This window comes from Galeopterus variegatus, unplaced genomic scaffold (assembly GCF_000696425.1).
Source record: "Galeopterus variegatus unplaced genomic scaffold, G_variegatus-3.0.2 Scaffold812, whole genome shotgun sequence".
Taxonomy (NCBI): domain Eukaryota; kingdom Metazoa; phylum Chordata; class Mammalia; order Dermoptera; family Cynocephalidae; genus Galeopterus; species Galeopterus variegatus.
The window spans coordinates 1-64,111 of record NW_007726923.1 but is presented as its reverse complement, the minus strand read 5'-3'; the positions used below and the strand labels follow the sequence as shown (position 1 = coordinate 64,111).

The window sequence follows — 64,111 nt, the reverse complement described above, 5'->3', positions numbered from 1 at the left end:
AGGCGTGGGGGCAACACCGAGGGTTGCAATCCCGTTGCCGGTCCCCGGTCCGGTACGGGGGCAACACTGAGGGTTGCGATCCATTGCCGGACACGGAAAAAGACAAAAGACCAAAAAAAAAAACAGAAATTCTGAGCTTCATCAATGATGATGTGCTGAATACTTTCAAAGTCATTTTTCCTTTTCATGAAGGTTTTCCAGGTCACTGCTTGGCAGATATTTATATTACTGTAAAAATTAAAACAATACACTCAGGTTTTCTCTAATTAAACAAAGGGAAAAATTATTTTATCATGCTCCCCTGAACACAGTACTGTTGTCACATATCATTTTGCCACCTAATACTCAAGGAACAAGGTGAAAATTAAACCCAGATTAAGTTACATTTACGTAAATAAGATCCAACTGCTTACCTGATAAAGGTCCTCAGAGGCTATTCTTCACAAATGTACAGAATTTTATTTGCCTCACAGTGAATCATGTTCCTGATTTTCTCCATGGTCTTCATGGCCATGATTGTCTTCCTTGAGCCAGGTAAGCCATGCACAAACAATTCTCTGAGCAGATTTGCTTTTCTTTCTTTCTTTCTTTTTTAGCAGCTGGCCAGTATGGGGATCCGAACCCATGACCTTGGTGTTGTAAGGCTGTGCTCTGACCAACTGAGCAACCAGCCAGCCTCTTGTGAGCAGATTTAAAACCTCACACCTGAGCTGGTCACTCAAGTAAGATTGAAACCAAGCAAGAAAATTACGAGGGACTGCAGCAAGGCTTCCATTTGTTGGGTGTTTGCAAGGTTATAGGACCCTGGGTAACCTATCATAGAGCCTAAACCCTTCAAGGACTCTGCATTGCTCTCAGAACTCAGACAGAGGACCTTTGTCCTGACATGCACTTTCCCGGTGTAGCCCCCTGTGTGTACCAGCTTCTGCTTCAAAGTAAAGGCAGCGTGGGTTTAGTAGTCCTGCCCCGCTGCATCCTGCTCCCTGAGAATGCTATATAGCATGGGAGGGCTATTCCGTACTATCAGTAGGGCATCACACATGATTGCCTGCTTCTCTCGCAAGTTCAGGTCCACAGCCCAGCTTTTAGACAGAATCAGAATTCCCTGGGAGAAAGGATGCATTTGTTTATTTATTAAATCTTCCAGTCCTTCATGCTGTGAGGACAGCTCCATCCAGAGGGATTCGGGATTGTTTTGCAAATGTCCTGGCTGCACTAAACATGGAAAGAGTGATCAATTTGGGGAAAAATATTTATTATGATGATTAATTATAATAATTATAACTGGTTGATTATTATAATGATTATTAATTATGTACATTTTACATTTTTGTAAATATTATTATATTAGAATTATAAAGGAAAAGAAGCCTTGAACTATCTAGCATACCTCATCTAAGTCCACGTCTTTTTATGTTTATGGTCTTGGGAAATTCCTTAACCTCTCTGTCATACGAGTACCATGCACTAATCAATTGTGCCATTGTAGCTCTTAATTTCTTAATCTTTCTAAGACCATGCTCCCTCATCTGATAAACAAAACTAACAATAGCACATCTCCTATGGGGAGGAATAAATGAAAATAGCATAAAGTATTTGGCCCATTATAGCTGCTTGGGAAATATTAGGTCTGTTGCCCTTCCTATTTGCAAAGTGTCTAAATCTCAAAATGTTCCCAAACAGTCCCTGTTGATGGGGGTAGATGGAACACTCCCAGGAAGAAGGTGCTCAAAACTTATTTTAGTGATCATGTGTTCTAAAGGGGAAAAAGAGAGATATAACAAATGAAAGCAGAACCTCAATTAGATAAGGGGAAAAAATGAAATCTTAATTGGGGCAGTCATTGTCTATCAACTTCATGATCCTTGATAGATATTTACACACATACAGGACTTTTACGTATCAAATTCTAGTGCCAGATAAGCTATTGACTTATTATATAGACTTAAGCAAGTGGTTCCCCTCTCTAGAAGTCTAGAAAGAAGGTAATAATGCACTCCCAGGCAAAACCTATCATGGTAGCAAGGGATGAGAGTAGAGAACAGGCATTGTCCTTGGTCCTGAATTTTTGTTTTTGCTCAGCTACAGGTTTCTCCTAAACCTGAAACCTGAAAAAAATTAATGATTCACCTTTATTTTATTTAATGTGTTTTGTTTTACATCTTGATCTAGATGTATGCTCTTCTTTCATGTTCATAACCTCCACACCTCTGGAAAATCTGGCAGGGGTGGAAGGTATATTTGCTCCTTGGTGCCGTGTATGATTCCAGTTTGACTAGATAAAGGTTTCTAATCTGGATTAGCATCATAATCATGAGGGTAGATGGATAAAAAATGCACATTTTATGAGGCACTATACCAAGATATTCTAATTTATTAAGGCTGGAGTTGGGACCCAGTTATCTGTACTTTAAAAAATAACTAGAAATACTGATGATCAGTCAGATTTGGCAACTACAAAACCAAATAGTTTTTAAGGGCAATTGTGTTCCTGGATTCTATATATGGTGCTGCCTTAGCCAGTGGGGTCAGTGACGATTAATTTGTAAACTACTTATCACCAATAGGCTTGTAATATAATCACCTTGTGTACATGGGTCTGCAGAGCAAACTTTCCAGATTTTCAAAACCAAACATTACAGTTTATCTCCCTTTACTGTAACATAAAAATTGGCTGGTGTCACCTAAGCAAGCCATAGTTACTACCTGAAATAAGAGTTGCTGGAAATCCTTTTTATGTTCCAGGCCTTTCTTGGGGTACACTGGTCTGGTGATGGGAGGCCCACTAGACAGGCAAATTTTAAAAAATTTAAAAGGACACAGGTTTTTTCCTTGGCAAAAAAAAGTTTTTTCTGTGTTCTCTCTTTTCCCATGGTTATTTGATATCTCGAATCTTGGTTATGGAGTAAGATGACATTATTTACATGAGTATAAAGTTGTTTTCCAGCCAACCTGAAGCTGCAAACTCCCCACAAGACATGTACTATTCAGACCAGAAAGATGGGTTAGCAGGACACAGAGATAACAGCAAGGCTGGGAACAGAAACCAGGTCGAGCCTTCGAAAGACCTTGCACCTGGCTTCTTGCACAGAGCTCCTACAGCTCATGCCCCCCTCCCTCCTGCTTTCATTTCCCATGTCCCATTTTCTGTACCCCCTCTTTAAAAATTCCTCAGTAAGGGCTGGCCCGGTGGTGCACTGGAGAGTGTGCTGCTTGGGAGCATGGTGGCTCTCCCGCTGAGGGTTTGGATCCCATGTGGAGACCGGCTCCCGCTCACTGGCTGAGCGCGGTGCGGGCGCAACACCGAGGGTTGCGATCCCGTTGCCGGTCCCCGGTATGGGCATGACACCGAGGGTTGTGATCCTGTTACCAGTCAGTAAAAAAGACAAAAAGGAAAAGAAAAATCCCTCAGTGAACCTGAGTCTTGGAGATGGCTTTAGGCTGCCCATTCTCCTTCAGGTCTGCCAGAGAGATGGGCAGCCTAACATCTCTCGTCAGGTCACCAGTGTTCCTGAATAAAAGCTGACTTCCATTTTCACCAACGTTTGACTTTTGAGTGGTTTGCTTTTGAAAGAGGCCAGGCAGCCAGACCTGGGTTTGGTAACAAGATATTGGGGAGCTTCAGCCAGGAGCTGAGTGTCCTCTGGTATCAAAAAGGCCTGAAATCAGCAAAGGAAATAGTGTATTAAAGCAGTAGAGATGTTCAGCCTGGCCAGAACTTAAGAGTAGTAGGGAATTGGGAGGTAAGGAAAGAAATGGTGAAAGAAGAGGCTAGAGAGTTAGAAAAGGGCCACTGTTTACAACAGTGGAAAGCCAAAGAAGGGCTTTAAGGAAGGGAGCGACATGAACAGTAGACATTTTTAAAGACACAGTACTGATGAAGAAGGGATCCGTGGTTGCTAAGGGTTAGGGGAAGGGGGAGGGTATGACTAAAAATGGGTAGCCCCCAATTTTTTTTTTTGAGATGATAAAACCGTGAAGAAGGGATCCGTGGTTGCTAAGGGTTAGGGGAAGGGGGAGGGTATGACTAAAAATGGGCAGCCCCCAATTTTTTTTCTGTGTCCTGATTTTGGTGGTAATTATAAAAATCTATTCATGAGTTAAAGCTCATAAAACTGTACACCAAAAAGTTAATTTTACTGTATTGTAATTTTTTGAAGGGTGGGGTCCCAAATTTTAATTCAGGGTGAAGAACCAAGTAGAGAGCAGCAGACCAGTAGGGAGGGTTTTGCAGTGATCCAACTGAGAGATAATGGTGTCCTGGGCCATTATGATTTCAAAAAACTATGATCGATGGATGACTGGATAAGGAAAATGTGGTACACATACAGCATGGAATACTACTCTGCCATAAAAAAGAATGAAATTCGGGCCGACCCCGTGGTGCACTCGGGAGGGCACAGCGCTGGGAGCGCAGCGGCGCCCCCGCCATGGGTTCAGATCCTATATAGGGATGACCGGTGCGCTCACTGGCTGAGCGTGGTGCGGGCGACACCATGCCAAGGGTTGCGATCCCCTTACCGGTCACGAAAAAAGACCAAAAAGAAAAAAAAGAATGAAATCTGCCATTCACAGCAACATGGCTGAGCTTGGAGAAAATCATGTTGAGTGAAATAAGCCAGACACAGAGAGAAAAATACTGCATATCCTCACTCATATGTGGAGGCTAAGAGAAAGAAGGAAGTAAAGAAAGGCCACAGTGGTGTGTCGGACTTGCAGAGGGAGAGAGCTTACCTACAGTTGCGGAGATGGGGAGAGAAGTCAGGGATTAACTGGATGGGGGAAACAGGGAATAATTGCAATTTGTGGTAATGACATGCTGATAGTACTGATGTGGCCATCACATCTTGGGCACAACTGGCAACAGTTAGCATTGTACCCCATGAATATGCACATCCAATAAAATTTTTTAAAGAAATAAAAATAAAATAAAATATACTTGAAAACAAAAATAGACTTGTGTCTGGGAATGCATGTGCAAATCAATAAAACTCAGCAGTACCGTGGTGAGGAGGGGACTCTTAAGACTCTCAGAATTGTGCTATAATCTGCACAGTCATTTTTTTCTTTTGCTTGATTATACATTCCAGCACACCCTGAAAACATTTTGTTTTTTGATTCATTAGTACAGGAAACATTCAATGAGTGCTCATTGTGAGCACACTAAGTGCTGTTAAGAGACACAGAGAATCTCCCTGCGGGACATTGATGGTTGAGGTCACACCAAATTACCATGGCATGGCTTAAACATATGTGGAGAAAAATCTATAGCCCTAAATGCCTATATTGGTAAGAGAGAAAGATAAAAGTAGAGTGATTTGTATCAAAATTTTAAAAAATTAGAAAAAGAACTTGATCACAAAGGAACACAAAACAAAGGGAATCATGAATGTAATGGCAGAAGGAAATTGGAAAATTGAAAAGCAATTATTTGATTAATTAACAAAATTAAGAGTGTTGTTTTTGTTTCTTTTGGTTTTCTTTCATCTTTATTATCTAAAAAGAGCTCTGAACAAATAAAATTGTGATTGATGCAGGTGTGAAAAGGATACAGAGCACTGAGCAGTAAATTATTTAGAAGGCCAGGTAATTCACAGTCTTATGCCTATGTCTGCCGTGTTCCTTGTAATAAAATTTATGTTTATAACTATGTTCTTCTATATTTTATAAGCATTAAAGTGTTCTTGCCAGATTACTAGTACAATGTGCCATTTGTGACATATGAGCTTCAAATCATCTTAATGTTTATTCCTATGGACATTTTCTTTCAAGTACTGCATGTTAATTAGTTTTCTTGGATAAATATTTTCATTTTGGCAACTCCCTTCTATATCTAAAAGTCTGGATCATCTTGTTTGAAATGGCAAGCTTGAGAGCACCTAACCTTTTCTTCTCCCTTTAAAACCTAAAGGAAAAACAATAAATAGGAAGCTCTGGTAGATTTCTTCTTCTAAAATAATGACTAAGAGAGATCCTATGCCATCAAAATATATATCAAGAAATTTGGGAACATAAATGAATAGTTTGTTTGTTTGGCAGCTGGCTGGTATGGGGATCCGAACCCTTGACGTTGGTGTTACAACACCAAGCTCTAAGCAACTGAGCTAATCAGCCAGCCCTAATGATCAGTTTCTAAAAATAGGAAGAAAAGCAACACTGGTTTTAATTTAAAAGTTGCGAACTCAGATAAATTAATAACAGAGAGAAACATCAGGAAAGTAATCGAAAGTAATCTTAATTTAAAAGTTGCGAACTCAGATAAATTAATAACAGAGAGAAACATCAGGAAAGTAATCAAAGAAAATTGTATAAAGTACTTGGTTATATTGGGTTTCCTGGAGAACTTTTTTAAAACTTCAAAATCAAATACTTATTACATTATTAAATATACATTGACACATAAAAAATAAGGCATGCTACAAAATTCAGTCTTATCCTTGTTTAATATATTTTACAAATATTATTATGACAATCAATTACCCTTTCATACATATCTCCCTTATCTCTCTTAATAATATTACATTTTTAAAAACAAATTGTGAGCATCAAATGAACAAAATTTTGAATTCTGCTTTTATCATTTCACACTTCTACAAACCTTTGAGGTTATTATGTTTACAACCATATGTTTCAAAAGCTACCTTACATTTCATCGAGCAGGTTTATATTAATGAATCAAGCATTTCTCAATTGTTAAACATTGAGATTGCTCCCAATTCTGAATAATCATAAATATTTTACTCAACATTTATTGGACATCTATTATTTGTCCTAGCACTGTGCTAAATCCAGAGGAGACAGTGGTGAACAAAACAAAGACGGTCCCTGCTCACAAGGAGGTCATAATTTGGAGAAGGAGGTAGACAGTAAACAAATGACTATTATGAACAAAACTTTAGAATGTTGGGGGAACTTACAACAGAACCACTGTTTCTGCCTGGCAGTTGGAAGGGGAATGGGTTCAGAGAAGGTTTTCCAGAAAAAGTAATATTTGAGTTAAGATCTGAAGAAAGTAAACGAGGTGAAGACTTAGTTAGGTGAAGAAGGGTGGAAAGAACTTTCCAGAGAGAAGTAGAAAGAGGTAGGTCAAGTTCAGAAGACTGACAGCACAAAGATGGAGGGACAGAGAGGAAGGAGAGGAGCCTGGAAAGGAGGTCAAGTGTCAGATTGTGCATTGTCTGGTAGGCCATTTAAGGATTTGGGCTTTATCCTAAGAGTAATGAGAAGCCATTGGAAGATGTTCAGCAGGAAGACACCGCATCAGATGTCCGTTTTTTACAAAGTTCTTTGTGGCTGAAGCATGGAGAGTGGATTGGAGGAGGCTAGAGCAGTTATGGAAAAGACCTTTTGGGGTGCTATTTCAGTAGTCCAGATGAGAAAAGATGGTGATGTGGACTAGGGTGGTAACAGTGGAGATGAAAAAAGTAGACATAGTTGAGAGGCATTTAGAAGTAAACTGAGGGCCCTGGTGATTGACTGAAACTCATATCTAATATTTGACTTGCTCCTCTTCCTCCCCAACCCAATGGATAAGAACCAAAATGGACCTACTCACTGCTGGGAGCTGTTTGTGAGAGAAACAAGAAGCTAAACCAAACAATGAAAGAGAGAAATAAGATCCAAGGGTGGGAGAGAACCAAGATATGCCAAAGCTTCTGTAACCAGAAGCAAAATCTCTGCCAAGATTTGGGATCAAGATTTTTGATATATGAAGACCAGGTCAATCAAGTCCAGTTAAAAACTTGGAGGCGGGCAGTGGGGCCCCTGGAGCGGCTTGGGGTGTGGCCTGGAGAGGGGAAGAATGGTATAGGAAAGTAGGGCCCTGAACCCACAAGGGTCTGGCAAACACAAGCCACAAAGAAACATCACACTGGGCCAGGCTGTTGTTTTTCTAATGCAGAGTGGCAAATATTTCTCAACCATCCACCTGCTAAATTATTCATAATTACATGCTCATTTGTGCCTCATCTCCAGAAGGATTTCAGGAAGCAACTAAAGTTGAGCAAGTTCACTTCCCCAGAGCTTTCACAAGTATCTGCTTTCATTAATGTTGGTAAACAAAAAAGGTAAATGTATTTTTGACACAATTGCAAAAAAAAAAAAGAAAAAAAAAAACCTCAAAAATCCAGCTATTCAGCCACAAAAAAGAATGAAATCCTGTCATCAGTGGCAACATGGATGGACTTGGAGGACATTATGCTAAGTGAAGGAAGCCAGGAACAGAAAGAAATAAATATGACCTCACACATATATGGAATCTATTATTTTTTTAAAAGTTGATATTATAGAGGCAGAGAGTAAAACAGTGGTTACCAGAGGCTGGGGAGGGGTGGAGGAGGGAAGAGAAAATAGGGAGAGGTTGGCCAACAGTACAAAATCCTAATTCAGGGCTGGCCCGGTGGCGCACTGCTACAGTGCACCACTTGGGAGTGCGGTGGCGCTCCCGCCGAGGGTTCGGATCCCACATACAGACCGGTTCCCGCTCACTGGCTAAGCGAGGTGCGGGCGCGACACCGAGGGTTGCAATCCCATTGCCGGTCCCGGTCCGGTGCGGGCGCGACACTGAGGGTTGCGATCCGTTGCCGGACACGAAAAAAGACAAAAAGGAAAAAAAAAATCCTAATTCAATAGGAGGAATAAGTTGTGGTGATCTATTGCTCAGTAGGGTGACTGCGGTTAACCACGAACTTTTGTATACTGCATAATAGCTAGAGGAGAGGTCTTTGAATGCTTTTGCCACAAGGAAACGATAAGTGATGAGGTGATTGATACATTCACTACCCTGTCCAGATCATTATACAATGTATATATGTTATCAAAACATCAGATTTTTACCCCATAAATATGTTCAATTACAACGTGTCCATTAAAATTAATTAATTTTTAAAAATCCAACCAGATCATAGCTTCCCAGTCAATATGTCTTAAATCTCTCCTGAAAACAAAACAGTGTATACATTATGAAAAACAAGAAAACCTTTTTCATAGAGATCAACCAATTGGGGAACAGATATAGACTCCTCACAGGCATCCCTTCCTACCAAGACTCTAACTCCTCTTTTTTCCCATTTGAAGGTTTGTTCCCCAGAACTCTGACAAACTTCCTCACCTCTCTCTGTCTTAGACCTCAGCCAGGTTGCTCTAGGTTCAAATCCTGAATCCTGCATCCCTGGCTCAGCTGGAAGGTGAGTTCCACCTATGGACAGCTCTCCTCTCTGTCTATTTCACTAATTAAAAAAAAAAAAAGTGTGGATCTAATGTGTCTACTTCAGCATATATGGAAGGGTCCATAGCCACAGGGTGGATTTTCATTTTAGAGTTTTGGGGTCTCTTTTTGAGACCATCCTTTCTGTTGAATGGGCATGGCTTGGGTCTCTCCAGATAATCTGTATTTATCTTGGGAATTAAAAAATTCCACAGGGTTGAGGTGCTGAAAAGAAGAGAAAGTTCTGGGAACTTTATTTATTTTATTTATCTATTCAGGAGTCTGCAGCTTAACTGAGGGTAATGGTAACCCTCAGAGGGAAGAAATGGCTCTCAAATCTGAGCCCTCTGCAGAAAAGCAAGCCTAGGAAGAATGCCAAGTTTTGACTTCTCTGAAAATGAAACTAGCATGTTCCTGTCTTTTTAAAGTTTCGATTTATCGGAAAACTAAATTAGAATGCCCCCGCCCCTTTATGCCTGCCTTTCTGGCCTCAAGAGAAAAAAAAAAAAAATGCTGACTGTTTCCTGATTATCAAAAGGAATTCAACACTTTAATAAGTGGGTGAAAGACTAGTTAGTCTGGTTTGAGACTAAAGAAACTGTTTATCAGAAGGAACACTTTAAACACCTTCGAGAACAATGCTACAAAAATTTTTTGGATACATACCAAACTGTTATTAAGGATTACTCTCTGGGAAGTGGAATTTGGGAGGAAGAAGACAGAGAGAGAGGGAGGAATTGCTACTTTGTACAATAAGCCTGAGTTACTCAAGAAATATCTTTATCAATAAGGAAAAGGAAAAAGAAAAAAGAAACAGTGCTAGAGCCAGATAGGGAATTAAGCAGTGCGTCTCATTGACATTCTCACTTAATTTTTCTAGTAGCCTCTATAATCCTGATAGCTGTAGTTGGAATCCAGTTGAAATTCCTGCTGGATTCCGTGTTATTGATTGGCTACTAATACGGTTGCATTACTATGATCACATTTCTGCTACTGATCACGCTTCTGCTGCTTACCACGTTGATCTGTTACTTCCCAAGTTGATCTGTTGCTTCCCTCCATAGTCCATACAAGACACACAAGTCATAAATCCCTTGAGCTCTTGTTTGGCTTCTTGTTCAGTTTCTTTGGGGTGTCCATCCTTATAGATCGCAAGAATTATTACAGTGTGGATTCAGCGATCATTTTTAGCTATGAGAAAAGGTGTTGTGCACTAAAGAAAACTGATTTAGAGATGTCAAGAACCAGATAATTAGTCCCCAATCTTGGCTGTTTGTCAGAATCTTTTTAAAAATGAAGATTCTAGAGCCTCTTCCCAGACATGCTGGATCAGACTGTCAAGTGATGATACAATATCATCCAGAAGTAGGAAAATATCGCATATACATAACACATATACATAAGCATAAACATACAGACAGATGCAAACAGACATCTTATAGTTTCATTTTAAAATTTAGCCATGAGTTAGCTATATATTCAGAAACACAAAACGTATTAATTTATATGAATTGATTCTCATCTTTGCAATATTAATTTTTTCCTTTCAATCTGATCTTCCCATAGGTAACAATGGGACATTTATTTAGAATGAAAGCTTTTTTTTTTTTTTTTGTCTTTTTGTCTTTTTCCGTGTCCGGCAACGGATCGCAACCCTCAGTGTTGCTCCCGCGCCTCGCTCAGCCAGTGAGCGGGAACCGGTCTGTATGTGGGATCCGAACCCTCGGGCGGGAGCGCCGCCGCGCCTCCCAAGCGGCGCACTATCCAGTGCGCCACCGGGCCAGCCCTAGAATGAAAGCTTTTTAAAAATAAAAAATCTTTTAGATATGAAAGTCCAAATTTCCAAAGGTATATCTACCTTAATTGTGACTCAAAACCAGTAAGCTTTTTTATGACTTAAAACCAATAAGCCTTTTATGGCTTAACCATGGATGCAAGAGTCATCCCCAAAGAGAGTGCAAAAGTTCACTCTCAGAATAGTCCTCCCAAGATTCAGAAAGTTTACTCTCAGAATTAGCCAAAAAAAGCAAAGACCTCTGTTGTCACAGGCAGTAAGAATAGTGTTCTTGAAAACAGAGTCTTCAGTCTCCCATGAGAATGTGAGATGTCTCCAGTCATGGACCCACTAATCTGTGGCACCAGCTGGGCAATGCTGATGGTGTTTCCCAGCTCTATCAAGACAATGAAGGTTGAGATGACAAAGTCGCCTTATGACTGGGCCCTCTTTATTAAGACAAACTCCCCTGAGAGCCGGCACAGTCCAACAAATAGAATGTTTCTTACCAACTTATGAGTTGGTTTCCCAGCCTATTTGGCTGGCTGCCTGATGCAGGCCAACACTTGCGCCCCCTGGCTGGCAGAGACCAGAGAGAATATTCTCGCTGGTTATAAAGCCAAGATCTCAGGATTTCCCTCCAGATAACAAAGCGATACAAAAGACAAAGATAAGGAAAACAAGGATTATTCCTGGGAGGCTGTGGATCAACCCAGAGCCAAATTCACAAGAATCACAATTCAAAGAATTAGTTCTTACAAATGTTTTTCTCCTGCCAATCTGAATTTGAAAAGGAAGGGACAAGGAAAATTCTTTTCCTTCCTCTCTCTACTGGATTTGTGGACAGAGATCTGGGAGAGCTGACTGTGGTAAGAATTCTTCCCTTCTGCCTGTTTTTGTCAACTCTCTCCCAGGATCCCCTCCACAGGCTCTGGAGTGAGTGGAGCATCCCCGTCTTTTAAAATCCCACCCTCATTGCCAGAAACTGTCGGGAAGGCAAAATTTTACCTCTCCCCTCTTAGAGTTTTTGGCTGGGCCTGAGAATTAAATTGTCATATGACAGATTAACAGGAGAAAAGCATACAAATGTTTATATATATATTTCGAAAAATTCATGGAAAAATAGAACTGAAAGATAATACACATCTTTCTATGAACTTTTTGAAGTACCCTCTTACATGGGAGCCCCCATAGGAAAATGGATACCCAAAGAAGTGGCAAAACCTAAATGCTCATATGTTAGGTTGCAAAAAGAGTAGCAATTGTGGGAAAGAAATTAAATTATGTGTGGAGATAAAGGAAAATAAGAATTATTTTAACATGTTCTGTTTGTACAGAATTTTCTTGGCTATGACTCCCATCAAAGAATTTTTTTTCCTCATTGTACAGGGAGGGCATTTTTCACATGGGAGTTTTTGTCTCCTGTTTTCAGGAAGAAAGAAAAAAAAAAACAAACAGATTACATTGCCCTCTTGTATCTGCTGTTTTCAAATGCCTTTAGCTCAAAATAATCCTTATGCCAAAAAGTCAAACTTTGGGGTGGCATATTCTGCTACCTTTCAGTACTGTTGGGCAAGCAGAGGTTTGGTCTACAGACCTTCTGGGTTCTGCACCTGGCAATTGCCACTCTTCAAGGAGGGCACAACCACCCATGCAGCTTCTCACAGTGATCTGCTGGGAGATGAGGGAGAAAGAATGCTTCTGTCCTAATTGTTACTCTGTTGCTGAGTTCCCTGAAATGTCTGCACCCCACCTCACCCGCATATTTTATGGAGTTTGGTGAAGAGCCTTTTCAACTTTTACTTGCTCATTGCCCTCTTCCTCTCTACAGGTGTGAGCTCAGATTGCACCAAGAGGCCAGCTGGAACGCAGAGATGCTACTGCCCTGAGAGTTGTCCCTCCCCACTCAAAAGCAATGAGAGGCACCTCTTCCTAGGCTGCCCTGTGGAAAACACCTCGTGTACCATATGGGAGACTGCAGAGTGGGAAAGGGCCATTAGAGCAATCAATCCAAACAGGATGCAAAATGGAATGTACACTGTGATTACAACTCTGCTAAAGTATATCTGCTGATAGACTAATGCTGGAAATGAATAAGCAAAAGTAAAAACAACTTCATGATGTGGTGGTAAGAATAGGGATGAGTCTTCTTTTGTGGTTGTCTAGTTTTTAAACTTTCTCTGGTATCATTATATAAACCTTGTCATGAAAGGTATTTTTAAAAGTATCTTAGTGTAGAAAATGCTTTTTTCTGAACATTTCCTGTTATGTAAGTCATTTGAGTAATAGTATTGATTTTGTAGAAAAATTTTAGAAACTAAGAATAACCAAGTTGGTTATTCTTAATATCACAAATATTCTGAGTGTATCCAATCCTAGTCTCAATATAAAATCAAATAAATTACTGTGGACATGGAGACTCATGCCTTTAGCTTTGATGTACTCATACAGGGAGGCAGAAGAGCATAGAGGCTAACATGGACTTTGGAGTCAGACAGGGGTTCAGATCCTGGGTTCACAACTTCATAGTCCTGTGATCTTGGTGAAGGTATTTATCTTTTTTTTTTTTTTAAAGATGACCGGTAAGGGGATCTTAACCCTTGACTTGGTGTTGTCAGCACCACGCTCTCCCAGTGAGCAAACCGGCCATCCCTATATGGGATCCGAACCCGTGGCCTTGGTGTTACCAGCACCGCACTCTCCCGAGTGAGCCACAGGCTGGCCCCAGGTATTTATCTTTTAAGTTACAGCTTCTTCAGCTATAAATTAAAGCAAACAAGGGCCAAATTTTATTGAGAGCTTTGCACATGCTAGGCTTTATTTAAATGTAGTATTTATTTCAATCCTTATTTTTATCTTAAGGCATAGGTATGAATTTTATCTCTGTTTTAGAGATGAGAAAACTGAGTCTTAAAAGGGTAAAGTAACCTGCCCAAGATCACATAGCCGATTAAGAATAGAGTTGAAATTCAAGGCCAGGGTTGGTCTGACATGAGGACTCAAGCTCTTTTATTATTATTATTGGAACATAATTGATTATACCTATTTTGGGGGTACAGTGTTGATTATTGGTATTTGTACAATATGCGATGATCAAATCAATATTATTAGTATGTTCATTATTACAAATCTTAATTATTCTTTCTGTCCCTTACCTAATTTCTCCCTAGCAACCCCCTTTTTTTCCCCTAGGACTCAAGCTCTTAACACCACTTTATCCTACCTTACATGGGTCTGCTGTACATAAGTCAAAGGACGGCTGGGAGGTTAAAAGATGTCATACATTTAAAACAATTTGCACAGTGTCTGACACATAGTAAGCAATTAGTACATATTAGCTATAATCATATATGTCAGAGGAGACAGGAGTGGGGCTGTAGAGGTACTCCGATGTATTAGCCAAAAACTGGTGGGTTTATTTGTCATATCTGGCTGGCTAGGAAGGGAGCCCCTACTTACTTCACTGTCCCCCTCTACCACATGCCTCTTCCAAGCTATACAACTGAACAAAGAAGAGAGCCTTCCCTGATTAAAGCCGGGATGAAGGGCTTTAACTGCAAATGACCCAAGATAATTCTGAAGTAGTAAACAATGATAAGAGAAAGTGTATGGTGGCCGTGTCTTAATTCCTCATTCTTTACTTCCATCTTAGGCTGAGAATGAACAAAGGAACAAAACTGGAAACTGATCCCATTTATTTCAAAATCATGTTTGCTTTCTGTCAATTGAAGAAATTGCATGAGGCAGCTTAAGGCCCCTTCTTCCCCTTATGAGTGAGGTAGATTTAGAGAGAAAACACCGTCCCTGGAAATTTCTAAATGCTTATTTCATTTGATAACCAGTAAGATCTATTCTGACATTATATGTATACTTCTAAGGGATTTTAAATACAGGAAAGGGGAACATTACATTTTAAGTCATCAGGAAATGACTCCATGGTTGCAGTGGGAGAAGCCAAGATGCAGCATCTTTAGAGGGTATCTGGCAGGTCATATTGGGAAGTCCTGACCTTGGATGGGTCAGGAATATGGCTAGAGTCTGATCCTGAGCTTTGCAGATCAAGAAATTTAGATTTTTCCAGAATGATCAGGAGGCTCTGTTAGGACTGACAGATACTAACTACAGGAAACAGTACAGACCAGGCAACTGTTTTCACTTACCATGGAGGTTATTGCTTTCCAGAGGTTAGAGTTTGACAGAGAATCCTGATGGCAAACATGAGTCCTCTTGTTTACTCTGGATACTCCAAGATACTCTGAAGAGTATTTTTGAGTATATATACATTCTCAGAGTTGGTATTACCAGATCAAGGATTCTATTTAAATGTTACATATAAAGAGGTTGGCCACTCACTAGAAATGTGACTTTGGAAAGTTAAATTCTCTCTGTCTCAGTTTTTTCATCTATCAAATGGACAGAATGTGTATCTACATCATAAAGTTGTTGTGAGAATGTACAGAAAGCCTTTAGCAAATAGTAGCTGGTTATAGTAAGATCTCAATAAATAATAACATACAGTTATTATAAACTTTGCACTTATTTCAAATTGAAGCTTCTTGAAAATAATTTTCTTAAAAATAATTTTTCCCCCAAACCTCGGTGAACTGGGGCAGCTCAGCTTCATGGAAGATCTAGATTACTTCTACACTCTCTTCTCTTTTTTAAATGGGTTTCTCCATGGTAGAGTTTCCTTCAAAAAAAAGTCTCATTGTGGTCAGAGGCATCTTTTCTTTTCTCTGTGTTAGTATCCTACATCAGTTTCAAGTGACCAGAGTTTTTTTCCTTTATAATGTTAAGGTTACATAATTCATGTTCCTATTGATAATTCTCCAAGTTAACTTCTTCCTCTGAGGTTCTGGGTTAGGGTGATGAGCCTTGATTTTACTTGTTGTGCTTCCTTGCAGAATCACCTGTTTCTGAGATATCAATGCCTATTTTTTGTCATCAGAACCTGATGTCAGCATTTTGTTCTATTTAGGGCATCACATCTATATGTAATCAGGTACAGTGATAGGGGCTTTCTAGGCATTTCCCACCAGAACCAATATCAATAAAGTGATTCTTTCACCCAGGCCACTCTTTTAATCCAGTAATCCCATCTCTGGGAATTCATAAATATACAAGAAAAAGAAAAAGTTGCACGCCTGAGTATATGCCAGGCTTAATTTAATAGTGTAAAATTTCTAGTGACGTGTAATAGGGAAATGGTTATTGAAATTTCATATGATCTTGCTAGGATATTGTGCAACCACTAAAAATGACAATTTTGAAGACTGTGCTACAATATGAGGAAATGCCTGCATTGTCAGCTACTACAACAAAACAAACAACCTTGAAATCTCATCATAATAATAACCACTTATTTCTCATTCATGCATTTTCAAGTAAGTTGGGTTTTAGCTCATCTAGTTGGAAATGGTTGAGCTTGGCTTCAGGCCATGAGCTGAGTTCAAGTTGGCTTTATAAGTCTCTCATTCCTCAGAGACTGGTGGGCCACCCAGGGCATGTTCTTCATATGGCAATAGCAGAAACCCATGAGAGCAAACCCATTGCTGAAAGCACATCTACAGTGTCTAAAGGTGGGCCTGAGGCAAAATGCCCACCAAACTGAGAAAGTATCTTAAGACCGAAAAATGAAATAGGTAATTCCATGCAGTAAAGCAAATAATTTTATTGAAAGGGTAATTTACTTACAGGATGATGGATCAGGCATGTGACAACCCAGAGGTGTATGCAAGGTTACTCCGCACCACCTCCTGGTCGAGCTCAAGTTTATATAGACGGTTCACACAAAGCATTGCAAAACCCCAAGAAGCAATTACTAAGAAACAAGCTAACATCACTAACTCCAAATGTCTTATGACAATGATTACTATCTTTGGTGGTCTTGTAGTAATGCAGTACGTGGAATGACTATTGCCATACTGATACTTAATCATTAAGTTCCTTCTTTGCAGTCAGCAAGCTGCTTCTACCTATTGCTCTAACTACCTGACCCCTAGTTACTGTATGTTTGTGGGCAGTGTTCACACAAAGGACACAGCAAGTGGTAAGGGCTTCAAGATGGAGAAAGTTATGTTCACAATCGCATGTACAGCTTCTGTGCATATCACAACTATTAACATTTCATCAGCCAAATCAAATCACATGACCAAGCCCACATCAAAGGGGTGGGAAAATATAACTATGAAGGTTATAGATATAAGGAGGGATGAAGTATTGGGAATGATAGTACAACCTACAACTATGCCTCACAAAAAAAGTTAAATAAAAAAAACACATGTATACGATATAAAGTTGATTGCACAACTTAATCGTAATTATGTAAAAATATATTTTAACATTAACCGAGAATGGAAATAAATGAGCAAAAATGGGGGGAAATGCCTGGAAAACAAGATTTAAGAAATTTTTATTTTGTGTTTCTCCATTTCTCAAACTTACATGATAATATTATATTATCTTTCTTTTTAAAAGTAGGTTGTAGAAGCTTCTCACAGTAGGCAACTCTTTTATCTTAGTTATTTCATTAAACTAATTGTTTCATCAGTCATATTAAGGATCTGCAGAAAACATTTAGAATTCTAAGCACAACCAAGTTAGTGAATTATTCTTAGTCCCTGCCAGTTCCTAATCTCAAACTCGAATCCAATGAACTACTAGGGTATTTCAAAAAGTTAATGGAAAGATTCATATTATCTTTAAATTCTATTTTTCCGCAAACTTTTTGAGGACCTCTCGTATGATCATGGATCTTTAACTTGCCTGCTGCCTAAAAACAATTTGGTTGCCTTTATTATATCAGTGTTGAAGATTTTTCTCCACATTGACCTCTTTCAAGTCTCTAAAATTAGATATTCCTTTCATTAAATAGGAACAGTGTCCTCAGTAGATTCCAATATTCTGAAAGCTACAAATACATTCAACAAATATTTACTGAGCACCCTCCATGTGCAAGGTACTGTGCTAGTTGCCATGGGGGAGATAAGGATGTGTAAGTGACTATTCTTACCCTCAAGAAACTCACAGTCTAATTCGAAAAGAAATGTGTACATGTCTATTTGAGGACAGAAAGAAGAGACTAGGAGAAGTATTCCATGGTTCTCAACCCTGGTGGCATAGTAGAATCATCTAGACAACTTTTCAATAGATACGGATGCCTAAGCCTATGCCAGAGATGCTGACTTAATTGGCCTGGTGTCTGGCCTGATCACTAGTATTTTTTAAAACTCCCCAGGTTATTATAATAAGTAGCCAGGGGTGAGAATCACTGAGTTAAGCCTGATTGAGCTGTTCGATTAGACGATGAACTGACAAAGACGTCCAAATCAATATTTAAAACAATTACTTTAAAAATAAATTATTTTAGCAAAAATTCTATAACACACATATAATTTTAAAAGTCAAATGGTACTGAGGCTTATGACTGAAATATAGCAGGAGAAATTAGACGATGAACTGACAAAGACGTCCAAATCAATATTTAAAACAATTACTTTAAAAATAAATTATTTTAGCAAAAATTCTATAACACACACATATAATTTTAAAAGTCAAATGGTACTGAGGCTTATGACTGAAATATAGCAGGAGACCAATTATAAGCCTCTTGTAATTGCACAAGGAGGTGAAGTGGACTGGGAAAAGGACAGTGCCACTGCAAATAGAGTGGAAGGGTCAGCCCCAAGAGATATCTCTGTGGCTTCAGGTCATACTGATCTGCCTTGATTCCCTTACTTGTAATATTACAAAGAAGTAGCTGCCATGTGTCTGGGAGAAGGGAGGCTGCCCTTTCTGGCTTCCTCTGTTTTTATAATTTTCAGAAGACAGCTCTCTTTTCATAAAGCAGGTAGAGGTGTTTAATGGCTCTTGAAGCAAAGCAGAGTTTATGAAATTCCTCTGACTGGACAAATTCTGGACTAATCCCAAACACAATATTTCTCTCTAGGCCTGAAAACTGCTGAATACTGTCTAAAACAATGTGACTGCCCCAAACACCAGAGGTCTGACTGAACACAACCTCTGTTGCTCCATGGGTCCCAACTAATTCCATTGCTTTTAGCAGTGCAAGCTTATAGCGTCCTCTGTCCTCTCCTCTCCTGCACAGAATTGCTATATCTTTGGGCAGATAGCCACATTGGAACAGGCTGTGACATGTTTCTGCCACGTAGTTTGCTATTTGTTCTATTGTTAGGTTAATCTTTGTTTCACACACTCCAGGAAGAGCCTGGGCATACATTGCTTCCTCATAGGCAGTTTCCCTGAACAATGCCAATGTGTCTGGAAACATGTTGGAGGGAGGATTTTCTTTAATCCCTTTCATTTCCTCTTTCATGACCTTTGCTATTTCCAGAGCACAGTGGATCCCATTGGCGATTGTTTTTCGAGGAAACTGAGCAGATGGAGGGGGAAGGCCATTGACATCTGCATGATGGACTTGGAAAGGGTCCAGAAAAATCCAGAGAATCCCGTGGTGAAGGTTTTCACTTCCAGCCCGCCTCACCTCTGGATGGGTGATATTCTTAGCCTTCATGTACCAATTGCCATTTTTACTGCAGAAATTCTCAGTCTCATCCATCACTATGTGTTTAATCTTTAGGAACTCCCCTTGCATGAAGGTTTTCCGGGTCACAGCATGGCAGGTGGTTTGTTGGCTATAAGGATGAAAGTGAGAACAGGGTTTCAGGCATAAAAACAAAGAGAACACCAACATTCATTACTCTCTGGATTGGAATCAGAGGATAATTCTCATCTGCAGGCTGATTCAATAGAGTTGGGAATACCACAAAACTGCTCTACTTACAAGTTACCTGGAAGACAGAAGGCACAATGTTACAACCTACTCTTTGGGGGTATTAGTTAAATCTGCACGTGAAACTTTTGAAGTGAGCTCAGTTAGGAGATTTTATTATTTCCATTCATAGTCCATTCCTGTTGCTTGACAATCCTTGGAGACAGTCTCCTTACATCTAAAGGAAATCTCAAAAGTAATTTACACTTCTTACTACCATTTCTTGACTTTCTGTCCTTTTTAGAGCTAGAGAATGGTCACCTAAAGGCATATCAGAATTTTATATGCAAAAGATGAATGGGCTAGTTAAAATTCCTCTAAAGCAAACTCTATTTCCCCACTTATTTGTAGAATGAAACCAAAAAGTTCTTTAGGTTTTGGTTAAGAGAAACATCAAGAGGTTGCTGAGTTCTATGACATGTCAAACAGGGTAACAAATCACTGGGGTATGACTCTCTGGAGCTACTTTGTTTATTTAGCTCCATTTTCCTTTATAATATGTTTTAGCAGATAGATTTTTTTCCTTAACAAATGTGGTTGTTTCTTGCCTCCTCTAATTTGAACCCTAATATCACTAATCCCAGCAGATTCCCTGAGTTTACATAAGCAGTTCCTGCAGCTTTCCTCCCTATGCCTTGAACCATAACTATTTATGTTCTTTTCCAGTCTGGGCTGTGGGGACTCTTGAAGCACTGATTCTTAACAATCTCTGTATCCCCCTCACATTAGGAGTTCAACAGATGATTGTTGAATTAATCTTTTTAACTGGGATATTTTAAAACCTAGCTATAAAGCTTAATAATATAGTCCTTAGCACAGTTTACAGGATGCTTCCTCATCTGTCATCTGCCTGCTTTGCAATATCACCACCTGCCACGTACCCACACTCCCTCACTGCTCCAGCCAGACCTACCACTGTAATTCTCTAGTGTCTCCATACCTTTGAACTTGCTATACCCTTTTCCTGGGAAGCTCCTCCCCCAACCCCATTTTATTCACTTCTCCTACTGACTTCTTAAGAGCGTGCCCAAGAGTCTCCTTCGCTGGGGCATATTTGCTGGCCAACCTCCAGCCTAAGTTAAAATAAGCATATCTTTACTTCTATACCAATTACATAAAACTCACATTGTTTATTCTTTTTATGGCAAGGGCTTTAATATGTTTTCCCCTCTAACACTAAATGTAGCATGGTATCTAGCATATAAACAGTGCTCAAAAAGATTTGTTGAATAAATAAGTAAACCAAACCAAAAGAACAAAATAAATTTACCCTCATTTGCTAAACTGTAAAATAACCAATTTATTTTATCAAATCAAAAGCTAGAGATTTAAATCAGAAACAAATCAGCATGTTTTCTAAGATTATTGATGCAGAACAAGCCAAGCAAATGAAAATAATTTATAAACAAAATCAAATTGTATTTAAATTTAAGTTCCTGCTAGATACAATGTCCCATTACGTATCAAGCAACAAGTATACTTATAGCAAGATAGGTTCATTTCTACTTTTCTTAAATTTAAGGCCACAGATTGTGGGGGAAATGCTTCTAGTTCCGTAATTATAGTATGCATACGTGGCTTATTTACAATGAAATATTTAAGCTTCAACATTGTAAATTACCCATTTGTAGCTCAACTACCTCATCATTTGAAAATGTGTATATAATTTAGGCTCTCGCACTTATGCATGTAAGGCATTGTAAGGTCTTAAACTAAAACACAAATTACTTTTGTGACACTATTGGAAAGATGTGCTAAATACATTTTTTGTGTTTAGTTAGTGAAACTTACATTACAAAATCCTTCAGGGAGTTACTTTCACAAACATACAGGATCTCCTTTGGTTTGCAGTGGAAAAAGTCCCTAATTTTCTCCATGATCTTTATAGCTAGGGCTGTCTTCCGGGTTCCTGGAAAGCAGTGGATAAACAATTCCCGTGTCTCCTGAAGGCTCCTGGAAAGCAACTCACATTGCTCTGCTATGAGCAAGTTGAAATATTCACATCCCATCTGATCACTCAGAAGAGATCTAGAGCACAGTGAGACCACCACAAGGGCCTGCAACATGTCTTCCATTTCATCCTCACTAGCAAGCCTATAGGAATGGGGGTAGTGCATGGGTATTTCACCAGGTCTACACTGTGGGCTGGTCAGGTGTATCAGTCTTGGAATGATACACACTTTCCCTGTGTAACCACCAACAGCTTGCAGTCTCTGCTTTAACTGATGAGCAGTGTTTCGGGCATATTCAAGTCCTCCAATCCAACAGGGGTCTATTAAGATGGTATAAAGTATCAAGGGGCTGTTAACTGCTATTAGGAGAGCATCACACAGGACATTCTGATCTTTTCTTAAACCAACATCACCAGCCCAGCTTCTAGAAAATATCACAATCCCCTGAGAACAAGGATATATCTGTGTCTTCATTAATTCCTCCAGTCCTTTATGATCTGAGAACAGCTTCTTACAGAGGGATTCTGGTTTAAATTGTATCTCTTCCTGTGTCACTGAAAATTCAAGAAATAGAAGTTACCAAAACTTACAAAAGTATATGGTAAGTATTCCTACAACAGTGCAGTAAGAAATGACTCTAGCCATGGAACTATGGGTTTCCTTGTCTGCAAAGAGAGCACCTCCTCTTCACAGAGAGCCCAGGGCTACAATCAGAGGTTCTCATTTCTGGCAGCTGTAGTACAGGGGAAAGCTAGCAGGGAGGGCTCTTCCAGAACAGCCACCCAGCACTCTCTCCTCAACCCCAGATGGTCCACTGTTGCTGGAAAGGCACTCTTTCTTGTTAAGGGCTTTTTGTGAACCTTATGCTTTGGGGAAACTAAGAGCTTTCCTTCAGAACAGTGATTTTTAACCAGTGGCAATTTTGCCCACCCCCAGGAGACATTTGGCAATGTCTGGAGAATTTTTTATTGTCACAATTGGAGAGGTGCTACTGACATATAGAGAGTTATTTATTTTTTGGTGACTGGCAAATACAGGGATCTGAATCTGTGACCTTACTGTTATAAGGCTGTGCTCTAACCAACAGAGCTAACCAGCTATTGGCATCTAGGGGGTTAGAGGCCAGGAGTGCTGCTAAACATCCTACAATTCAGAGGGCACTTCCCCCTTCCAACAAAGAATTATCTGACTCAAATGGCAGGACTGCCAAGATTGAGAAACCCTGCTTCAGAAGGAGTTCAGGTGACCCTGTGGCTCCTGCATTGGAAAGCTAGGGGTAGTTCTCTTACAGTAGAGTCCTAAGGAATTCCCAGCACTCTCAAATTTGGAGAACAAAAGCCATAAGTGACTAGAAGCCCAAGAGCACATGGAAGGATAGTGGGGATTTGATGACCAGGAAACAAGAGTCAGACATGTATATTATTTTGGGACCATTATGTCTGCAAAGTCATACATTTGACCTTCTTTAGGGAGAAAGACTTGGACTAATTGCTACCAATTCCTCGCAAGTTAATTTTAGAAAACAAATAGTCCCCTCAGCTGAAGTCAAGAGGAAATACCTGGAAACAAATGTTGTTGCAGAGTCTCCTTAAATTCCAGAACTTTTATGGGATATGCTGGGCTTCTTGGTGCAGGTAAAGCTGATGAAACCAGGTGACAGCTGCAGTCTGAAGCCAAACTGGAAGGAGCTAAACAATTACATGGAAATTTGTTCCAGACAAAAAAATAAACAAGGAAAAGAATTATTTTATTGCTCTTTCTACCAGAGGTATGTGATGTGCATGGCACCTGAGCTGCTGTCACACTTATGCCTCAAACACATAGCATACGTCAGGGAAGGAAGTCTGGGAACTCCTGCAGGAGCCGTACATATTCTAACTCACTGTGTGACTCGCCTTGGGCAAATCATTTCACCTTGCTCTCATTCAAAAGTGAGATAATGATGTCTAAGTTTCCTTTCAACTCTAATATTCTGAATCCAGGTCATCTCTAAGAAGAAAAGGCATCTAGTGGGGGTCAGCAAAGGTTAATCACAGTATTTTTTATATATTGTTTTAGTTGTTAAGTCTACATCCAAGGTTAGATGGAATCAAAAGAGGCAGTATCTCTAGTTTGGGGGGATGTATGAGAGAGAGAGAGAGAGAGAGGTGAATTCAAACAAATTTAGGACAAGAGAAAGAAAAGAAAGACTAAAACTCTCTAATCACTCAAGTCTTGCTTCTCTTATCACATTTGGAACATACTGATGTTGAAGGTGAGCAGATAAGTTTAGTTCAGCCTGTAAGTCCTTTATGAATTGAGTAGGAATTGCCAAGGCTGATTCTGAGCAAAACTGTAAGGGAAGTGAAAACACTAGGGGTCCTCCTCCTCCACCACTGTCCCCTGCCCCCTGCCCCAGCATCTTTTTTTGGCATCATTTCCCACCACTTTGTGGTGCCCCAAGCCGAGTGGTTTAAGGTACTAGCTCCTAATGTTACTGAAACAATTAAATTTGTCAACAATGTTTTTCTTGGAAGAATTAGTGGAGAATCATTCTTAAACTATGTTTCTCTGAAATATCTTTTAGAAGAAGACTCTTCCTATTCTGACTAGCCTGCAAAATATTGTCGATAGCCGTTTCAGTACATAGATGGGAATTTAGATGGCATACTACAACTTTCCCAAGACAGACCAAAATCCAAGCATTTCTTGACCTCAAACAGTTTATATTCTGAGTTTTTGGAACTAAAAATATTATAAAAAGAATGCTGGGAGGGGTACAAATGGGAGAACACTTATAAGCAAAAACAACCTCCTATGTTTTAACTAAAATATCTGACCAAATACCCACAAAAGGCAGAAAAGGGGATTCCTCCCTGCTGACTGTACAATGACTTTGCTCTCTCTTTACCTGACTGAATATCCAGCATCATGACCACCCAGGGCTCAGCCGTCAGCCTTGTGACAGAGTTGTCCCTCATGATCCAGGAATCTGGGGCCTCTGCAAACACTACACAACAGAAGGGCTCCACTTGAACCATGCAGACGTAACCATACAGAACATCTTTTTGGTACACATTCAAGATTTTAGTAGTGAAATTCACCTTTGGCTTCTCACAGCAGAAGTGGAATATAGGCAATTTTTCTATGCAGTTTTCTATTTCTTTTTTTAATAAGTGAGGGTTCACTTTTTCTCTCTTACATCCAAACACTTCTTTGCTCTTATCATCCACCCCAATAATTAGGTATCCCCCTTGAGTGTTGGCAAATGCAGAAACATAACGAGGCAGCATTTCTTTAATCCGAGGTACAACCTTTTTGGTAGTAAACCTTTTAATCTCAATATGTGTTGACTCTGTAAAATTGAGTTTCTCCCTATACATGAGTCTGTCCTTTTTAAAAAATTCTGAGGCATTCATCCTTATATCTTCCTCTTCCTGAAAGTATCTGTTGAGAACTTTCTGAGGATACAGCTCCCTTGCCCTCAGTCTTCGTCTTTGTGCTCCAGACTCCTTGTCTCTGAGAAGCTTCAGGGCACTGCTGGCACTCAAATTGATAGTGGAAGTCACATCTCTCTGATATAAATTGGAATGCAAGCTGCAGATCCTTAGTGGGAGGCTGAAAACATCTGGGTTCCATGACTTCACAAAAATCAGGAGATTGTGCCCCTGCTGCATGAAGTCAAGGTATTTCTGTGAGCCCAAAGGAAGGAGCTTTTGAAAAGAAGTTTCCAAATCCTGTCCTAGCCCATGGCATCGGTAGCTGTAGTTTATATCAGTCTCTGCTTTGATCACACCGCCTCCAGAATTCAACAGTGCACATATAGCCTGGGTGATTTTAGAATTCTCAGATCTTTTTAAACCGCTGTTGGCCATCTTCTTCCTGTTTTCTTCCCCCAAAGTCACTTTGCCCATTTCTACTATGTTCTCAGGATAGAACATTTTTATATCAGTCTTTAGACTCTCCATCGCAGCAGCCCCTCTGTGCTCCAAACAATAACAGAAGGGGGTTTCTAGAATCAGGACAGAAATATTCTTTCTACATTAAGAAGAATTACAGTGGGATGTCCAGTTAGCTCAGTTGGTTAGAGCATGATGCTAATAACATCAAGGTCCAGGGTTCGATCCCTGTACCAGCCAGCTACGGGGGGAAAAATATTACAGAGATTACAATGTTTTCTTTAAAGATGTAAATTATTGGAGATACATTTTAAATTGGAAATAATCTTTGATATAACTGTTTTCTAACAACTTTGCCAAATATCTCTGGCATGAATAGGCATAGATAAAGGTAATATTTTGCCATGATGGAAAAATTATATTGCTGAAATTTTCAGACATTTTTCCATTTAAAATCAGAGAGCGCCAACACTGAGCCCAAATACAGAGGGCTTGGGTTGGCACAAGAGCCAAAGTAAGTTATTAGAAAATATGCAGAAATAGAAGTTGAAGTCACGAGATGCTCCTATTTATAATTCAAAGAGGAAAGAAAGGAAGGCACTAGAGCACTAAGGGGGTATAATTCTGGAGTATAAATGTGCTGTAGAAGATCTTGCTATAAAAACAAACATAAAATTTGGCATTTTTACATGCTATTTTATACATTTTTAAAAGCTTCATTCTACTCCTGAAAGAATGTCAATTGATATCAAATGCAGAAATCTTTTAAGCTCTTCACATATTCTTCTAAGTTCTAAAAATACATTTCTTCATATATAGCATTATGTGGGAGCAGAACTTTCCTTCCCTCCTAAAAGTTCTGCCCTATGTTGTGGGAGCCTCTCAGACTTGGAAAAGAACATGAGCTTTGGGGGCATGGTCATTAAACTGTGGTCAACCATCCTTTTGCTTCATAGACCAGAGAATAGCCACCTAAATTGAAGTTAGCTCTGAAGCAAATATTTCTGAAAGGACACCCTTACCTTGGGTTAATCACAAAACAAAATACTCACTAACTCAAACCAAAGTTTTTCCTCTAGGAGAAGAGAGCTCAACCCTTCTGTGCAATTTTTGCAAAGCAGGGGCCTTGTGGATGTTTTTTATACTCACTAAGAGGGAAAAAGCAGGGGTCCAGCAGGACATGTACCCTCTTCTGACATTAGTTTCCTCTTGTTGCCTTCTCATTTCCTTCAGGCAAACCAGAATCAACCTGAGGAATTGTTTTTCAATCTGTGAGTCTCTCCTGTAGGCACATGTAAATATGGTATTTTATGGCTCCATGGGGAAATTTTTCATAACATTCTATTTATGTCATAGAATCACAGAAGTGTTGGAAGGGACTTAAAAGATCTTCTGGCCCAACCATCTATCTAATTCTCAAATCCAACAAATTGCTATCTAAAAACTGCCTGAACACCTCCAGCAACTAGTAATGCATTATCTCTCTGAGTAGTCTCTTCTATTTTCAGACAGCTCTGTTAGAAATGGCTTCCTTATTTTCAGCTGCAGTTTGTCTCCCTATAACTTCCACTGATGGGACCCACAGAACAAATCTACTTGATTTTGGACTAGCAGACCCTATGGTCTCATGACTCCTAAGTCTTATTGATGTTAAATCTCATTGATGATAACAAGTATGATAAATACATTTTATGAAATTCTAGCTCTAAATGAACATCTTGTCCACATTTCCCAGAATTTCTCACTTATTTTCCTTTACATGTTTTTCCTTAAATACTGTATTATTAAGCCCTTCCTGTCCTCAGACATAAGCTGCACCTAAAATAAGAGGGATGAGATTAAAAAAATTTTTTTTTTCACCTGATGCTCTTGCGTTTCTTCTTGCAGCTTCAGTTCCACATCTGGCTCTACTCTGAATGTTTGCCTTCTGCCACAGCCCCTGTTGCCCTTCGATATCAGCCCAGGAGGAGCAGGAACTCTCCCAGACTACCCCAGTCTTCATAACATTGAGCTGCTGAGGAAGGCTGATAAGGACTCAAGTAGAGCCTATGACAGGGCAGATTAGCAGCCCAAGGTCTGAGCTTGGGCAGTGAGTGATTCAGGAGTTTCCAAGTAAGAGGCCAAAGTTAAACTTACTACTTCTAAGAGATTGAGCATCATTTCCATACATAATACAAGCATCTTGTACCCTGGTTAATTTTCTTTGCAAAGCTTTACCTTAATTTTAAGTTAGACTGTTCTGTATGTATTCATTGTGAGCAATGTTAACCTATTTCATTACCTTCCAATTGCTTGTCCTATTCTATTTGCTCTTATTCTTTTTCCTACTTTTCTTCTTCATTAGACACAAGACCCAGCCTGGAAAAAACGTTCATAGATGAGAAGCTGACTATCCCTCAGTGAGAGAATTACAGGTGATTTTTCATTTAATTTCCTTTCCTTTTCTTTGTTTAACTGTTCTGTATTTTTAAAATGGTTTACAATAAACATGAATTGTTTTTATAATTAAAAACAATTAAATGGTAAAAATAAACAGATGAAAGTCAGTTATCTCATTGGGGGATGCTGGCTACACAGGGTCAAACCTGTAGGCTGAATAATGGTCACTCATCATCACCATCATCACTATTATTAGGAACCTGTAAATGTTGCCTTCTAAGGGAAAAGGGTCTTTGCAGATGTGATTAAGTTAACAATCTCGAATTGGGGAGATGACATTATCCTGGATTACCCAGTGGATCCTAGATCCAGTCATGGTGTTCTCCTAAGAGAGGAACAGAGAGAGATTTGATATACACAAAAGAAGAAGAGGCAATGTGATCACAGAGGCAGAGACTGGAGTGATGAGGCCACAAGTGAAGTAATGCTGGTAGCTACCAGGAGCTGGAAGAGGGGAGGAATGGCTTCTCCTTAGAGCTTCTATAGAGAGTATGGCCCTGCTAACATCCTGATTTCAGCCCAGTGAATTGCTGTTGAACTTCTAGCTGTAAAAGGGCTATAAAAGAATAGATTTCTATTGCTTTAAGCCACAAGTTTGTGGCAATTTGTTATGGCAGCCACAGGAAATGAACACATTTCTCTCCCTCTAAATCAAACCAGCAAACAACTCTTTGTTTCTACTTCAATTCGTGTATGGTGAAAAGACATTTTGAAAGAGGTCTCTGGATTGTGTGTGTGTGTGTGTGTGTGTGTGTGTGTGTGGTGTTAGCCAAGGCTACTACCTCTACAAAGTTCTGCTTTGCTGGCATTACTCTTTGCACATATTTGGCTGAATGGACTTTCCAGGATAGGAGGCAGAATGGATACTATGATGTATAATCGACACAGCAATATAATAAGTTCCAAGGGCCTGTCCCAGCTTCGGCTTTAGCCCTTTTTCACTCATGCCAGTTTTGAATACAATCCATTACTATCTACTGTGTGGTGTTAACCAAGGCTACTACCTCTACAAAGTTCTGCTTTGCTGGCATTACTGTTTGCACATATTTGGCTGAATGGAATTTCCAGGATAGGAGGCAGAATGGATACTATGATGTATAATCGACACAGCAATATAAGTTCCAAGGGCCTGTCTCAGCTTCGGCTTTAGCCCTTTTTCACTCATGCCAGTTTTGAATACAATCCATTACTATCTACCTTAATTCTCAGCCTCACCTTCACACTGAAATGCCCCTGATATTTACTTTTAGAAGGATAAAAATGACCACCGTTTACTGGAAATGTGACTACTAGATGCAAGGGACAATGCTGGGAGCTCTACACACTATGCAAAAACTGAGATTACATGGCCAGTAAGTGGAAGAGCTGGGGTTCAAAACCAGGTCTGTCTATGTTCCTACTCCTTTCACTGCTTTTCAAGTTTGGGATTCTGGATTGCTTGAGAGCCTTCCGAATGAGAAGACTCCCTAAGCACCTCCCCTTTTTCTTCCCAGTCAACAGGAAGTGTATCATTTGGACGGGAGGAGTAGGAACTGGATTGTTGTTCCCATCTTATTCTTCTGCAGTGCACTAACGGCTATCAAATCAGGAGAAGGGGGGGAGGGGTGTGGATAATGTGGAAGATGAGTGAAGGGGGCTTAGCCTTCAATGCTCCTTAGTTAATGAAAGAAGGTGAGCCAAGATGCCGGGTACCATTCAAGCTTTATTAAAGAAAGAAATCTGCTGGGCTGTGCTCAGAGTGGCACAGGGACCAGGGCTGCCCTAAAATAGTGGACAGCACCAGGTGTGGGGGGTGGTAGATATTATGTAGTGCTCCAAGGGCTGGCTGATACCATTAAGGAGGGTCATTATGCTAATGTGGATCGGGGTGGAGAACTGCGTCCTTGCGGAAGCAAAAGGGGTTTCTGTTTAAGTCAGGAGGCTTCTGGAAAAGGGAAAGGGGGAGGGGAGGGGGTGGGCAGCGCCATTTTGTGCTTGAGCTTGTCTGAAGTGGCGCTGGTTATGTTGCAGATCTATTAGTTAAGTCTCCTGGATATGGATAGATTGTCAGGCCAGGGAGGACCTCACATCTTGGCTTTGATATCTCTAAAGCAAATGTTTCTGCTACAAAACAACTTGAAGTTAGTAGCTTGGATAGTGACTTTTCCTGTGTTTGGGGAAAGTTATCTCGCCATAGTATTGATGATTGGCTAAGAACCAGAACCCCAATTTATTTAAGATGTGTTCTTTCACCAGCATTTTGGTTTATCAGCAGTGTTAGTTATGGCTTATCCTGCAAGTGCACTATATATAATTGTAAAATACCAGCAGAAGAAGAAAGATTGGTCTCCCGACCCCCAGGCACCACCATCTTACCCTCAACTTTTTCATGGAGATGATTTAAAGAGAATAGATAGCATAATGGCCAAGAGAGACAGTTCTGGCTCTACCATGCCTGTACCTGAGCCTGGGTAAGTTTCCTCATTTTCATTCATTCTTTCATTCAATCAGCTATTTTGGGGTTCCTAGGATGTTTGAATCCTGGCTCTGCCACATTCTAGCTATGAGACCTTGGTTAAGCTAACCTAACCTCAGATTCCTTTGGGCAAATTGCAGATAATAATAGTGCCTTCTACACAGAGTACATGTGAGAACACAGTGAGATGATGCACATAAAGAGCTTAGCATGGTGCCTGGCATATAATGTCAGCTTTTCTTTCAATAATCAATTATCGAGCACTAACCATATTCCAAACATTGTGCTATGCTCTGGGGGCATAGCCTCAAATAAAACTGGGGCAACACATCAAAATAAAAACTGCCCTTTAGTGATTGTTATATTGGGCCAAATATTCAAGTTTCATTCTCTCATACATTCCTCATAACAACTTGCAAGACATGCATTATTTTCACCGTCTTATAAATGAAGAAACTGAGTTTGGCAAGGTAAAGCTCGAGGTTATATATCTAGTAAGTATCAGAGCTGGGATTTGAACATTGGTCTATCTGAATCCAAAGCTCATCTGTTTTCATTCTGCCACGTAGCTTTACTGTTAGCTGGAAGAGTAAGACACATGTCCCATTCGCAATCTAAAGAAAGAACACATATATTAAACAACTCGCAACAGTACAGCATACACAAAAACAACTACTGTGCACTCTATGTACTAGGTGTTGTTCTCATTCATCTTATAACAGCTCTAGGAGGTAGATGCTATTATCATCCTCTTTTTACAGGTATGGTAACTGAAGAACACAAGGTTTAAATTGCTTGCTGACATAGTCCATGTGCATGACCATTACACTCTAGCTCTACACTCTGGAGAGCTAGCAATATATAAGCAGTGTGCTCTGACTGTTCTGAGGAGTGATAATAACTATGCTTGTGAGAATCAGAAAAGATTTCCCAAATGAGATGATATGTAAACTGGAACCTGTAAGTAAGAATGCACCAGGTTGAGAAAGGGAGATGAAGTGGGAAACAATAGACCAGGTAGTGGAAATAGTGCATGCAAAGACACATTCTCTTTTTTGTCTAACCTCTCCTATCCCTAAGGTACAAAGGGGTCTTTAGTTGGTCTGGTACAGAAGACCCTCCATTTTTTCTTCATGTCCTTCTACCCATCTCTATCTGACACTCACCACAATCCTCATTTGCCTTTCATATGTCACCACTTTATCTCCACTGCCAAAGTCTAATTTTGGCTCTTACTAGCTGTCACCTGGACTATTGCAATAGCTTCTCCTGCTTTTACTCTCTGCTCCCCTCCAATCTAAACACAGATGGAAATTGAGCTTCCTAAAGTGTGGCTCTGATCACCTAACTCCTTGGCCTCTGTAATCTTCAATTCTCCTATTCTCTCCAGAGTAGTCTGAACTACATAGCCAGCCAACTATCATCCTTAACAAAGCCTTGACCTGTTTTCCCAATCTTCTACCACATTCTCTCTTTAACACCTCAAACTTTAGTGTGAATCAGAATCACCCCTGGGGTGCTTATTAAAAATATACCATGCCTGGGCTCCAACTCCAGAATATCTAATTTGGCAGGTCTGGGTTGAGCCCAAAACATTTTGGGGTTTTTGTTTGCTTTTTAAATTTATTTTTTGTTGTTGTTTTCTTTTTATGCTGGAGGACATCTGTATTGTCAGTCAAGGGGTTCCTCCTGGTGTTTCACTGGATTTTGAGAAGCACCGCACCAACTATATCAACTTTACCTAAATCTGGTAAAGTCCACCATAATTTCTCAGTTTATTCGGGAGCTTAAACGATTCCTTCTCCCAGTATCTCCTAATATTCAAATGTCACCCATCCTACCCAGATGAAATGCCACTTCTCCCAGGAAGTCTTTCCTTCTCGCTTTTGAGCTTTGATATTTAGCTGCACTTTCCTCGTGGCAACTTTTGCTCATCTATGAGGCACCTGGGCAGCCAATAAGTTCTCCCCATCTGTGGCCCACCCCAATCCCTAGCCCTCAGCCGGGAATCCGGGACAGGCGCAGCAAACGATGTGGGATCGCTGTCTGAAATGAACTGAAACACAAGGCACCGGCAGAACCACTGTACCTAACAGTAGCCCCGAGGTCCGAGGGCCAGGAATTGTCAGGGTAGTGGGGGACTGTTCAGAGTACGGAAAGCGACTGGCCTAACTCGCAGGACAACTGCAGGGCCGCAAAGAAGCGACGGAAAAGCTGAGCCCGCCATGCCGCCCGCTGCACCCCTGACGTACGCCGCGGCCTCCGATTGGCTGCTTCTCGCCCTAGCCCCGCCTAAAGGCTTCCCACGTGATCCTCTGGCCGCAGCGGGATTGGTTGTCCCGCGAGAGCCGCGTTGGGCTGTGGGATGCGGGCCCCGCAGTGAGGCTGAGGAGAGTGGGGAACCCAAAGCCGGCATCGCCGGCGGCCAGAAGCTCGAGAGCCCATCTCCTGTCGTCCTCCGCAGGCCGGGACAGGCCTCCTGGGAGAGTCTAGGGCGCAGGAGGTTTAGGATTTCGGAAAGCGGACTGCGAACGCCTGCTTGGGGGTTTGGTTTGAGCCCTGGCTCCGGCCTTACTCGTGTTTCCCCGCGAGGATGGCTTCAGCCTTTCCTGAGGTTGGTGGGGTTTGGAACTTATCGTTATTACGATCTTCTTAGTTTTGGGGGTCTACTGTGTGTAAGCATTGGTTGTCCTGCGCAGGGAGCTGGGGGGGGATGAGGGCTTGGAGATGCTTGAGGTATGTTCCTTACGAACGTGAACTGTTGGAGGTAAATCGGCTTTACAAGGTGCGCTGATGCTTTTATAGTCTAGGAGCTTAGACTTAGTAGGGAGGGTCGCTCGGTGGCTAAATTAAACACTCACTTATTGATCTTCCTCTAGGCACCGTTCTGAGTGCAGTGTCTGCAAAGGTCAGTAGTTAGACTTAGTAGGGAGGGTCGCTCGGTGGCTAAATTAAACACTCACTTATTGATCTTCCTCCAGGCACCGTTCTGAGTGCAGTGTCTGCAAAGGTCAGTAAAACATAGCCCAGATTCTTTAGGAACTCAGTGTGATAGGGCTGGGAGGAGAAAGGGCGGAAAACGTGAACTGGTGAATAGTGGGCGTGTGATGCGTGCTGTGGTGGAAGGAGGTGCTGTAGGAGTCAGAGGAGGGGATGACTGAGGGAGTTGGGAACACTTAAGAGATGGTGACATTTGTGTAGTTGTGAAAGTGTAATTAGGCGTCTCCCCATTGAAAGAGGTGGGGAAGGCACTGCAAGTGGAGCAAAGTGCACCTTCTGTGTATAGCCGGAGCACATGGAGTGCTTGCCCAGGGCTGAAGATGAAGCTGATAGGTAGGTAGGAGCTAGACTTCTAAATATCTTGAATTCCATGTTAGGATGCCTTTCTGGATCTTAAAATACAGAATGAAATAAGTACCACAAAATAAGTACTAATGTGCTCCCATAATTAAGAGGAAGGACAGATAATTTCCTGTTGGATTGATAGGGAAAGGCTTCATGCAAAAAGTGACGTTTTGGAGGGTCACAAACTGGAGAGCCAGGACCAAAGTACAGGAAAGGTTTCTACAGAGGGGAAGAAGGACTTTCTGGATGGGAGGCACACGCTCAATGAGAGCAGGTTTGAGGACTAAGGAATAGTCTGGGTCGGTTAGAATCAAAGGTACATGTTAGGGTTATGGTGTGTGTTAAGGATAAATTTGGTCAGTTTTAAATATCTTGAATGCCAAGCAAAGTAGTTTGAACTTTATTTTCTGGACCATAGGGAGCAATTGAATGCCTGTGAGTAATGACATAATCACACCTTCATATTTTAAGGTTAGTACGTGTGTAATATTCAGAGTACGTTGGATGGGAGAGAAACAGGAGGCAGGAAACCCATTGAAACAGCAGTATTGTCTGCTAAATGGAACATGGGCTTTAAAGTCAGGCATTCATTGGTTCAGAGCTTGGCTCTGCTCATGAGTTTCATGATTTTAGGCAGAATTATTTAAATTATTAAGCTCTCTCGGCCTCTGTTTCCACATTTCTAACGTGTACCTATTTCCCCTGTAGAGCATGATGAGCTACAAGGGTCAAGCACAGCCCTTGTGTAACAGGTGCTTCGTAAGTTAGCTTCCCTCTCTTCATGGAGCTAAGTTGTTGAATGTTGAACACAGACCAACAGCTGTCAATTTTTGACTATGGAGTTTCAGTCTATTGACATTTATAGATGGCTGAAGGAAGTATATGGTGGCTCCAGAATTGTTATTTAGATACTGACAATATCACATTGAAGGTCTGGAGAGGGTGACTTTATGATTCCAGTACTTTTCCATGTCAGCGATAGTATACCGCAGAAGGTGTTGTTTGGAATAAATGAAATGCAGTCAGCTTTCTTACTCAATTTAGCCTTGTTTCTTTATCTTGCCCATGGCTTCCCTTATTAGTAAATATAAGAGTAGGAGCCTGGAAGTAAATGAAACTAAACCTTTTATTTAGCTGTTAGTGGAAAAATGTAAGTCTGGTCATCAGACCTGAGTCCTGTTTCCAGCTCTGCTGTTAAATTTGCTGTTGAGGTTTGGCAAATCACAGCTTCTCTGGATTCTTGGATTCTTAAGATCAAGATTCTGGTATAAAATGTTTATGGCTACACTTTGCCATTGTTGGCAGCAGAGTTATAAATCGAACTGTATGTTAAATGAACTGGAGTTTATAAAGAAATTTAGTAGAAAACCTTTTAGAACTAGGCTGTAAATCCCTTTATAAACATCCCTGAGATTTCTATCATGTGTTTGGGCTCATTAGAAAAAAAAAAAATGTGTTTGAACAGTAAATGCTTCTCCACTCTCCTCTGTGCTTCAAAAACAAAAACCCTGAAAAACAGTTTAAGTTAGCGTTTCATATAGCGGAGTTGCTTAAAAGAAAGTATAGTGGAAAATAAAATATTGATTAAAAACCCATGGTTTAGCTGGCCAGTTAACTCAGTTGGTTAGAGCATGGTGCTGACAACACCAAGGTCTAGGGTTCAGTCCCTGTACTGGCTAGATACCACCCCCGCTCCCCCAAAAAACAAGGAACACAAGAAAACCCGTGGTGAAAACTCATCTAAAAAGAAGCCTTTATTTTTTCAGAAGCAAGCCTAAGTTTTCTTGGTTGAGAAAATAGGGCACTGGGCTGCAATGATGAGTGAAGTATAGTCTGACCTGGTATTGCCATCACTTCAGTGTTGGCTTTGACCAGGGTATGATCCCTTAATCTTCTCTCTGAGCTGATTCTGGTTGTGGTTTTTCCACACAGGTGTGTTCTTACGTATTTGGATATGGTTTTATTATGTACAAGAGAATTTCTTTGATATTCTTTGAATTACTGATACTTTCATGTTTTTCTTCTTAGGTTGAAGTGAAAAATCTGGCTTTGAAATCTCCATGGAAGACTACGTCATTTCAGTCTTGAATTTGATTCACTTCTCATACTGACTTCTTATTGTATTAAAAATATTTTAATTAACTATGGTTTTTGTTTTGGTAAAAGCTTTGAGGTTTAACAAGGATTTTAAAATATCCATTATACTCTTCTTATGGTATATAAAAGTTTTAAAATTTTAAAACCCATAGGATATTCCATTTCATAATTTATCTTTGTTGCCTTTGTGCTATCAGAGAATGTGCTTTGAATGGAGAAAATGAGTTAAAGTATCAGAAAACACCTACCTCAGCAGAGTCACTTACAAATCTGTTTCTTTTTTTAACTCAGGTTTTCACCAGTCTGCCAAGCCAGTTGCATAAATTCACCTACACAGACAACTTAAGTGTTTCTGTAGTATTTCTAATACAAGGTTTTTCATACAAGGCTGAATTCCTGCTGTTGGAGGAGAGGATTTTTGTTCCAACCATTGGATTAGCATAAAAAAGCAAACTTGAACAATACAAAAGTACCTCAAAAAGTCAAAAGTGATCTGAATGAAAAATTTATTTTACCATCTCTAGTAATCTTTAAGTTTCCACATAATCATGGCAACATGGAAGAGTTCTTTGCCAGAAAATTATTCTTAAAATTTACTTAAATGTTTCATAGAAACTTTAGTAATATCCAGAATAATTCATGCCAGTTTAGCAAACTCTAACAGCAAACAGAAAGAGCTTATTAAAAGATCCTTTCTTTATAGTTAGATTAGTATTTTACCTCATCTCTTCATTGCTTGTTAGCTTTGCTTTTAAACTGAAATCTTCAGACTACTCTATTCATAAACACTCAAACCCTATTTTCCCTTAACCAGTTTTCCAAGAAATACTTCTATATATGGCTCATAAAGGTATCTTTAAAAGTTGATAAACTATAGCAGATGTCACAACAAATGGATCACAGTATATGGAAGGAGCTGTTGTTTTCTAAAGTATTTCTAAATATTTTTATAAAGAGCAGGTCAACATTTCATAGTTTGCAAACTGATAAAATTTCTACCTTACAGGCAGATAGTTTCTTTTCTAAAGACCTGCTTCCCCCTCACCACCCACTTTATGAGGTCTATCCCTGGCTTTTTCCTGAGAGATTTATACCTCTTATTCTTTAAAGAAAGGAACAGGCAAAGCTTCCATACTAACATCATCTTTTATCTACTTCCTTTACACTGGCCCTCACATCCTCTGCCAGTCCTGATTCTCCTGCTCTAATCTGATTGGTCAACTGTAAGTAGGGGTCTAGAGAGAAGGCTAAAAGTTTAGGATTAAATGGGTATCTCTTTTTAAAAGAAATCCATATAGTTGTTTAAAGTTCATATAGGTATGAATTGAGTCTGAGAAGTATCAGTGCTGTGAACCATGCTGAAAACCAGCCCTGTGGCCTTATAGTGCATAAGATGTGAGATTAAGATGCTAATCCCTTTCAGTTCTCAGGGGAGTACAGTTTAATCAGATGTTGTACTTCTGTTGGATAACCTGTGATGGGACAAGCTTGGTGACTCCTCACATAATTAAACACACAGCGATAACAAAACACATAGCCAGAGGTGGCAAGAACAGTATCATTCACCCGGGTTTTACGACACAGTGGGCACACAGTCTTCATTTTGGGTAACAAGGGAGAATCAGAGTTGTAGTCTAGATGTACAGGGGGTGGTGGACTAGGCAGGGCAGTCAGTGACTTGATGGTTTCCTGATTTTCAGATGAGTACCACCAGTCAAGGAACTGCAGGAAGAATACACCCACAGAAAGGCCAGTAGAGAGAGATAAGGCAGCACCTCCCACAGCTTTCTTCAGAGCTGACTTTATATTTTCAATTACACTGTTGGGAGAAGAAAACAAAGAGGCAAAGAGAAACTTTTTGTTTAGGTATAATCACAGGATGACTTACATAAAGGCAGTTCTTACTCATACACTTTCCATTAGAATCACTTATTTGGGGATTGAATAGTTGCCAGATTGTCACCATATCCTTAAGGATCTATTCTAAAAGATTCCTTCTTTCTGACTTAACAGTATTTTAGGAGTATAGAAGCTAAGCTTAGTGTTTTTTTGTTTTTTTCCTTTTTGTCTTTTTTTTTACTGACCAGTAACGGGATCGCAACCCTAGGTGTTGCGCCCATACCGGGGACCGGCAACGGGATCGCAATCCTCGGTGTTGCGCCCGCACCGCGCTCAGCCAGTGAGCGGGAACTGGTCTCCACATGGGATCCGAACCCTCAGCGGGAGCGCCGCCGCGCTCCCAGGCGGCGCACTCTCCAGTGTGCCACCGGGCCGGCCCCTAAGCTTAGTTTTTGATAACGAGATTAGGGTTTTGTGTTTTGAGAAAGTTGTAGAAAATTTGTTTTTAAGTGAAAGATAGTGCATCCAGAAAAAAAAAAAAACGTAGCTGTATTGAGAAATATATATATTGAACTTGTAGAAGAACATAAACAGTAACTAGAAGTAGTACAGCACCATGGTTAAGAGCACAGTCTGTGGAACTGTACTAAACAGGTTTGAATCTCAGCTCTGCCACCTAGCTGTGTGTTCTTGGCAAGGTACTTTGCTGTTAGAGCTTACTTTCCTCAACTGCTAGATGGAGCCAATGCATTTACTTCATTAGGTTGTGATGAGGATTGAGATAAGGTACATAAAGCAAACGCTTAGCTCAGGGCCTGGCACATAGCAAGTGTGCACTAAAATGTACCTAGTATGATGAAGGTTACCAGGATAGCGGTCCTTGTTTTATGGACATAGGTAATAACTTTTCTGTGGTTTTACAAAATACTGCAAAGTGAACTGAGGGAGGTAAATTTCATAAAATTGGGATAAAATTTTAGAATTTATTAATCAAAGATTTTTTTGGAAATGTTAAGGCCTTACCTCCTGGCTGGTTGCTGCATCATGCTGACTTCAGCTGGTCTGTCTGCCAGAGCTTGTATATCCTGAACTGTCAGTCGACCTAGCCGAACTCCAGCCAGCCTCAGCAGTGGTGAGTGATGCTGAGCTTTTCCTAGGATGTACTGAAGTTGCTGTACAAGAAACCACCCTTCCCAGGCCATGTTAACAAATGGGTAGGCTGCCAGGAAGGCTCTGTAAAATCGTTTCCAGTGGGAAGAAGGGGGATGAATAGAATATTCATCCTCTTCTCTCAGGCTATAAACCAGCTTCTCCAGCTTCACTTTCAGATAGGGAAGAAGAACCAGGAACATAAGTGATTTCCAAAGCTGCTTCTTTGGAAGACCAGCACTGGCCAATCTCTGAAACCTGTGAGTGTCCCCCATTACAATCCGCTTTAAGCCATAAAAGTTTTCAGAAAAAGAGGCACTGGTTTTAGACAGATAATGCTGCTGAAGCAGAAGATCTAGCAGAGTAAAGATTTCATCAAACCATCTCCAAAAGAAGCCATAGTGGGCAGGGTTTGATTCTGCAAGAACCTGAAGCAAAATAAATCAATAAATGAAATTCATTGTTACACAGCTACTGTACCTTATATTTACATTGCCTTTTCCCCCTCTAAATTCTATACACTTTCAGCTTAAATAAGTCACTTTTTCTGAGGTCTGTCCTAACCTTCCTGAAATGCTGGATATTCAGTACACAGAACTGAGACTTAATAACTGTTAAGCAGTGGGACACATATGCAAATTGATTATTTCAAACCCTAGGCTGCCAAATAAACAAATGATTCGTTTGGTTTTTACTAAGTTCCTAAAATCTCAGAGAATTAATAGCTTACCTTGACCACATGCTGAAGAGCAGGTCTCACTGCTGTCATTAAACTGTCCTGTGCTACCACCTCAAAGATGGATGGCTGGTCATCCGCCACAGAAGCAGTTGTGATGTGAGCCCCGTGCTCAGCCATAGTTTTCTGTGTGTATTGGGTTTCTCTTTACCCACAAGCTGTCTAGTAAGCATGAACTTTTGTTTGTTTGTATCAAATGGGTGCTCGGTCTTAAAAGGTAATCTTTCCGCAGGATACCCGCAACTCCAAACTCAGTTTTACGGACGAAATTGAACTGGGGAAAAAGACCTCTTCTGGAGGAGAAGAGAGGAGGCGGAGGGTAGGGGTCTCAAATTCAGGGGCTCGAGAACGAAGTTAACCCAGACGTGGGTGGAAGTGGTATGTAGGGAGAGAGTGACTTGTCAAATGCTGCACTTCACAGGGCAGAGCGTGACTGTGAGGTATAGGTATGGGCGAAGAGCGCTGTCCTCTCGAGCTGCAGTCCTGGAGCTGCGAACCAGGGACCCTCAATCTCGAGGGCTCAAAAGCCAGACCGCTCCAAGGATCAGAAGTGCCAGTGCGTGCGCGGGACGCACGGACTGGCTCCCGTTGTTGGCTGTAAAGTACCCCGGCCCGCGCCCGTCCTTGCTCGCTGACCCCAGCGAGGTGAGAAGCACCCACGACCCCACGTTTGACGGGAGGCCGCACGCGGAAATAGAAGCCACCGGGACCACAGGGAGGGCTGCCGGAAGTGAGGCGCTCTAGTCCCGAATGCGGCCTTGAATCCGGAACTGTGGAACTCTATGACCCTATACGAACTTCCGCTTCCGCCCTCGCGGAAATTAAAGGGGAAGAGTTCGGGCTAGTTTGGGCGATGAGTCCTCTGCTGGTTTCTTTTCCATTTTTTTTTTTTTTTTTTAAGCTGGGTCTGCATCGTATCCTCGGTGGAAAGCCACAGCTCTGATCCTCTCTCCGCAGAGGTCTTTTTGACAGGGTGTTTGGGACGCCGTGCCGATGTCTGGCTCCAGGAGCTGCTTAAGCCTGTGGTCCCGCGGGCGATCGAGCTAGGGACCGAGGGAGAAAGGGTATCGGGAGATGGGAAGGCCCTTTTTGTACACGCGCGGCGAGGATGGTGGATAATTTATATTCTACTGCCTTCCGGAAAGAATTTGAAGCGACATAGGAGATAGAAGCCTTATCTTTATTGCCGTCAAATATAATAAAGAAAGATAATCAGGAATGAGAAAGGTTCCTGCTTGTTCCTCAGAACTTGGGAAGGTGAAACTTGCCATCTAAGCTGGTAGCTTAACTCTTTCAGGTTTGTTTACATTCAAACATACCTCTAGGCACTCGCTATACTAGACGGAAATGGTCCTATCCCTCGTACACAGTAGGATGTGTCACATTAGCGACATGAATACGGTACTAAAGCGGGAGAATCCTGATGAATTCTAACGAGCATGAATTGGGGAGGCTTGCCGGAGGAGGTGCTTCTCAGTTTGTATACTCAAACTAATTTAATTTACAGTGTGTAAAGTGCATTTACATCGTATACAGCTTTGCCTCGTTTTGAGTTGCTGGTAGAGGTTTATATTTGGATGAGAGTTCAACGTCTCTTCCCTCCGTCTAACTCCACCCTCCCCTCTGGGCTAAATAGCTAGAAATAGAAGGAATTATTCACTGCCCTAGAGAATCTTATGGTGTAAAGATAGATCGTTGGTTTGCAAAATGAGAACCCTCAAAAACAAGATTTGTGTTTACAGTAGTTGTTTTGTTTCAGTAGGAGAGAAATAAAATCTTGCAAGTTACCCTTAATTATAGTTTTAAAAAGTGCTTTTTACTCTACAAAATACCTGTCAGAGAAAGTCATATTGATATAGGATTTCTACTTCACAGAGTTTTAAGGACTAGAGATAATATATCTATATAAAGCACTTGGTACACATTAGGTGCTCAGTCAATGGTAGCTATTATGTGCAAGGATTTCTTAAGTGAACAACAAAAATACAAAGTTGAGCAATATCATTAATTAAAACAAACAGGAAATTAGTCAAACATTTTTGTCAATTAGGGTTCCTTGGTTATAAGCAACAAACAGTCTAATTTAAGCTAAAAAGGAATTTATTAGAACTCTGTGGAGTAGCTCACAAATAAGAAAAGCTAGCCCTGAAAGCACAGGAACTACACAATCCTATTGGGTCTCTATCCAGAATTAGCAAACAGTTTGATACAGGCCACATGTTGCAATGAATGAGCTTCCACCAAATTCTATTTGTCTCTGTGCTCCTGATTCAAATTCCAACTGACTAGCTTGGATCAATTTCCCCCTTCACTCTATTTCACTTTTAGCCAGAGGAGGGCAAGACATCTTGATTAATGAGAGTCTTCTGAGGATACTCCAAAAGTAAACTGACGTTGTTACATAAGGAGGAAAGGCAGTAAAAAATAGCATGTCAATTATTACATCTACAAATAATAAACACATCACAAATCCCACCCTCAGGAGTTTAGTGTAATAAAGGAGATAAGACATAAATTGCACTCATTTTAAAAGGTATTAGGGCTGGCCCTGTGGCTCACTCGGGAGAGTGTGGCGCTGGTAGCACCGAGGCTGCAGGTTCGGATCCTATATAGGGATGGCCAGTACACTCACTGGCTGAGTGTGGTGCAGACCACACCATGCCGAGGGTTATGATCCCCTTACCGGTCAAGAAAAGAAAAGAAATAATAAATAAATAAAAGGTATTAAAAGCCATCAGATAGGTTAATACGGTATGAGTTTAGAGGAAGAAATAACTACCAGCGGGGAGAAATAAGGTAGTTCAAAGCAACTTATACAGAAAGCAAATATATTGGCCCATGTAACCAAACAAATTCTAACTTCATGTTTCATTTCAGTGTCTCTCTGCCATTTTCTCTAATACAGTGATATAACCTGGTACCCCCTGTACTCCATGTCATAGCAGATGTCCACTAAAAAAAGTTTTGTGAATTAGGTGGGCCTCAAAGGATGAGTACATTTGGGGCAAGTCACAATAGTGGTGAAGGGCTTTCCAGGCTAAGGAAGCAGCAGAGAATAAATATGAGGAGGAAATTATTTAATTTAATGCTAGAGCTACAGAAAAAAGTAGTGGAGGGTATGTTGAAAAGTAGATTTAGATGGATTACGGAGGGTCTTAAATGCTAATTTTAGAACTTGTCTGTGGGCATTCATTCAATAAATGTTGAGTATCTTCTGTGTGTCAGACATTATGCTAGGTGCAGAATATAAAGTTGTACTGTAGTAAAAACACATGGTACCTGCCCTCATGGAATTTACAGTCTAGTTGGGAAAGATAATGAACAAGTAAATAAATACATAATTTACAAGTTGAATAAGAGGGATGAGATGGGAGTGGCAGTGGGGGCTGGGAGGGCAGAACCTTTTACATTGGATAATCTTCTGAGATAACAATTAAAGAGAAACCTGTATTATGAGGAGACAGCCATGTGAGAAGTTGGGGGAGAGAATATTAGGCAGGAGGAGCAGTTATTTGTGAAAGCCTGAAGGTGGGAAAGAGCTTCGTGTATTTGAGGACTACTTTAGCTAGCAGAAGGTAAAATGATGAGGAAATGAAGAGTGACTGAAAGGCATAGAATGATGTTAGAGAGGTAGATGGGTCAAACCATGCAGGGACTCACAGGCCATGGGAAGAAGCCTGAAGTACAATGGGAAGAGAAAGAGATTTTGGAGTTATGTGCATATGGAACATAATTAAATCCATGGTATGGCTAAAGGGTTACTGTAAGGAAGATGTATGTGTATAGAAATAAACTTAAAAAAAAAATCCTTTCCATTCTCTCCCTTAAATACCATCCTACACCTATTCTCTCTTCAGTCATACTTTCTATTTCCTCACCTCCAATTCATCCTCAAACTTCTGCAGCATAGATTTTTCCTTATATCTCTGCTGATGTTCTCAGCAATGACCTAAAAAACCTACATGTTGCTAAATCCTGTAGACACTTTTCAGCCCCTCCCTCTTATAGCAACTAATATTGTTGACCACTTATTCATACTCTTATTTATTTAACATATATTAATCTTGTAGGGAGAGGGACTTCGCCTCAGGGATAGAGTGAAGAGACTGGTATCGTACCTACTTTCATGGAACTCGACAAACATCCTAAAACATCATAGCTTCCTGCTTTTTCATCTACCTCTCTGACTACTTCTCAGTCCTCTTTGATTCTTGGTTTCCTCTGTTTCTGCCCCAAAGCTCTCTCACTATCCACATTCTTCATGAGTAATGTTCATTCCTGTGGATTAAATTATTATCTGTATGCTGATGGCCCACAAAACTAATTCAATTCTAGATCATTCCTTATCTTTAGACACATATAGTCAACTACCACTTGGACATCTTCACTCAAAGCCAACATGCATAAAAATGAACTCATCACCTCCCTCCCCTTTCCCAAATTTGTGCCATGTCATATCTTCCTATTTTGAATTACTAGTACTACCATTTATTCCTTGCCCAAGCCTAAAACATTGGCATCATCAGTTCTAGTGTCAGACTTCCGGGGTTCAAATATTAATTCCACCCCTAAACTTCCCTTCACCTCTGTAAAAGAAGGATAGTTAATACAGTAGTACCTATCTGGTTATCAGGTTGTGAGGATTTCAAAATATAATAAATGTAAATTACTTAGCAGAATAAATGACATAAAATAAATGCTCAATAAATATTAATTAGATTGTTATTAGTTGTCGAAACCATCATTCTGTGGCTAGATCATCTTAACAGCTTCCTAAGTGGTCTCACATTATACTATGAGTCCTTGATAATGGGGACCATATTTTATTTAGAGTTGGGACTCTAGTATAATTCCTGACACATACTAACCCTCAATAAATATTTGTTGAATTGACAGTGGAGTAAGAAGATGGGTAGAAGTACCTAGAATGTACACAGTCACAAAAGCTCAAAAAAGGGTAGATCGGTCAGTACACAGTCACAAAAGTTCAAAAAAGGAGAGATTGGTCAATACTTTCACCCAAAAGGGGAGGAGAGTGAATCTGAAAAGCTTTTGGAATGATGGTTTATGAAAATAGCAATTATTTATTTATTTTAAAATATATATATTTCTTACTGGCCAGCTGCCAAAACAAAAACAAAAACAAACCACACACACATATTTCTCTAGAGAAAGATTTGGAACATATGGAAAATATAAAGAAGATAACTATTTGTAATCCACCACCCAGGTAGAACCACTGTAATAGGGATGTATACGTCTCTGGATTTAGAGTTTTGTATCTTTTTGGTGTTTTTTTTTTTTTTTTTCCTCTTAACATCATCTCAAAGCATTTTTCTCTATCATTACATATTCTTTGAAAATGTTTCAAAAGCATTTTCCAATCACAGAAATAAATACATATTCACTGTAGAACATTTGAAAAATACAGAAAAATATTAGGACACTAAAACTGACCATCCAGCAGTAACCACTTTTAACATTCTGCTGAATATTATTCTAGCTTTTTTTCTTTACATATGCAGTCATACTGTATACACTGATTTGTATCCTTTTTTACTTAACATTTTATTGGGAATTTTCATGTCATAAAATATTCTTCCACGACATTATGCAGCTATCTGATCTACCATAACTATTTACATTTTCTCTTGTTTTACACCTGGCTCCAATTTCCCCGATTTTAGTATTAGAGGAAATAGTAATGCATGAACATGTTATAAGAAATTTTTAATTTTTACGTACTTCTGATTACTTCTTTAACAATGCGATTTAAAAATACATAGGGCTGGCCCGTGGCTCACTCGGGAGAGTGCGGTGCTGATAACACCAAGGCCACAGGTTCGGATCCTACGTAGGGAATGACGATGACCGGTTGGCTCACTGGCTGAGCGTGGTGCTGACAATACCAAGCCAAGGGTTAAGATCCCCTTACCGGTCATCTTTTTAAAAAATTAAAATAAAAAAAATACTTAAATACTTTTCAACTCTCACAGAGTTGATGGGTAAAAATAAAGGGGAAAAAATCCATCCTTTGCCTCTCCATCCTCTCTCACACCCTCAAGTAAACCTTAGGAATAGCTAGTTTCATTTACCTCCATCAACTTTGTTTTCCGGTTCCAGACCCTGGAATCTAGGTCTTAGTCTCCGAAAGAAACTTCCTTTTGTGTAAACACACCTATTACACGCTAGGCATTTAACCTACTTTATCCCATTTAAGCTTCACAAGCCCTAGAGAGATATATCATGTCTTCATTCCACACGGTTGAAGAAACGGGAAGAAACTGTCTCAGTCACATTCAAGGCAGGGATTCGAACTGAGCTGTGATGCCGTCCCAACCTCTTTTCCTTGCACCACTCTATTCTAGCCCCACTACCCGAGTATAGTCCTGGTCTGGATCACCATCCTCTCCTGAACATTGCCAGGGAAACTAGCTGAGGATTTTTTGTTTTTAAAGAAAGAAACAGGGTATTTCACCCGTTCTATGTCTAAGTTTCTCAGAGAATTCCTGTGCGAGGAAAGAAACCCACAGAATGTCAGCTTGTTTAATATATCCCTTTGGATAGCCCATGAACATCCCCCGAGGAGGCCCAGATCTCCAGGTCTTGGCCCACCTGGCGCAATCTCTCCGCCTTTCTGGTTTTACCGCGCACCCGGATGACGTTAGGCGGCGAGGTGCTCTGACGTCAGAGTTTCCTTTCCACCATCTTTGTCCCTGGCAAACCGGTTTTGCGCAGTGGCTTAGACCTAGAGAAAGAATCGTGACGGGTAGGGAACCATTACACCACCACCCGGGCTGTGCTCTCTTCCTGCTGCCGCCAACCCCGCCCTTGCCTCCGGTGAGTTCACGGCGGCCGGCTTTGGGGTGTGTCCCTAATTGATTGGGGGGGAAGAGGGAAGAGGAGAACCCCAGGCTGGGTAGGAGACGGGCGGAGCAGAGGAAGTCCTAGGAGCGTGAACGTTGAGCATGGAGGGAACCGTCGGGTGTGACCGTTGTGAGAAAAAGGGTTGGAGGAAAGGTCTCCTCAGCGGTGGCTGTGGTGGGGTGAGGGAGTCCTCGGCTGTGGCAGCAGGGAGTTGGGAGCATCGGGAGAAGATATGTCTCGAAGTCGGGGGTTTAGGTCCAGAGGCCAGGGGTGTGGCCAGTGGAGGCTGGAGGCCGAGGGGAGAACCAACCCTCTTCCCCGCCCGGCGTCGTTCACTGAGAGGCTGGGACGTGTCCGGCACGCAAAAGGGAAAAGGGATTCCCCTCGCCCGTCTCTCGTAATTTGCGGTTGAAACACCTCTCCCCAACCTCGTAATGGAGGAACATATCCCTCGAGGCTTGACCACCTGGGGAAAGAAGAGGAATTCCTGACACTTGGAGGAAGGGACGAAAAGCCTTCAGAATTGACCCGATGTGAGAGAGGAGGAAGCAAGCGGGGGTAAACCTTAGCAGGAACGGTGTGGTTTGGGAAAGGCTATAGATTAAGCTGGAAGTAAAGAAACTGGAACTTCCTGTTCTTTACTATTTGAGTCCAAAGAATTTATTCATGCGATTTGTTTTCAGGCAGGCTTTTACTGTAGTCACTTGGCTGCTTCATTATGAAGCAGTGTAGGTGAAGTGAATGAAGTGTGCATACTTCATTAAACTTTTGACTTTTAAAAAGAAAAATGTTTTTTTAACTGTCAAACCCTGTTATCGTAACCATTGTAGATTAAAAGAAAAAGTACAGAAAACAGAAGAAGCTGAGAAAGGCAGAATGACTAAGAAGGCGGCCTCAATGAGGAACAATTTAAATTATTAATTACGTTCCTTGTATATTTCTCTTGCTTAGCCGTAGGGTACACTTACTAAGGTAATAATAGAAAGCAGCAGATGAAGGATATGCAGCTGTACAAGAAAACGTGTAACGCATTCCAATGATGACTAAGCGTGGTGGTAAGGTGAGAACTGTTTGCAGGCAGGTATCTTTAACAGTTGAAACTCCAGAAAAGACAGTGTGTTCTGCAAACAGCATCACTGAAAGTTGGATGGTAAAATTAATATGAAGCTAACATTCTTATTGAATTAAAAGACTCAAGGAAATCTAGTTCTTTCATCCTTTTTTTTCTTAAAAGATCCATATTTTAGAATATTATATTTTAGGCACAGGTTTGAACCTAGCTAAACAAGGAATAAATAGGACATGTTTGAGCTTCTTTCTTTCTGTGTAATATTAACAAATTATTTGTAGTCTGTCACATTTAAATAGAAATCACAGGTAATTTTAGCTTTTCAGGGTCTTGTGATTTCTTATGAGCTAATTGATACCTGAAGATGTTATTGTCTTTGCATTATTATTGAATATTTGATTAGAAATGAACTTAGCACCTCTCACCCTTGTAATAAAAGGTTACTGGAATGACTTTTCTACTTAATAATTTGGTAACTTTGGCCAGTTTTTCACTATGGGACTGAACTGTGTAAAGCCCAACTTTATGTGAAAAGAAGGGCTTAGTGGCCTCACCAACTCTAGTTTAGCTGCCATTTCCCAAAGAGCCATTTGAAATTAAGACCCTATTAACTTTTCTCTGACCTTATTCTACTCAAACTAACTATTAATCTTATTTTGCTGTTCAGTTGGGGAACTGGAAGGAGGAAGGAGTAGAAGGAGAGGAGGGACTTTCAACCTGTATTTGGTAGAAACTAGGTTATGTTAAATCTATCTCTATAGTCCTGTGCCGGGAGGCCTTCTCTGAAATGTAGTGACATCACACTCTGGGCTAGGACAAGTAAGAGTGATTGTGTGCTTTTAACTGTGGCAGCTTTGTTGTTTAACAGTGTCCCTATGCCGTACCTTAAGTCCTCAGAAAAGCCATTCGCTTGTTTGGTTTGATCCTAAAAAGGTAGTTCAAATTCTGTCATGGCTTTGTCTCTTTCTGGGGCTCTCCTGAAGAAACAATTTTTTCTTTCTCCCGGAGCAGCTTGATTTTTGAGGCACTTTAGCAAATATATATATATTTTTTTTCTTCAGCTCCTTGTCTGCTTTTTCTGAGGCTTTTATTGCAGACATCAGTTTCCCCCATCCTATATTTTGGGGAATCTGGCTATGTCCATATCTGCCATGCAATTAAATGTATCTCATTAATATATATATGTGTGTGTATGTGTGTGTGTAATCTTTTGAGGTGTAATTCACATAAATTAGCCATTTTAAGGTGAAGTGGCATTTAGTACATTCACAGTGTTATGCAGCTACCGTCTCTTCTCATTTCTTTTTGTTTAGACTATTTTCCTTTTTGTTGTTGTTTTTGGCAGCTGGCTGGTATGGGGATCTGAACCCTTGATCTTGGTGTTAAGGTCACCACATTCCAACCAAGTGAGCTAACCAGCCAGGCCTATTTTCATTTTTCTTGGGAGTTTCTTTTCACTTAAAGCAAGAACCAACTTGGCACAATGTTTCTCTGCCAATATCAATAGAGAATATTTCATTACTATTGTTTACCGCAGTGTCAATTAAGACAGTAATATGTTTAATCCCTTCTCTTTAGAGCAGGGATTCTTTTTTTTTTTTTTTTCCTTTTTGTCTTTTTTTACTGACGGGTAACAGGATCGCAACCCTCGGTGTCGCGTCCGCACCACGCTCAGCCAGTGAGCGGGAACCGGTCTCCACATGGGATCCGAACCCTCGGCGGGAGCGCCACCGTGCTCCCAAGCGGCTCACTCTCCAGTGCGCCACTGGGCTGCCCTAGAGCAGGGATTCTTAATTTAGGATCTGTGTCATGGGTTTCTAAAGGTAATTGACCCTCCTTTCCCTGAATTTTTGTAAGTGGGAACATTATTCTTTGGTTAAGAACACTTAATGCTCACAGTGAACAGGACAGAAATTTATTCCTTGACATTGAAATTTGTTATGAGAGATAATAAAATGTGTGGGCTACTAATAAAGCATGACTAAAGACTAGGTTAATTTAATGTTTAAAAGAATGCGTTGAAAATTCCTGGTAGAAATTTAATGTGTGTGTATGTGAATGAGAGCTTTAGAAAACAACAGTTTTCATACACTTTTTCGAAAAAATTGGGTGAGAATTTCCAGGAAGATTTTGCTTTTAAGTCTTAAGTAAGTTTTAAGTTTTGATGATCCCTTAAGACTTGGAATGGCATAATAACATCCTAGATGCACTGTAATTTACTTGAGCTATAGCCCTCCTGTCAGCCTCTAGTAGGCACTTCTGTATCCTGGTTTTTCTATTTGTATATGTAAGTTCATAGATAACTTCAATTTATTTCAGGTCTTTTATACGGATTCCTTTCTTCATTTGCCTGCTTCACATTTAGTTTGCATGGTAAATGGATTAAATGATTATAACATTCTTTGAATTTTTGCTAGAAAGGCGTTATTCCCTGTTTAAGGGAGGCTTCTGTTAAGTTTAATTTTTTAATTATAACATATTAAATATCTGTATTCTGTAATGGTATTTGTGGATTCTAGCTCACTTCTTTTAACAATGTAATTCAGTGAAATTTTGGTATGACCTAAAGAACTATTGTATTAGGATCAAGACTATAAATGGTAAGTAGCTGGTTGGAAAGAGCAGATGAGCCTAATATCCATTAGATTGTCCAAGCAGCACATTTTGTTTAATTAATTAATTTATTTTCTTGTTACTTTTATTTTTTTATTTATGTCCTTTTTTTTTTTTTAAACTTTTTTTCTCTTCAGGATCCAAACCCGTGGCCTTGGTGTTATCAGCACTGCACTCTCCAGAGTGAGCCACGGGCTGGCCCTTATTTTCCTTTTTTTAATTTTATTTTTTAATTTATCAATATACAGTGTAGTTGATTTTTGTGTCCCTTTACTAATTCTCCTTTTCCCCCTCGTCCTCCTCCCAATTCAAGTAGCTCATTTTAGAGATCAGATTTGAACCAGACCTTTTTTTTATTATTTTATGTTATCTGGCTCTTTTTCCTTTTATTTAATTATGTTGATTTGTTTGGTGCTTAGGTCTTTTCTCCCAGATCTATATTTATTTTTGTTTGCCAAGTGTGTTATCACTAAAGTTTGACAGATATGTTATCACTCACGTTATATTGACCTGACAGTGATGGGCAGGTCACGAGATGTCTTATCTTGAAATTGTTAATAAGTATTGTTAATGATGGTGATAAGGAAGAAGATACTCATTTTTGAGTGCAGAAAGAATATTATTTAAAGAAAAGTTTAATATATTTAGAGAAGTCAAGTATATTGGACGAAGTCCTAGGGTTTCTCAGATCAGAAAACGTCTCATCATTTGGTGAGAAATGTGACCAGTCTGCCATGGTTTTGTTTTTACTAGTGGAGCCATGTCTCAGCTGGATTAATTCTCCTGGGAATTGGAACAAAAGAGTTAAGGTTGAGGCTAGGTCCATGTTCTTTTAAGTTTTAACCGGTTCTGATTCTTTTTATACTCAGTGTGACTGAACAAATATCTCAGTCTTTTGCCTTGATTTAACTGTAAAATATTATTTATTTTGGGGGAATACTGTTGGGCTAAATGTAGATTATTGGAAATATGAATACCACAATTTAAAAAAATCCACGTGTAAGGCATGTTTGCTTCTGTGAAACAATATTGTCCTACTAATTGAGACTTTTTTTTCTCCAGAAGATTCCTTTTATTGAAAATTGCATGTAATGTTTGATAGGTTGGCAGAATTGTTTTCTCTTTTGACCTTACACTGCTTTAGAATATATGCTTCGGAGTGACCATCTGGAGTCAGGGAAGTAACTAGATTTTCCTAAATGGACAGTAATGGGGAGATCTTTCAAAACAAATGAACTTTACTTTATCTTAAATGTTTGAGTGACTAACTGAAGATATATTTATAAAAAAGTCTAACTTTAGCTCTTGAAGGCTTTGAGGAGATAATTGTGGATAAAATCACAAATCTATAATAGGTTCATATTATCACCCAATTGCATTTGGCCTTTAGATTTTGTCCCTATGTAACTCCTTGAAGCAGAAGTTACGTTCTTAATTTTCTCTGCATCTCTTGAACCACCAGTGGTGGTAGTAAGGAAGAAGATAACTCACTTTTGAATACAAAAATTCTTAAATATAAATGTTCTTAATTAATTGGATGTTCTTAAAATTAATCAGGTTCCTTGCTGGGTACGTATAACCTGGATAAAGGAATTCTCTTCTCTTGCTATAGGTGCACATTAAAGATCCCAAATCATGACTGACTCCAAGTACTTCACAACCAATAAAAAAGGTAAGTTTGAAAACTTGATCAAATCTTTGAGATTTTTAAAAAGTTTTAGTGTGAGAATGTCCCAGGTAGAATGTTTCTGATGTTTTCCTGCGGACATGCATGTCATGGACAATCTCAGTGGAAATCTACTACTTCTACGGATACATGTCTTTGAATAAGTTATTAAAGTGTAGATTTTTAAAGCTACAACTGTGATGCACATCATTTTTGACTTGAAGGTTCTGTTTTAGTGAAAGGAAATGACTCTTCTTTGCTATTTGAAATCAACATTGATCCATTGAAGATTGATAGGTCTGAGGAGGGCAAAAGAAGAAGCATATTTATTTTCTTTTAATTTTTACTTGGAAACAATATTTTTATTATAAAGAATACATTTAATTGCAATAAAGATATAGAAAAAGTAAGAATGAAAGTTCTCCCCTTCCTATTCCTATTTCCAAGGGGAACTTGGTGTGTATCCTCAGTATTTTTGTATGTATATAAGTGCATACATTAATACTTATGATTTTTAAAAATTGGGGTTTTTTTGTTTTTGTTTTTTGGCAGCTGGCCATTATGGGGATCCAAACCTGTGACCTTGGCATTAAAAGGCTGTGCTCTAACCAGCTGAGCTAATCAGCCAGCCCTAAAAATTTTGTCTTTAGTAAAAAAGGGGTAATACAAAACAACGCATAGAAATGTGGTATTTTTATATTCCTCCATATAGATCTACCTTGTTCTTTGTTTAGACATCTATTTCAAATGGGGAACTTCTAAAGTCGGTTTTTAGGTCATAGACTGTGAATTACTTGAGTAGCTTTGAATTTATTAGCCTCAGCATCTTTACGATCAGTAATATAATGCTTGTGTTTATGTAAGAGTGTGGGCCTAGGAACTAAGGATTCTTCTTGGGAAACTCTAACCTTCCATCTTTTGTAAATTTGTTCCTAAATAAAATAGCTCATTTCTAGAGGTGTGGAGGGCCCTCCCATCCAAAACAGACCAGTCTAGCTCTTCTCAGCCAATTGTGCCCTCAGCTGAGCTTGCTTTAGTTGTTCCTCAGAATCAGAATTCTGTGCTTTTGTATTCAGCAGTCCTTATATCTACTGAAGTATTCTGGACGTGACATTAGCTACCATTCCTCTTTTGTTCTGCAGCAACCTGGCTTGCTTTTCAAATGTACCGTTTCTCCTCTCCTCTAGTAGCTGAAATATGACAACTTCTTTGCCCCAGAATTTGTCTTTCTGTTTGCCTTATAACGTTTACTGGCTTGATTATCTCCAAGTTTAGCTGACTTTGGTCTTGAAAAATACTCTGCAGAGTCCTACCGTCATTTATTCATTCCATTCATTCAGTAAATATTTATTGAGTATCTACTATGTATGAGTCCCATTTTCTTAACACCCTAACATTGGTGGAGTTTCTGATTAAATATCCTGATTTCCTCCAAGTCAGAGTAGGTGTATAGGATTCCTAGTACCCAGATCTTGGTTTCTAGATAGCATTTCTCACTGAAAGGAACCAGGACTCCTTGGAGAAATGACTGATTCCAGGGCTGGGGCAAGGAAAGTATAAGATGAACATGAATATCTTGTGCCAGATAGTAAGGAAGTGCTCAAAAAAAATGATGGGATATGTCAAGGAGCAACATAGCTTGAAGGGGCTCCCACTGGCCAAATTTGGAGTAATTTGAGCAACAAAAAAGTGATCATAGTGGCTTATAATCTACTGAATAATAAACGAATAAGTGCATGTGTATGTATATGAGAATACTTCGAAAAGTTCGTGGAAAATGGAATTCAAAGATAATACGAATCTTTCCACAAACTTTTTGAAGACTCCTCATATATGTGAGTGTGTGTGTGTGTATACACACATACATATACATATATACACACACACATATACACATACAGTCAACCTTACATATCTGCAGGTTCAGTCGACTGCAGATCAAAAATATTTGGGGAAAACACAGTACAACAATTAAAAAAATACAAATAAAAAACAACTACATATTTACATAGCATTTACATTGTATTAGGTATTATAAGTAATTTAGAGATGATTTAAAGTAAGGGAGGATGGGCATAGGTAATATGCAAATACAGTGCCATTTTATATAAGGGTTGTGAGCATCTGTGATTTTTTTTTTTTTTTTTTTTTTTTGGTGGCAGCTGCCCAGTGCGGAGATTCGAACTCTTGACTTTGGTGTTATCAGCACCACACTCTACCTATTGAGCTAACCAGCCAGCCCACCATCCATGATTTTGGTATGGGGATTGTTCTGGAATCAATCCCCCATGGATACCAGGGGACAACTATACATGCATAAATCATAGTAATAATTTAGGCAAGAGTCATAAATAAATGCTAAAACTAGCAGGTGAAAGTTTGATGAGGAACAGGGTATTTACATAGTCTCAAAGTATCTTCACAAATTACTAATTGCAAAGGGAAAAATATTAATTTTACAATGTCAATCTGGCATTTTTCATCTTAATCAAATATTCAGTGTTAACAATAATATGACAAGCCAACATCATTTTTTTCTCTTGATGTGATACACTGAGAACATACCATCATTTATAAGTTAGCTTGCCAAAAATGCATAACCTCAATGTAATCATGAGGGAACACGCATGAAAAACTGAGCGTATTCTATAGAATAACTAGTCTGTACTTTAAAAAGATGTCATCATGAAGGCAAAGGAACTCTCTCAGAATAAAGGAGACTAAAGAGATGTGACAATAAATGTAATAATCCTGAACTGGATCCTGGCCCAGAAGTGGGAATGGGATGGGAATTAAGTTGCCATAAAGGACATTATTGACATCTTTGAATACAGTCTATAGATTAAATGATAATGATGAATCAATGTTAAATTTCTTGATTTTGGTCATTGTATTATGGTTATATGAGGTAAGTTCCTTGTTCTTAGAAAACAGATACTGATGTATTTCAGGGCTAAAGAGGTATGATGTCTGCAGCTTACTGTTAAATAGTATAGGAAAAATATGTAAATATGTAGAGAGAAAAATAAAGCAAATGTGGCAAAATGTTAACGACTAGGGAGTCTTGCAACTTTAAGATTGGAATTATTGAAAAAAAAAGGAGGGCACACCCCAGGTGTGGCCTGGAGCGAGCAAGGAGCACCAGAGCATATTCCAGAAAGCTCAGTCTCTCCTGTTCTATCATTGGAGTTATGTAGAGGTAAACACATTTTTTTGCTATTATACAAAAACCTCCATAGTGATGTTGCTTAATTATACCAACTACTAGTCAGTGGCTTTCAAAACTGGCTACAATTGGAATTGCCCAGGGAACTTTAAAACAATACTGATGCCTGGGTCCCAACGCTAGATAACTGATTTTAGTAGCCTGAGATATGGTCTGGGTGTGGGGATTTTATAAGCTTCCCAGATTTTTTTTTTTTTTTTTTAAAAGATGACCGGTAAGGGGATCTTAACCCTTGACTTGGTGTTGTCAGCACCACGCTCAGCCAGTGAGCGAACCGGCCATCCCTATATAGGATCCGAACCCGTGGCCTTGGTGTTATCAGCACCGCACTCTCCCGAGTGAGCCACGGGCCGGCCCTTCCCAGATTATTTTAATGTGTAGCCAAGACTGAGAATCATTGCCAGCTGCTGCCAATGCTTGGTAGGTTTGATTAGGGGAAATAGGAGGGACAAAAGATAAGAATTTAATAAAGTTGTAGTATATATCATTTACTTTGCCTCTCTTAGTCCCCTTCTTTGCCTTCTCCCAACTTTTTCCTCCCTATTGTTATTACTTATACCTCACAACAAAAGCCATTAGCTCCTTGCCATTCTTTTTCAGCTTTTTCTGATTTTCTTGTCATTTGGAAATGTATTTATTTATTCTTTCTTCAGTTAACATCTCATGTGCTTTGATGGCCAACATATAATCTATAAGGACGTAAAGGATATAACTTAAAATCTCACTTAACACTTCAAACCTTCTCTTGTAAGGGGTCCTGGTGACCTTTTTAAATTCAAGCATTTATAACAAATTTGAAACTTACAGATTGAATCACTGGTAGATAAATACCACATTAAAAGAAATGGATAGACTGTGTTCCCTTTGCTTCCTGCAACGCCTACCAGAACTGTCACTAAAACATATTCTTTAAATTTATGCTATTGGAATTGGAATAATTTCAGTTACATCCTGTTTTGATTCTGCAAATCCTGCTGCTATTCACAGTTCATCTTTCTGAAATCCTGTTGTTTGTCCTTTATCGTTCCCAGAAGTAAATGATGGGAACCCTAAGAGCTGGATTTGGCAGCATAGGACCTGGTGAAGAGGAGAATGACTCTTTAAAGGGCCCAGCTTTTCTGGCTGTGCTATTTTTGCAGCTGTTGATTTTGTAACAACCTTTTTGCCTTGTTGGTAGTAGATGTTGATGAAACAAGTTTTTTTAGTGCTCAGTTTGTGTGTGTGTTACCAATTCCATCCTTTCTATTTAAGGGGCTTCAGGCAGATCACAGAGTGTGCTGTCTCCACTATTTCTATACTCATGAATGAGGTCTTGTTAATATGAACATCAAGAACAGTCTTTTTCTTTTTCCTTCTTTTCTTTCTGATATTAGTTTATTAAAATTTATTTATTATTTATTTATCTTCATTGATTATACATATTTTTGGTGTGCAGAGTCTAGAACAGTCTTGAAGGTAGAGAAAAATGATGCAATATTATATGAATGTAAGATTATAGATGGAATGCTGAGGTGGGAGTAGTCAACCTCTTCTTCGGCTTAGTGGTGTGGTTTTTTTTTGTTTTGTTTTGTTTTTCCCTTAAAGCAGATGATGGTTATTACCCTCTTTTTTATTTTGGTTCTAGCATTCTGAAGATAGGTGAGCCTGGAGACCAGGCCTTAAAAGGGTGGTGACAGTCCTTGGTATTTCACAGTGCAGGGCCTGAGCAATCATTCAAGATTATACCTCTGAAAATGACTGTTTTGTACCATTCTTGAAGCTTCAAGATTGTTGTTGTTAGGATGATTGAATAGGATGGGGCCTTAAGGCCCACTAACTTATTAATGTACTAATTAGAGCAATGATTCTCAACCCTGGTTGTGCTTTAGAATCACCTGAGGAAACTTTTAAAAAAATATGAATATAAGAGTTCTCCTTGACATTCTGATTTATTTGGTCCAGCGTGAAACCTGAACATAGTTATTTTTAAATAGTTCCCAGGTAATATTAGTGTGTGGTCAAGGTTGAGAACTTCCCGATTTGAGAGTCAGCAGATACAGCACTAAGCCCAGCTCTGTCACTAATTCACTCTGTGACCTTTGAGCCTCATTTCTTTATCTGTAAAGTTGGGATTGGGTAAATGAGATGATATGTGGAGTCTCTTCTCGTTTGAAAACACTCATTTCTAAGCCTGTTCCCTGTCTACATTTATTTTCTTTTCAGGACCTTAAAATTCAGTTGGAGGGCCGGCCCGGTGGCGCACTGCTACAGTGCGCCGCTTGGGAGTGCGGCGGCGCTCCTGCCGAGGGTTCAGATCCCACATACAGACCGGCCACTCACTGGCTGAGTGAGGTGTGGGCGCAACACTGAGGGTTGCGATTCCATTGCCAGTCACGAAAAAAGACAAAAAGGAAAAAATAAATTCAGTTGGAGATCATCCTGCAGATACCATTTTCTTCCATTTTAGTTAGATATTGTGAGATTTATTTTTTCCCAATCCTGTAGTTCCAAAACTATGGTACTGTACCTTCCTCTCTAACAGTAATTTAAAAGGTTTTTAAAAGTTATTAGTGGTGTTCTTATCAGTGAGTCAGTATTCTAGGGTTTTGAATTTTACATATCCTGCACTTTTTAAATAATCTTATTTCAGTTGCTCCTCTGCTATCCTAGTGTGAGTGATTACATAGTGCAGTATTCTGTTTTAGTTCTCTGGTTCTGGACCTCACCCATTCATTCTCATTTCTTGTAGGAGAAATCTTTGAATTAAAAGCCGAACTCAACAATGAAAAGAAAGAAAAGAGGAAGGAGGCTGTGAAGAAAGTGATTGCTGCTATGACTGTGGGGAAGGATGTTAGGTAAGGTAATCACTCCTGCTGTTGTCACTTTAGAGACCCATACCGCATTTTATGTTCTCTACTGCTTTTCTTTCAAAACTGCTATAGAACTTACAAGAATGCGTTGTACCACTGAAAACATCGTCAGGAAGTGCTAGTTGCTTTATATTAACTCTCTAACTTAAGTGTTTTTTTGTTTTTTTAGAAGAGTGAAACAAGTTTGATTTTGTTGCATACAGATCTAGCATAAAACCGCCTGAGAGCTGGCACAATTACAATCCGTTGGCTCAGGTAGTTTTAGAAGATGATAAAAATATACTGAGAAGCAGAAGCTCACATATTCTTTAATTGTCTCAAGCCAGTGCCCTCAACTTTACAACTCTACATTCAGTTACTGAATTCAACATGAAAATCAATGTTAACAAAATCCATTTGGTCTTATTTTTTGTTTTTATAATTTAGCACGACTATTTGGAAATAAGGATTGTCTGCTGGCCCCTGAGGATTCTAAGACCCTTCTAGGGGGTCCCTGAGGTCAAGCTATTTTTATTTTTTTATTTTATTTTGTTTTATTTGGTTGGCTGGCCAGAAAGAGGATCCAAACCCTTGACTTTGGTGTAATGCCCCACACTGTACCGAGTAAGCTTACCAGCCAGCCCTGAGCTACTTTTATAATAATACTTAGGTGTTACTTGCCTTTTTCACCATTTTGACATCTCTACTGATGATGTGAAGCCGTGGTGGATACTTCTAGTGCCTTAGCATGAATCAAGACAGTGGAGCTGACTATAAGAGTAGTTATGGTATTCTTTACTACCATATACTTCAAAAAGGGCAGTTGCACTTAGGACTGTCTGTCATGAAGCATTGAAGATTTATTTTGTTAAGAATTCAACCTTTTTAATAGTCTGTGTGATGAAATAGGAATTGCACATAAAGCTCTTTTGCTGTGTAGCAAAAAAGTAATGGTTGACCTGAAAAAAAGCCTTGTGTGATTGTTTGAATTGCAAACACTATTTTTATGTGAAAGAATTATTGACAGACAAACTATATTTAATCAGACTTTGGTATATGGGAGACATTTTATTAAAAATGAACAAAGTGAACCCATCACTTCAAGAGTAAAAATTCAACAGTAGATAAATTTTGAGCTTTAAAGTAAAAATTAGAATTTTGGAAAACTTGTATTTCCTCCCATCCTGAGCTAGACAGCTTCCCAATGCTTAAAGATTTTTCTGATGAGATTGGTGGTGAAATTAATGAATGTGATTATTTGCTGTTATATAATAAATATGTCAACATTGGGAAAATCTGTGTAACTCAGTGAACCTAAATTTTCCAAATGACCAGTGCATATATCACAAAATTATGCATGATAAAAGGTCTATTCAAAATGCATGATAAAGGAATGGATTTTAATGTAACCAAGTACAAAAAGTTTATCAATGGTTTCAGATTCCACATTGCAACTAACTTTTAAGAAACTACCATTTGTGGACTCAAAAAGAAAGAAAAACCACCATTTTTCTATTTTTAGTGTAGTATCAAAGAGTAATATCCAGTTATATGAAAAAGCTATTAAAATATCTCTCCCCTTTCCAAGTTATATACGTGTATGAAGCTGGATTTTTCTTTTTATACTTGAACCAAAACAACATTCTACAACAGGTCGAATGCAGAAGCAGATGTGAGAATACTGTCTTTGTTTAAACTAGATATTAAAGAAATTTTCAGAAATGTAAAACAGTGCCATCTTCTCATTAATTAAAAAACTATAGTAAATTTTCACTTTTAAATATGTTATAGAATTGGTTATTGTTATTTTAAATGGATTAATATTTTTAAAACTTCTCAGTTTGTTTAAATTCCTTATATGGCAAAATATCGATAGGTATAACCCACATGAACAAAAACTCTCTGGGGATCTCAGTAACTTTTAATCATGAAGGGATCCTGAGACCAAAAAGGTGAGAGCTGCTCCCAACACCAAACAGGGAGTCCAGATAGAAAAGGGAGCAATACAGTGTGACTCAGTATCTTCTTGTGCTCCAGGTGCTATTGTTCTGAGGCAGGGTTTTCGTTATTGTTGTTTTGTTAGCACATAAAGCCCATTTGTTCTTAAGTTGCTCTATTTCAGGGGTTGGCAAACTTTTTCTGTAAAGGGCGAGATAGTAAATACTTCAGGCTTAGTGGGCCAAGCTGCAAAGTATTGATGTTATGTAGGTACTTATATAACAAGAAAGAAAACAAATTCCCACAATTTTTTTTTTGATGTAATTCAAAGTATAATAACTAAGTAAGGGGGCCAGTCCATGGCTCCCTTGGGAGAGTGTGGTGCTGATAACACCAAGGCCACGGGTTCAGATCCCTGTACAGGGATGGCCAGTTAGCTCACTTGGGAGAGTGTGGTGCTGACAACACCAAGTCAAGGGTTAAGATCCCCTTACCAGTCATCTTTTTTGAAAGAATAATAATAATAACTAAGTAAAATCTTTTGTACTGCAGGTCTACTAATAAGAGTGGGATTCTGTTTTGAGGGGTAGAATAACATTGTGCTTGATTGGGGTTCATAGTATTCCCTGTCAAATCAGTTGTAAAGTTCATCTATAAAAACAACTTTTAGCTCCTGACTTGTAAAATTCTGGCAGTGGACCACATTTAGCCCACAGGCTATAGTTTGCCTACCCATGATCTATCTAGTCATTGAAAGGCTATTTTTGCCAAAGAATAAATCTAGATTGAGAGCATCAGTACAAACAAATGTAAAATCGGCATACTTCTTTACTGGGAATGTATTCTTGCCAAGCTTATTTCTGTATCCTTTGGAAAAGTTAAAGTTCTTGAGTTTCCTTTTGTTTGCTTGGTAAAATATTACTTGTTAGTCTGCTGATTGTTGATAATTTATCATGTGCCTAGCACTATACCATGTATCATGATTCAGTAGATGTCTGTTAGCCTTGATGTCTACTTGATGAGACCCAAAACTTGAAAAATTAGGGAATAATAAAATATAGTTATGTAATTAGGTACTAAAATGTGTACGTTAAGAGCAGTAAGAGTTCTACAAAAGAAAGATCCGTGTAAGTAGGAATAAAGAACCCTTTGTGGAGGAGATGAGATATGAGCTAGAAAGACAGCACAAAGAAATAGAATAGAGATTACCTATTTGTAGGTTATTATATTTCAGTCTCCCTGCAAGTAATCTCAAGTTCAGTCCTATGCAATAGAAATACGGTGGGAGCCATATGTGTAATTTTAAATTTTCTAGTAACCATATTTAAAAAGTAAAAAGAAACAGATGAAATTAATTTTAATATATTTTATTTAACCCAATAAATCCAAAATAGTATGATTTAAGCATGTGATCAATACAAAAATTATTAACGAGATATTTTACAGTATATTTTTCATACTAAGTCTTCAAAAGCCAGTGTGCTTTTTACACTTACATCACAATTCAGTTCAGATTAGCCACATGCGACTAGTGGCTACCATATCAGAAAGTTCAGGTTTCTAGCTTTATAGGTTGTTACTTAACAGTTTTTATCTCTAGCATTTTGACTATTAAGTCTTCTTCACCTCGCGTAGGTTGTTAGAAGTAAATTATTTAGGATCTTAAATTTAGTATTGGTTAATATTTCACATTTACTGGTTTTATGGTCATTTTGCACATGAGCTGTTCTCCTAGGAAATAGAAGGAAAACTCATTTTTAGAGATCATTTATTAAATATGCATGAAACTACAGTAGGTACCATACATACAAGTTAAACAAATAGTTTGCCTTCCAGGACAGAAGTCATTGATTCATTGGAGATGTGGTGGATTCTTTGACTTTGCAGTGCATCCTTCTTTTTGTAAATAGTTTCTGTTTCTAAACCCTATTTTTGTGTGTGTATGGGAGATATACCACGTGACCAGTTATTTCAGTCATTCTCTTTTCTGTAGAAATATACTGATATTTGTTTCACCTTTCTTCTATACTAGTAGTAAGATGTTTACAAGTATTTAAAATTTATAAGGTACTTTGATGAAGGTTTAGGGAGAAGGTTAATTGCTAACTTTCTATAAAATTATAGTTAACCTATAGTTTAAAAATACAGCTTACACTTTAGAATCCGACAAGCTCAACCCTTCCCAGCTAATGGTGTTACTTTGTGAATGGATATATAAATTTCTATCCTGTGGCTTGTAGCAAAATGGTAAATTGTGAAATGACCAGAACTTGGGAAAGTTATAAACTCCTTTTATATTTTATTACACTCAAATTTTCATTTGTCTGTGTAATTTTTTAAAAAATAAATAAATAAATTCTACTAAAAGGGAATCAGGACATCTTGGAGAAATGGGAAATTCCAGGTCTGGGATTAAAAGTATACAAAATGAGCCTGGATGGAGCATCTGTCATATGAGAAAGAAGAAAACTATTGAAAATACAGGATCACATAACAGGGACTCAGGAGCTAACTGAATAAGTTCCCACCAGTCAAGGATGGAAGAATATGAGTACTAAAAAGTACAATAACTGTAGTTTCCCACCAGTCAAGGATGGAAGAATATGAGTACTAAAAAGTACAATAACTGTAGTTTCCCACCAGTCAAGGATGGAAGAATATGAGCATTAAAAAGTACAATAACTAGTAAAATTGCAGTGGATTGATAGGAAGAATTAATGTTAATTTTTCTAGTGTGATAAAGGTAATGATTTTTAGAAAAGATTCCTAAAGATATATACTAAAGTATTATAGATGGTATGATGTCTAGGATTTATTTAAAAATAATTTGGAGTAATTGAATGGGATGGGGATTGGGGCACTGGGTTGAGGATATATATGAGATAAGATGGAGCATGTATCAATATTTGTAGGTGATGGATACATCACAGTCATTATACTACTGTCTCTACTTTTGTTTGTTTGAAATTTTTTGTAGTAAAAAGTTTTTTCAAAAACTATTTAGATACTACATTGGGACCAGTACTGCAGTTTCTTTGGTAATTCATTTCTGTGATAATAATTATCACTGTGGGGATGTTTGTCCTTGTATTAAATCATTCCGTAGTATAAGACCATTTCTTCATGTTCTATCCAATAGCTTGGCACCAACACCTGTTCACTTTCCTTTTTTCTTCCCCCTCTCTTCTCAGCTCTCTCTTTCCAGATGTAGTGAACTGTATGCAGACTGACAACCTGGAACTAAAGAAGCTCGTGTATCTCTACTTGATGAATTATGCCAAGAGTCAGCCAGACATGGCCATCATGGCTGTCAACAGCTTTGTTAAGGTAACTTTTCCAAAGGACTCAAGAGCAGTCTCTTCTACCTCAAATAAACTTTTCAGAAGTGACTCTTGGTATAGTTAGTGTCTGCATTGCAGATGAGCAACCTCAGTTCCAAAGGAAGGCCTCTAGGGAAGTACTGGCAATGACTAGGAATGTTCATGTTTTAAGCATTCTATATGCCGGTGTGCATCATCCAGAGAAATTCAGACCATATGGTGAGCCTTCTGTTAGTGGGGCTTGGTGCATCCTTGCCAGGTGAAAGAAAGCCAGGTGAAACTTCACTGTTTTATCTTCCAAGACCGACAAAAGTTGGGCATATCATTGTAGTGTCAGTAACCTGGGGTTCTTCTGCTTGTGACTCAGAAGTAGTGGAAACTATAGGAGGTACTATTTTATTTTATTTCATTTAATAGGTCTTATAACACTTGATTATATTTTTTATTATGGAAAATTTTAAACATATTCTAGTAGAGAGAATAGTATAATAAATTCTTAAATATCCATCTTGTAGTTTTAATGGTTATTGACACATGGCCACTCTTGTTTAATTTGTATTCCCCATATGTACTTTCCTGATTCCCACCCCATTTCCTGCTAGATAATTTTTAAACAAATCCCAAACATCATATCATTTTTATTTTTACTTTTGTTAGAATAAGGTCTCTTTTTAAAATATAACCACAATACTGTTGTCATATCTTTATTTTATTTTATTTTATTTTATTTTTTTTGTCAATATACAATGTGGTTGATTATTATGACCCATCACCGAAACCTCCCTCCCTCCTCCCTCTCCCCCCTCCCACCCAAGAATGTCCTTTCCGTTTGCTTGTTGTAACACCTTCAAAGAAATTGTAGTTGTTATATCTTCTTCCCCCCCGCCCCGGTTTTTTTTTTGGGTGTGTGTGTGTGTGTGTGTG

General features: G+C 39.3%; 4 protein-coding genes and 1 long non-coding RNA gene across 5 annotated transcripts in view; 2 read left to right on the top strand and 3 right to left on the bottom strand.

The window, feature by feature from the left end:
- The window catches only part of LOC103590400 (schlafen family member 11-like), a 32,682-nt gene extending 26,029 nt beyond the window's left edge, over positions 1 to 6,653 (bottom strand). Inside the window, 6 exon segments of the mRNA XM_008572620.1 lie at positions 125 to 228; positions 414 to 587; positions 661 to 736; positions 739 to 1,210; positions 2,704 to 2,831; positions 6,599 to 6,653. Coding sequence (XP_008570842.1) covers positions 125 to 228; positions 414 to 587; positions 661 to 736; positions 739 to 1,210; positions 2,704 to 2,831; positions 6,599 to 6,653 — 1,009 coding nt within the window.
- Positions 6,654 to 18,689: 12,036 nt separating this feature from the next.
- Positions 18,690 to 25,692, bottom strand: SLFN14 (schlafen family member 14). The gene is made up of 4 exons (XM_008572609.1): positions 24,613 to 25,692; positions 23,282 to 23,410; positions 21,562 to 22,276; positions 18,690 to 19,633 (listed from the first exon to the last, which is right to left on the bottom strand). The coding sequence occupies exons 1-4, from the start codon at positions 25,667 to 25,669 to the stop codon at positions 18,799 to 18,801; spliced, it is 2,736 nt and encodes a 911-aa protein (XP_008570831.1). The 5' UTR covers positions 25,670 to 25,692; the 3' UTR covers positions 18,690 to 18,798.
- Positions 25,693 to 32,862: 7,170 nt separating this feature from the next.
- On the top strand, positions 32,863 to 35,982 carry LOC103590390. Its single transcript, XR_550467.1, has 2 exons — positions 32,863 to 33,108; positions 35,868 to 35,982. It is a non-coding gene; the product is annotated as an uncharacterized LOC103590390 (long non-coding RNA).
- Positions 35,983 to 36,425: 443 nt separating this feature from the next.
- On the bottom strand, positions 36,426 to 40,337 carry PEX12 (peroxisomal biogenesis factor 12). Its single transcript, XM_008572608.1, has 3 exons — positions 39,655 to 40,337; positions 38,799 to 39,352; positions 36,426 to 37,755 (listed from the first exon to the last, which is right to left on the bottom strand). Exons 1-3 carry the CDS (start codon positions 39,778 to 39,780, stop codon positions 37,356 to 37,358), a joined length of 1,080 nt encoding a protein of 359 aa, XP_008570830.1. The 5' UTR covers positions 39,781 to 40,337; the 3' UTR covers positions 36,426 to 37,355.
- A 6,060-nt stretch (positions 40,338 to 46,397) lies between these two features.
- AP2B1 (adaptor-related protein complex 2, beta 1 subunit) lies at positions 46,398 to 63,194 on the top strand (the record flags this gene model as incomplete). Its single annotated transcript, XM_008572619.1, has 4 exons — positions 46,398 to 46,500; positions 51,822 to 51,881; positions 57,830 to 57,935; positions 63,059 to 63,194. Coding segments are annotated over exons 2-4 (279 nt in total), but the record flags the coding sequence as incomplete, so codon positions are not given.
- Positions 63,195 to 64,111: the final 917 nt, after the last annotated feature.

Coding starts and splice junctions, on each gene's coding strand:
- SLFN14 (XM_008572609.1), bottom strand. CDS start 25,669: ATGGAGAGTCTAAAGACTGATATAAAAATGTTCTATCCTGAGAACATA. Junction 22,277..23,281: donor GCAACAACATTTGTTTCCAG/GTATTTCCTCTT, acceptor TTGAATTTTCAG/TGACACAGGAAGAGATACAA. Junction 19,634..21,561: donor TCCCTGAAGGATTTTGTAAT/GTAAGTTTCACT, acceptor TCATCCTTATAG/CCAACAAACCACCTGCCATG.
- PEX12 (XM_008572608.1), bottom strand. CDS start 39,780: ATGGCTGAGCACGGGGCTCACATCACAACTGCTTCTGTGGCGGATGAC. Junction 39,353..39,654: donor CTCTTCAGCATGTGGTCAAG/GTAAGCTATTAA, acceptor ATTTTGCTTCAG/GTTCTTGCAGAATCAAACCC. Junction 37,756..38,798: donor ATGCAGCAACCAGCCAGGAG/GTAAGGCCTTAA, acceptor TTCTCCCAACAG/TGTAATTGAAAATATAAAGT.